Source organism: Megalops cyprinoides, chromosome 1, assembly GCF_013368585.1.
Source record: "Megalops cyprinoides isolate fMegCyp1 chromosome 1, fMegCyp1.pri, whole genome shotgun sequence".
NCBI lineage: Eukaryota > Metazoa > Chordata > Actinopteri > Elopiformes > Megalopidae > Megalops > Megalops cyprinoides.
Window position 1 is genome coordinate 6778059 of NC_050583.1, and position 58641 is coordinate 6836699.

Sequence of the window (58641 nt, forward strand, 5' to 3'; positions counted from 1 at the left end):
GATGAAGTTGTTCATTACATTACATTTCTGAATAAACGACTTCATGTGCCTACCAGCCTTTGTTCGTCTGAATTTGCCATGTACTGTGTGTCATATGACTGAATTCCTCGTGCAGACCACCACAAGTTCCCCATCAAAGTGAAAGTATGCATGGGTAATACCCCGGCGAATCGAATCAACCTGTCAGATTCATTGTTTCACTTCTGCTCAAATCAGGTGTTCTGGGCCCACCAAACAACGTTTCACACATATTGCGCCTTTCGCATATAGTAGGCTACACCTCGTCGCCGACGGTGTCACTAAGAGCAACCTGGTGGATTAAACTGGTATTGGGACGTCAAAGGCAACTTTACTCTTAAACAAAGCAATTTACAAGCACTTCAAATGCGATTCAAATGTCAGTCGTTGGGTCTAATATGCTGGCATTTTTGAGGATCCTGCGTTCATCGATTCCGCAATGATGGAGCTGGACTTGGTTTCCTCATAGAGGAGTCGCCTAGAAGTCGTCGACGTGCTGCGAAAATCCTTCACAGTACCCTCGCTACAGTCGCTGCTTTCCTGCTACGGCACCCGGTGCTTCAAAAGATTCCAGATACAGCCATGCTTGATGAGGGCATAGCACAGAATATGTGTTGTATTGCACCACGACCGTATTGTACGCACTTATGCGCCATAAGGTATTGGGCTTCCTATTTCCCCGGATTTCTTTCTGCCGAGGTTTCACTGCGCTCTTTGAGGGCGACGGTGAGTGCCGTAATCCATGGTCATATTTCGTATCTCAGTATTTGCATGTTTTAGCTACTTAGCTAATGTTGAATGATCAGTTATTTACAGAAATGTTTTATTTAGTGTTGTGTCTTACCGTGAAATTATTTCCCTGTCATTTATGTAACACGTATATTATTCTAAAAGTAAGTATTTAAAAAGTTAAGATACGTATCAACATGTCTAAGGTTCCCTGTTGGTTGGAAAACTTGTTTTTCTTCTTCATGGATAAATAAGTTTCCGTAATAAAAGGCGTAGAAATCGCATGTCTCCTTGTTCAGAGCCTAGAAATTATAGGGTTCCGTCTACCAAATGCAATACCCAATGTCTTGATATGGACAGATTTTCTTTTCTTGGTTGTATCTTTTTAAAAATACCTGCACCATGTCACGAAGTGACTTGCACGGAACCAAAGGTACATGCACTAGTGTGGCGCCTTTACACGCAGCTTTACTCTGACTGGGACTCTGTTCATGACGGCGAGTATCCACAGGTTATGCCACGGAGATGAATACTTGTATTACCTAAAAAGCCAATGTTCAATTTCGGCTTGTTTAAAGTTGTTTTATTCTCTGCTCTATCTTACTTATAAATCGTTTTGTTCTTTTAGGCAGCCTATTTATCGGTACATTTTGTTATCAAGCGTATACATCTATAAACCTTGCGCGAAGAAATGTTGTTGCTCGGCTCTTATTTTGAGTGACCAAAGTCTTTAAAGCTTTTGTTGGGCAAACCTAATTTACCTTTATGCCTCCTAAATCCTGATTTTGGCTGTGGCATGACACAGCCTCGATTGAAAGGGACAAAGGAGAATTGCAAAAGACTTTTATGAGCCGCCAGCAGATGCATTTGCATGCATTTATCCGCTGTCACACTTCGCCTCAGAGCTTGTGACAGAGGAGCAAAAAAGGAAGATCAAAAGTAAACAGCGAACCTGCCAATGTGTTGTAATGTAAACTGTTCTATACTGGTGACACCCACAGGGTAGTGATCGACAGTATAAGGAATGGTGACAGCCATAGGAAGGAGCATTTTACATTTGAAACAAGAAAATTAGAATGAAAAAATATGTGTAAACTCTCTGTAAAAATCTCTGGTGACTTGAACTGACAAGCTGAGACATTTGGTTGAAAGGACAGCAAGCGTCCAATTACAGTCACGAGAACCAGGGGATTTCCACAAACTCGTCAGACATGTATTTCATGTATTGATTCGCTATATTTTCACCTCTAGAGGGCGCAATCGCGCCATTTTTTCAGCTCTCTCGTTTTCAGTTGTCCAGTTCAGCTGCAGGGTGCACCCGTCCTCAAGGCACCGTCCCTTAAAACTCTGTGTATGAATTATACTCAATTTATGTTCCCTCATTTTGTGTGGAGGTATTTTTTTAATTTGTTGTTACCAGTGGCGGTAGCCATCCTTGTTAATTAAACAATCTCACGTTGTAGCTTTCGCAAGCACACAAACTACAGACAATCGGCGCTGTTTCGCGAGCATAATCATTTACTCTATTTACGCATTGGTGTCAATTACTGTGTGAATTATTTGTTTTATTGTTAATCAAGGGGGATAAAAGGGAACAGATTGAAAGTAATGATAGGTTTAAAGGTAAAGTTTCAGCTTCTCCTGTTTCCAGCTCACCAGCCGCCACTGGTTGTTACACATTACATTACACATTACGTTACAGATGCTCTTGTCCAGAGCGACTTCCAGCAGAGCAGAACTTATCAATTCAAATGAGATGAGCAACATAGTCAGACCAGGCTAACAACATTCACAGACCAGTGACCGTGAGCATAATACTACTGAAGTCTTACTACAGGTAAAATAAACATCAAACACTAGAGGTCGCAGCTGTTAGCGGGCAGGGATTGAGATGGAACTGATATGCAGTCTGAATATTTCAACAAATAGGTCTGCACGTTTCACAATGCAGTAATGCTATTGGCACCTTTTTTTTTCTTTGAAAACAGTTTCTTTCTTTGGTAGCAATGCTGAAGCCATAATACATCTATAGGCACGCATCCTTCTGCACAGAACAAAGAGAGAATTTTTTGACTGTCCGCTCTACAGTGTTCTTGGTTTGGGGCTGATCCTGGGTGGCTGGGTTCAGGGGGAAGTTCTCTTGGTACTGGAGTGACTCCAGATTGTTATCAGTGCTCTTCAGACAAGTTCTGCTTTCAGTTTTCAGTCTTTAGTTTATTTGCTCAAGAATGTGAAATAAGGTGCACTATACAGTTTATGACGACAAGAAATACCAATAAAAGTACATGCAATCAGCAGTGATATTACCGTCTTGAAATCACAATCAGTTTCTGTTTGTGTGTGTGTGTGTCTGTGTGTGCAAATTATTGAGACAGATCTCTGTCTTCACTTCACAGTTACATCACTTTATAAAACCACATTCCCCTTCTCTTCATTTCATCAACATCACAATTCACAGGTTACCCTTGATATTCATCTAATGGTGTGGCAGCAGTACCATCTTTTCAAACATTTTAAGCTAATTGGGCTATGTGTATTATTTCCTATTTCCCCTTCTAACATCCTCCCTCATTCCCTCCCATCATGTCAACAGAAACACTTTGTTTCCTCTTTGTGTCTCTCCTCTACCTCTCCCTTATACTTTTACAGCTCTCATTCCTCTTTCTCCACACACATTATATATTTAAAAATAACAGAAGCTGTGACCTGTGTAAGTACATGTCAGCCTTGTCCTCCTCATCCTCAGATGAAGAGTGGGGATTCTGGTGTTCACGTTGAAGGACCTCCTAAGGAGTCAGGGCCCTGAGAGAGGAAGCCGGTGCCACATGGACAGGGCCAAAAAATCAGACGAACAGCTTTGCAGCCCCAAACAGCCATGTTGAAATAAACTGAACGGTTGAGATATGCATCAACTTTTGCTCATTGAACCATACACTGTGGACCATGTGATCATGTCACCAATATTTCTGACCACATTGCAGAAAGGTACCTTAGTGACACCGTCGGCGACGAGGTGTAGCCTACTATATGCGAAAGGCGCAATATGTGTGAAACGTTTGGTGGGCCCAGAACACCTGATTTAAGCAGAAGTGAAACATTGAATCTGACAGGTTGATTCGATTCGCCGGGGTATTACACATGCATACTTTCAATTTGATGGGGAACTTGTGGTGGTCTGCATGAGGAATTCAGTCATATGACACACAGTACATGGCAAATTCAGACGAACAAAGGCTGGTAGGCACATGAAGTCGTTTATTCAGAAATGTAATGTAATGAACAACTTCATCTGCTGAAAAAGAGGGAAAAATTAAAAGCAGAATTCTTGTCAAAAGTGTGAAAAAGTCTAGGTTTGTCCAAAATTCAACTTTGTCAAAAATCTCAACTTTTAAAAATTAAGTTTTTTAAAAAGTTCAACTTTTACCAAAATTTCAAGTTTTTTCAAACGGTCATCCTTTCGCAAAAAGTCAACTTTTGTCAAAAAAGTCAACTTCTTTCAAAATGCAACCTTTGTCAAAACTACGCGTTTTTTTTTTAAATCAAGTTTTGTCAAAATTTCATTTTTAAAAAAAGTAAACTACATTAAAAAATTCAGCTTTTGTCGGGAATTCTACTTTTATCTAAAAGTCCAATTTTGTCAAAAATTAAACTTTAAAATTCAACTTTGTCGAAAAGTCAGCTTATTTCAAAAATGCAAAACTACTTTTTTGTTGTTGTTTTTAAAAAAAATCAGCTTTCTTCAATTTTGTTTTCCCATCCAGAGTAGCCTTCAACTAAAGCATGTTTTATCCTACTAGTAAATGAACTGGATGCGTGACCAGAGAATTACACTTTTACATTCTTTATCAGGCACTGCTGTGTTTTCCATCAGTACTACTGGAAATTGTGTGGCGCTCTCTCTCTCTCGGCTGTGACATGTATGCCCCCAGACCCGTCTACCTTCGTGGTGACATATTCCAAAAAAAAAAACAAGCAGACAAACAAACAGATAACAAATACGATTCACTCAGACACCAGCGAAACGCGTTATTGTACAACACATCGTTATTTTCCGCCCCGATAGCTATAACACCAAGTCCTTTATCGTAGCTGTCTCAACATCTCAAATTCGGTTTCCGCCCACTTCAAAGAAAAGGATAGAAATGTAAGGAAGTCTTACATACGGCGGAACGCTAAGCAGTTGATACAAAGTTGACAACTAATCCAAACGAATAACTATTGCAGATGTATTACCCGTTGTACATATTCACGAAGGAAAGAGTCTTGACTGTTATTTACTATTTTAAGCGGTGAAACATATTGATACACTGTTTGCGTTGTTGTTTAAGAGGACTAACAAGAAAATTTACAGTTTACAGGATTCATATCGTAATATATTTCCAATGAGACGAGAACTACATAGCAATCGGTATGTAGGCTAACTAACGGCTTGACTGGTCTACGTTCTATTAATGAAGACGGAAAGTACAAAGATACTCCAGATATTTTGCCAACCGAGTACTTTCAATACGAACCTGTTGATTCGCTTTTGGGGTAACAATAAATAATATTATATATTTATAATATCTATATAGACAATAAAAATATGGGACAGTAAATTGACCCGTCATATCTGCATTTCGATCACCCCACAACACCACTCCGAACATAAAGAAATATTTTAATTATGTCTGCTTTTTTCGGTTGTTTTTCTTCATTGCCACAAGAACGAAAGGCGCTGACTAACTCCAGTCACTCGCTCTGAGAGTTGTAATGTAATGTAATGTAATGTAAACACAGCTTCCGCTTTCAGTTGAGGTAAATGACGAACACGATCGTAATTACCAGTGGCGGCGGGTGAGCTGGAAATAAGGGAAGGCCGAACATTACCTTTAAATCTATCATTACTTTCAACCTGTTCCCCTTTATCCTCCTTGATTAACAATAAAACAAATAATTTACAGAATAATTGACACCAGTCGCGTGAATAGAGTAAATGATTATGCTCGCGAAATAGCGCAGATTGTCTGTAGTTCGTGTGCTTGCGAAAGCTACAACGTGAGACTTTAACAAGGATGACATTTATCGATTTAAATTACGTTAAATGCTCATGACACATCACAACTTTTGTGAGGTCTGAGTTCTAAACGTTATTGTTCATTGCACTCAACCTAATAACAGTTTATTCTCAGTAGGCTTAATTTAAATCGATTTAACTAAATTTTGCTCCGTTTTGTCATTTGAATTTTGCAACACAAGAAAGCTATAATGTGAAACATTTAAGAGAAAGCTTTGGGATTATTTGCCACTTAATTATTCAAATTGCCATCCTTGTTAATTAAACAATTTCATGCCGTAGCTTTCGCAACAGCACACTAATTTCAGACAATCTGCTCTGTCTCGCGATCATAACGATTTATTCTAATTACGTGATTGGTGTTGATTATTCTGTGAATTATCTGTTTTATTGTTAATCAAGGAGGATAAAGGGGAACAGGTTGAAAGTAATGATAGATTTAAAGGTAATGTTCGGGCTTCCCCTGTTTCCAGCTCACGCCGCCGCTGCCTTTCTCTACAGTCATACAATACCATGTCCATTACCATTCCTCCGGTTAATCCATATTGCGCATGTAATATATTAACAAATTATTGTGTCTTGACAATCACTATAAAGACTGCATACTATTGAATACTGAATACTGAATAATCACCAATAATGTTGTTATTATTTATGTGGTTGTTGGATTGATATGCTAATATGTGTCAAATCAACGATCGGTAAAACATGGGTTTGCCTTCTTTTAATGAATATGGGAAATCGAAATAACACCCATCTTATTTCTGTGATCGCGCTTTCGCTGTGTTGTTTTTTTTTTTCTCAATGTACTATCCCCCTTCACTTATTCTGCTGACGAGGAGTTGATCCTCAGTTGAGAAAGGAGTTTTCACTTAAAGGGAAACCATAGAATAATCGCGCTACTTTTGTCGTTTGTAGCCATCGCCAACCAGTGGTTGTAAATTGTGCGATATAATGGAGTCTATATATCTTTCGACCACATACAACAACAACAACAACAACAACAACAACAATAATAATAATAATACTGTAGAAGAAGACGAAGAATCACCATCACCTGTCAAACATCTGTCAGAAACATGTAAAGCATTCCTCTTTTCAAGAGTACTTGAGTGGTTTGACAGTTACGAGGCCTGCTTCTTACCACTGTGTTACACTGCCCCGAACCAAAGTATATATTACAGATTGTACAGTAAATAGGAAAATTGAACATTGCAATGTTTATGATACTGACGATACTGTATATGATTTGAACATTATAGAAATAATTCAGAATGCAGCACAATCGTATGTGATGCAATCACTATCATCTTCATATTTACTGAGGCAATTGTGGTTTATGTGCTTTCCCCAAGGGTTAAACAGTAGCACCTATGGAATAGAGCCAGCAACCTTCCAATTATGAGCCCTGTTCCTTTGCCTCTGCTCCACACGGCTGCTGATCAAAGATTGAAACTATTGCTAAGAGTTGCATATAACATGTACTATAACTAGTACTTGAAGTTAAGGTCCATTACAAACTAGTTCTGAGAACAGGCACATTCAAGAGAGCTGATTCCCAAGTCAAGTACACAACACTGTCCAGTGATCTCACCTGGTGCCATCTTCGAACAAAGGAGATTCCTCTTCCTCTTCTTCCCCAGCTTCCGTGTGCCTCAATATATACATTCAATAATGAGGCATACACATGTCTTTATATGGTCTTTATTTGGTCTTTTAAGTCTTAAGTCCATGGTGTGCATTTTAGTTGTGTGCAGGAGCAGGTACTGTTCAGGAATGGCAGTTTCCCAGGAATCTGTCTATCATAGTTGATTGACATGTTGCATGTTGTAAATTATTTAGTCCAAAGTTGAAAATCCATAGAAACATTTGGAGGATAATAGCTATGTTATTCGTTAAGTGAAAAATGAATTCATGCTGAGAGTTTTTTTCTTTCTTCACAAGAACTGACAGAAGTGCAGTCATGTAACATTTATTATTGTGTAGAAATCATCTGTTGCTCTCACTAGATCCTGCCGCACCACGGGAAATACCACATTCAAAGGACAACAGAAACACCACTGATAATGGATTATACAGTTTGTGCAAAGACTGGTTCTGGGTCATTCCACTTTTAAAATAAAGCTTAAATTTGCCAGTCCACTCCCCCTCTGGGTCCCTGGATGTTTGGGGCAGCAAAGCAAGGCATCTCTTGTTTGACCCTTTCTAGCTGGTCCTCAGCTTCCTCTCTCAGGGGCCCCAAACTCCTCAGGAGGTCCTTCAGCGTGGTCTCCGGAATCCCCACTCTTCATCTGGGGATGAGGAGGATGAGGCTGACAGTAGTTTACTGTCTGTCATTTCAGTTTCTGTTATTTTGTGATATTTAATGTGTGTGGACTGTTCTGTAGCTCTGTGGTGAAAGGCGCATGCAGGTGTAACCATCCATTTGCAAGCATGTCCCTGACTCTCAACTCACAAAAGCAAAGTATATAATGATAAACTCTAAACTAAATTCTGAAGCTCAAGCATTCACATGCCACTCACAGAAACATCTCAACTGAATCAATGTTGTACAATGTTGAACAAAAAGCACTGAATGGCTTAAGAATTCATTTAAAATCATGTCACGGAATTGTAATGCAGAGTCCAGTCTTGGCCCAAGGCAGTTTGCTCACATCCCCTCACTTGCAAAGACACTTCAGGATCAGCAGTGCTGTAATGCTCCTCCAGAGTACCTCCTGCAGACAGGCGGGGCTGGTAGCTTGGAGGTCAAGATCAGGAGACATCTCCAAGTGTGAAGGTGCTTCAAAATCTAAGAATAACAGATAGATGGAAATAGGTACGCATACACAGAACTCAGACATGTCAAAAAAGATGAAAATCCAAACATCCTTTGCTTAATTTCAGTATCATATTTAAACTTCATCTGGTACACTTTTAAATCCCTTATCAGGTATTTCTGTGCGTTTCCCTTCAGCAAAGCACTAAACAAGAAGTCAGTTTAGTTTTCAGTGAATTTCAGTGATGCTAATGATGATAGACAATATCTCACAATAGTAGGGAAGAAGAAAGACAAACCTTCGGTGGGATTTGTGTTACGCAGCTTTATGTATCAGGATCTCCCACACTCTGGAAATCGTGTGGTGGTTCCATAGCACCCATTTACCTTCATGATGGTACATGCTAAAATCACAGACAGATGGATAACAAATACAATTCAGACAGACATCAGTGAAACGCGTTATTGTAGAAGAACGTTAATTTCCGTCCCGGTAGCTAACTCGTGGATCACATTGGCTGAAAACGACGTCGAACCCTTTCTTAGGCTCTCCTCACTGCTACCAAGTGATTTATCGTAGCTGCCTCTATAACTCAAATTCTGTTTTCGCCTACTTCAATTAAAAAAATAGAAATGTAAGCGAAACTTTCTATTCAAACGGTCATACGATATAACGCCATGCAGTTGATACTAAGTAGGGAACTAACCCAAATGAATAATGATCACCATCGTCTTATTTCTTGTAACCTACACGTCCACGAAGGAAAGTCTTGACAGTTATTTACTGTTTCAACTGATGAAACATACAGATAGACCTTTTACGTTGCTGTTTAAGAGGCTCAGCAAAACATTTTACAATCTGGGATTTACATGCTAATATACAGTATGTCTAATGACACGAGTTAGCAGTCGGAAGCATTCACTTTGCATTACAGGACGTTAAAATATTAGTATAAACAGTGGGGAAACGAGTAAAATACTTGTCAACATTTAGCTTAAATGTATTTGGGAAAAAAACTGGTATAGTATCACAGGACTACATGCGCATAAAATGCAACTTGTGAGTTGCGACTGGTCATGAAGCTGAGAAGAGGAATAGAACAAGTAGCTCCATGGAGACGCGCCCCGAGATCGCTCAACTTGCAAAGCATGTAAGTTTACTGTCAGTCACAAATATCATAATGATAATTGGAAAAAGAATAATCCAGCACTAGAAAAGAAAGAAGACAAACCTTCTGTGTAATTTGTGTATCCAGCTACAATTATTTTTGGCATTTCCTCCATGCTGGTAATTGGGTGGATATTCCAGACTCGATCTCCGCTCTCTCCTCGCAGTGAAATTGGACCCTTCTGGTCGCGGTCCCTTCATAGTGGACATTTAACACAACTAATTCAGACTTTGAGAAAACAACATCAGTGAAGCTAAACCTGGAACGGACAGACGGGCAAGAAGCTCCCTCCGCGACAGACAAACGCAGCAGTGCACACAGTCTGTGGTTCTCGTTTTTATAAGCAAATCGCACCAGAAGGCGGGTAAGCGTCACTAAAATCCTTTCCCCGGCTCTCAGTGCTATTTTTGTACGCGACTGCGCATGTGTGAGAGGGAAGCCGTGTGTGTAGTGCTACGAGTATGTTGCACCGAACGCAGACGAACCGCTAGCTTCCTGAATTCACGATAGTGAAACTGAGGGGAAAATTTCACCCGTAACTAGGTTCAGGCTAATTTGCTGTCACAGTGGGGTGTCGGTCAGTACACAGGAGTCAGGTTCCGGGTTCAGTTGTTTATTGGGGATTTGGGGATTTGGAATGGGTGGATGTGAGGGTTTGTGTTGTATGTGTGTGTGTGGTTTCCTGCAAGGAGTAAGCAGGGAGAATGAATCAGTACATTGCACCAGGATAACATGTATGGGACATACAGGCTTTGACTGCATGAATGGCTATGGAAACATTTATACGTCAAGGACACACTATCTTAGTTAACATGCACACCTCTCTCTCTCTACAGGCAGTTGTATTACAACCAGTTGAACTTAGGCATACTACTTACTTTGGCACAGACGCATACACCAACAGCACAATGCTTGGTCCCCAAGGGCTTGGTCTTCCCAGTTCTTCACCTCCCAGGTATTGTTGCAGTACTGAGGTGGGGGATGTCACCACCACCTTTATATTGTCCCGTATCCTTGGCCCTATTGAGGCCCTGATTGGTGGCCAAAGGATACGGGCAGGTCAGAGGGCAAATGGTGACCTGGGGGTCGTCCTTGGGGGTGCGCCTGTGCCTTGGGTTACCTGCGGGGGTCCTGCTGATAAGGGGAGCAGCAGGACCAGTTTGAGCAGGTTTCAACTGAGTTGTAAACAAGTGCCTGTGAGAGGTGGGGGTTGTGCACAAACAAAGACAAAGACAGAAACAGAAACATGTGGCCTTTTTCTATAAGGATATTGAGATAGTCGCAGGGGTAGAAAGAAGAGGAGTCAGCATTAGAGGATTGAACACGGAGGATGGAGACAGACGAGGGAGAGTTAGAGTGAGATGGAGAGGTAAAAGGCAAGTGATAAGGCTCTTAAATGAAATGAGTGGCAGTTTAACTGATCGTGAGATCGTTGAGCTTGACCTGTCCCTGAGAGAGGCTGGAAAAAAGGGTTCATGGTATTGTAAGCAGACCCCAGAACAGTGGCTTCAGTCATTATGCGTTCAAGAGTGGCTTATTGTCTATAGACTAAGAAATGGCAGCATACAAATCTCTACTTGCACTGCAAAGGCATTTAAGTAATTGTACATTATTCCCATTCATTCCTCAGAACAGAGTGAAGGGGACGGCTCCTCACAGAGGAGCAAGAAAATTCCACCGTAGACATGATCATCTAAAACACCGCCCATCTGAAAGAGATTCAAGAAAGGACTATCCAGAACAGCTGAGCCTTCAGTAACATTCAGAACTGCATTTTGGCTACAGTTGACTGTGTGCTGAAGAGGAAAGTGTCATCTGAACGAAGCAGGAACTTGAACAGAGGAACTTGTTAACGATTAAGAAGCGGCTTCAGTTTGACCAAAAACACTTACACAATTGATTTGGCCTGATTGTTTAGTACTTTAACTGTAAATGTTTAGCATAAATCATAAAGAGTTTAGGGGACGGCATCTTAAGGACAGGTGCACGGGGCATCTGAATTTCTAAGAAAAAGAGCTAAAAATTAAATAATAGTGCCCTCCAGTGGTGAAAGTGTCGAACATCAATTCATCTCTTAATAATGATCCGCGCTCATTGTTTTTCAGTACCTAGGCTACGTGTCAAGTCTTTAGTGAAATGGCGTCATGACACGCTATATTTAACGAATACTTTCGGTATGTGCTGTTCATAGCCTCTTTCTCTAAGAACGTGCAATGTTGTAGCAATATTTCGTATGGCTAACCATGATGTAGCACAGTATCCGGCGGCGGCAGTTCATCTACAGTATACATCTCATCGGTCGAAGCAGTTTATTTTAAGACCTCGATTACAGCGGAAACCGTGCCGGGAGCGCTTTCCTGCGCACTTTCATTTTCGCTATGTTCGCCTGAACAGTCGTGGGTGCCCTTAATTCAGAATAACAGGAAATCTATTTAAACGCTTTTCTTGCTGCATGTAAATCTCTACAAACTGCTTTATTTCGCTTTGTCTATGTTAAGTCGACGTCAATTTACACGATTTAATAATATGCTACGCAGCCACTTCGCTCATTATGGTGACTTCATGAAACGGACCCAGCGCTAATCTGCGTAGACATTTTCACAAAACTAAAAAAGAAATAAATAAATAAAATAGCGCTACCTGAACTAAAATGGATCCTGACTCTATTGCTGGTAAGTGTTTTTCTTAGTTTAGCAAATTCTGTTAAAATCAATCGAAGGTACCAGCCGCTTTTTTTCAAGATACAGGCAACTTCCTTGTACAAAGAGAAACAGCTATAACCGTACTTGGATTTTTTTGCTCTTGCTTCAATTCATTTCAGGTAAATAAGAAATACAGGGTGTTGTGTCAGTACTATACACTATACTGATGGGAATTCTGGCTCTTTTTAGTGAGCCGGATCATTTGCTCAGCAATAAGAGTCGGCTCTTTCAGCTCCCAAATGGCTCTTCATTTAGTACCGCGTCTGGCTTTTGTAATTCAGCCAAATTTAGCGATGTTTTGACATATGATTGGTATGTGTGCACGTATATCACTTAAATTATTCAATGTAATTATACTAAACCTTGTAATTTCCAGAATACCATTGTTTTACATTATGTTTGGTATAAAAACATTAATGTAAAAACATCGAACACTATTACACATGTGTATTGAACGTTTTATTTATATTGAACGTTGTAAATTAGCGTTTCGCTACAAACACAGTGCATCTGGTCATCGTGCGTAAATGTGTTACAATTCTAACAATCAGTCAGTCCATGGAGTGCCTGTGGCGGAGCAGTGTGGCGAAAAGATCATACTATTATTGTGTCCTGTATTAATTTTAAAATAATAAAGAAAGAAATCGGCTTTCAGACGGGAGCCGGCTCATAGAGCCGAGTCGTTCGCGACCGACACATCACTAGTCAGTACATGAAACAGAAAGTAGAAAGTAGCTGTTGGGCGCTGCCTGTATGTCAGTGGCGAAGGACATTAGACAATTCTCGAGTGATGCATATTTGTAATCTTGCCTTAAAACAAGGTAATACAGACATTATCAAATTACCCAGGGCTTTGACTGAATATTAACAAGAGTGATTTGTGAATTGCAGGACGTAGAAAGGAGAAAACTGAACGAAAAACGTTGCCTATGAAGAAGCAGAAGAGCAAGAATGTTTTACCCCCAATCAGTAAGTGATCATTTGACCGTCCACCATAGTTTGCTTATTTTCCGCTTAAACTGAATATGATTCAAGGTGTTCAGTAAAATGCTGTTTATGGCAGAAGATCGTATATGGATCACCCGGATACTTAGGAAACGAGGTCAGCGAAAGCGGAAAATAACGTTTGGAGCGGCAGTGGCGAGGAGCAGGAGTTTTAACCGAAAGATTGCTGCTTTGCTCCCCTGCTGGGGCAGTGCTGTTCTACCCGTGGGCAAGGTCCTTAACCCAGAATTGCTGCAGTAAATGTCCAGCTGTATAAATGGGTGACATGTAAAAAAAAAATGTAACCTATGGTAAATCACTCTGGATAACAGCGTCTGCTAAATGTAATGTTTGGCATGGTATGTCAGGTTAAAGGTTAAAGATTGAAAAAAATATTGTGAATAACAACCTGTTGTGTCTACAAGCAACTGTTTAGTACAGGTCCTGCACTGATCCCCAAAACATTAATTAAATCTATCCATATGTTCTGTTTAGTTACATGTCAGATTCCATGCAAGGCAAGATACTAAAAGCTGACACTTAGGAAGTGCAGAGGTTTTTATTTTATTACATTTTGTGACAAAAAAAATGAAACTGCCTTTACTGGAGACTGGCTAAGTACAAACAGGCTTGGGCAAGAGGGCTCAGGCGCAGACACACAGGTATGGCAACTCAAGACTGAGCGGAGACAGGATCAAAAGGCAGAACATGAACGAAGTGTAGCATAGTGGTTAAGGAGCAGGACTCGTAACCGAAAGGTTGCCGGTTCAAGTCCCTGCTGGGACACTGCTGCTGTACCCTTGGGCAAGGTACTTAACCCACAGTTGCCTCAGTAAATATCCAGCTGTATAAATGGATAACATTGTAAAGAGCTGTAGCCTATGTAAGTCGCTTTGGATAAAAGCGTCTGCCAAATGAATGAATAAATAAACACAGGTGAAACACATGACCTAAATGAGACTCAGAGAACACAAGGAAGTAATGTGGCCATCTGGTGGTCAAACCGAGAAGCAGCTGCTGTATTGCTGACAGTAATAATAATAATAATGATAATGCATTTTGTAAAGCATAATTTTATGGCTTGAGGTATCAGGATAAAAATCATTGTCAGTGTCAACTAATGCATTTTATGTAGAGGTAACTTTTTTTCCTCTGCAGTGGCAGATGGAGTGACACCCGGTCTGTCTGAGCTGAGGATTGTGCTGCTGGGGAGGACTGGAGTGGGGAAGAGTGCAGCAGGAAATACCATCCTGGGCAGAGAGGCCTTTGAAGAGGAGTGTGTCAGAGTGTCCATGAGGTCATTATGTGAAACGCAGAAGGGCGTGGTGGCCGGAAGGAGGATAACTCTGATTGACACCCTGGGGCTTTGTGACGAAGAAGTCCCTGACCAGCGACTCAGAGCTGAGGCAAAAGAGTACATCGCCCTGGCCGCCCCGGGACCGCACGTGTTCCTGCTGGTCGTCCGGCTGGGGAGATTCACAGAGGAGGACAGGAGCGCTGTGAGGTGGATCCAGGAGAACTTTGGTGCAGAAGCATTGAGCTACATGGTGGTGCTGTTCACAGGGGGAGACCAGCTGGACAAACCAGTGGAGGAGATTCTGAGTCCCAGCAGTGACCTACAGGAGCTCATCAGCAGCTGTGGAGGGGGATACCATGTCTTCAACAATATGGACAATTCCAACCCCACTCAGGTACCACGGCTGCTGGAGAAGATAGAGGCCACTGTGGAGAGGAACGGCTGGTGGTGTTATACTAGTGAGATGTACGAGGAGGCTCAGAGAAAGAGGAGAGAAGAAGAGGAGGGAAAGCCAGCAGAGACCGAAAGAAAGAGAGGAGAGGAGGAGTAACCGGACCATGATGTGAGATGAGAAAGTCCTCTACTGTTTAAGAGTAGAAACAGCAGCTGACATGGGAGCGGGAGACTGTTTTAAGCTTTCATGACCCTTGAAGAGTGGCTGGGTAGGTCAGGCAAAAGTAAAATGTAATGCCATTCCTTAAAAGTAGCTTCCAAAATTCGGCCGTGAACTAGTTGTCTGTCTGTCTGCCTGTCTGTCTCAGTGTGGTTCTGGCTAGCTCACTATGTGTCACTGTCACAGCCCCTTACCAATGTTTCTGCGTTTGCAGCCCCTTCAGCGATCATGTTGCTCTAAAAATACCTCCACTTTTTGTCTTTGTGATAGTAAGGATTCAGGTTAGTTGGCCATACGGACATGAGTGGTTTTCATTGGACAGTCCGTATTTTTACAGATGCAGCTTTCCTGCCAGCAAACTACAGGCCTGCCATTAGGTTATTATCTAGTTTATTGTTTTGGCTTCATAGTTTTGTGTCACAAATTTATATACTTTACTGTTACCCCACAGAGAAAAGGTGTGGTCTGGTCTGCTCTGAACTGTTACATATTGTTACTTCATTTCTTACCTCAGGTTGGCATTTTGCACAGATAGCTTGATTTCCCTTCACAGCCTGGTCCACTACCTAAACTTAGGTTGCCAGGTAACCTTGCCAGATGGGCACTACAGTTGTAACCACCAAAAATAACCCAACGGTTCATCAATCACACCTGCCAAACCTCACTTCATGGTGTGACTACAATGTGAATACACATGTGCTGCCTGAGTATAGTGCCAGTTAGAAGGCATCTGACTATTTCAATAAAGGTCACAGATACAATGCAGAACGAACTGCAAATTGCAACAGTTAAAAGGGTAGAAAACTTGTATTTTTTAAAACAAGGCAAGCATGTGCTGTTCCAAATGTGTAATCTTTATCTTCACACCACAGTAGGGTGGTAGAGGCTCAGCTCACTGCGATTATCAGTGCTGTTTACAACATAACTCACAAAACCGAGCCTGCAGCGGCATTGCTTTCTTTGTCCTCTAAACCTTTTTTACACAGACGTAACCTACATAAAGCAGGTGAACGCTGTTTTTGCAAGGCTGCACAGCCATTCTGATCTGAAACTGAAAACCGGCACTGATGTCAGTAAGCAGTTTCAAGTTATTTTCATTAAGTTATCGCAGGAAAAGCTGGTTTGAAGAGCTACTGTATGTGTGGTATAATTTGTATTTTGAGGGCAAACACCCATATCCTGGGTGCCTCATACTGTGCATATGGATCTACATTAATACACCAATGAGCTTCAGACTGTACATGATTGAATATTAAATATGCCATTTCAGAGACATAAGGTAGATCACCTTACTTTTGATTTACACAAGTCCTAATGACAGTGGTCGGGATTTAAGATACAGTACATTAATATGTGAGACAGTCTCAGGAAGCCAGGCTTAAATTTAACGTAAACTTGATGTAAAGATGAATTATGTTGATTTCTAATTTTTAAATGTAAGCTTGCCTACCTTTTTTCCTGGTATGTACAGCCATCAATAAACATACAAGCATATATTTCAAATAAAGTTCTTACAGTTATTCCAGTACAAGATTTTTTTGGATTTGAGGTGTTCATTCTGTCATTTTCTGGCCATAAAGAGGAAAACACAGAGAAGAGGTCATTCAGGAGGAGAACAGCAAAGGTGTACCAATATATTGCAAGCACTAATTTTACCATTTGCGTTTAATTTTTCAGAGGGCCTAAGATCATTTAGTTATGCCTTCTGTTCAGAACAATACTTATTTGAGTTGCTGTGCATTGAAATAAAATGCCTTTGTTATTTTTTTTTGTATTGAATTTGTTATTTTTACCACTCTAAACTGAAATAATAGGATCCTGAGGTTTCGCAATGAAGCATCAAAGACTTACAGACACCTGATTAAAGTGGGTGTAGATACCAGGACCTTTCTGTTGCCAGATACCCTGCAGATGCAGTCTGTATGTAGACTATAAAATATAGTCCCTCAAAAAATATCAATTTCCAATTTTCACTTGAATAAAGGTGAATGCAGAATCTTACCTTAATTGACAGACACTGGCCAGAAGCAGTGTTTCACTTGCATGGATGAACAGGTGACAGTCTGAACACGGTATCTTACTAGAATGGACGAATAGGATAACAGTTCTCACAGCCATGGTAAACCTTACTCTAATTAAGCAGGAAATCAGGAGGAAATGGCTCCCTCTAGCGTCTGTAAGTTTAGTTGCAGTGGTACTCTCATGACAATTATACAAATGACCTATTTCGGGAAATTATATTTCAGACCCACGCAGAGGCAAATAAAGGAAAGTAACAGAGTGTGTGTCATTTAGTAAATCAATTGGGAGCTCTCTCTGCTCAATTTGTACAATCTGCCCTTGCCTGATAGTCCAGTATACAGTGAGCTGCAACAAGTTCCTAATATATGGATATAACAGAACATCTGAGTCATAACTTTATATGTAATTCCTGTTGTAAAGCAGTACATTTTTTTTTTGCTATTTAATTTACAAAATGAGTTTACAAAGAGATAATTTAAAATACACTAACGCCTGAAACAGTGTTAAAATGAAACACTTTTCTTTTGTATTTGCTGCCTTGTCTCTGGAAAACTATGTAGGTTACATCCAAATTTAGCAAAATCAATGCACAGTAATGCAGTGCATGCCAGTATGCCATGGGGAAAAAACCATTTTTGGTTTATTTGGAAATGCTTTTTATGACTTTTAAAAAGGAGATTTGTGTGATATGGTTGCGTTTGTGCAACAGGTATTGCAGTAGAGTGTTTAAACATGAAGTTTATTGTAAGAAAAAAATCTTTTCAGTCAAGCAAAGTGAATAGTACTGTTCTGTCCCCATTTGTGAGTGTTCCCCTTTGCTGATTGGCCAGCCAGTGCCACCGCAATGCCCTGACAGGAGTGATTGCAAGTGATTCCGCAGTTCTGATTGGGTGAGAAAGGTCATTCCACCACCGCGGAACGAGGGCAGAAAAAAGTCGTGGCCAAGTGGATCCATTTATACAGCTGGATATTTACTGAGGCTATTCTGGGTTAAGTACCTTGCACAGTGGTACAACAGCAGTGCCACTCCAGGGAATCAAACCAGCAACCACAATGCTGCCCCTAAACCAGAGGTGGTGGGGAGAAGGGAGGGACTGCAGGTCACTGCTTACTAAAAGCAGTTGGTATGGAGCAGGCCTTGTATTTTAACAGCTGCCAGTTTGATTTCCAGCTGGGGCACTACAGTTGCAAGGTATTTACGCCTAAGTGCTTAAGTAAACCTCAAGCTGTACAAATGAATGGTATGAAAGCTATACATTATACAAGTTGATCTGCGTGAGGGCATCTTCCCAGCAAATCAGTTCATAAAATATTTACCTTCACCTTTCCTGAAATCTCTCTTGTGGGTTGTGAGAGTGGCTCATGGCTCTCTCTTCAAGCAAGTTTGCACACGTATGTAGTGGTGTTGCAATCATGGCTTTTTTTTTTTTTTTTTTGCATGGTGGCCCATGTATCTTACTTTAACAAACTGAGACTGGGGCTGCAAATTTAGAATTGAACTCTGCGTTCAAGTCCCGAGTGATCACTTTGGTTCACTCGGCTAGAAACCCACTCAGACTCAGAATGAAGTGAATATCATTTTGACCTGGAAAAATGAACTCGTAATATTTGTGATTATCATGGTTTTGCTTATTTTTCCCGAAAAGGAAGAACAGTTGGAACCACAAACATTGATACTAGTAGCAGTGTAGTGTAATGTTATGGGACCACTGCCATTATATCCCTCAGCAAGGCATTTGCTTTTAATCATCACAGTAGCAGACAGAGGTTTTTAAATGAATGTCATAAAACATGGATGTCCATAAATGAGGAGTCCTTTTGTAAAGCAATGCTAACGATGTGCGTGGGGTTAATGAGAAGTAGTTAGACGTGCCCCGGCGTTCTGCTAAGCAGTATTCTACGTAAGCCTGTTTACACAAAATCAGACCACCAGATTATTAGGCAATAGAAAACCCAGAAACCCAACAGATTGAGTCTACATGTTTGTCTTGGCAGAAAACATGGGATCTGGGAACAGAACGTTTTTCTGGCACAGGACAACAGGAATCTCATGCAGTTAAGATATACTAAGAACACTGATTGGCTGATCTGTTTTTGTGTGCTGACAGTTTGTACATGCCAGTAACTTGGCCTTTCCTCAACATTGTTCTAGATGTTGTTCACAAGACACAGAATCCTATACTTTTCAAAGGCATTCACAAACCAGTTGGGAGTGAGCCAGCCATCTTGCTTACTGACCTCTTCTCCTGTAAATACTCCACCCCCTCTGTTTAAGGAGTGGCCTGCCGATCACTACAGAAGACACAGCTGCACTCACCAGCACCAAGCAGGTGTGGCTCATAATCGCTGTAGCCTGGCCCATCTGTCTCCCAATGCACTCTGAGTTCAAAATCCCATATCGGGGTGACATCATCGGTCAGAGAGAAAAACCAAAACCCTGATGTTAAATGGCCAAAACAAAAGTCATACTCTAAACATTGTTCCCTCTGGAAAAAGACAAAAACAAAACCTTCCACCTGGCTTCTTCCACTTAACTAGTCACTAAAGAAACTTAAATGTGACTGTTTTTGCTCGGGAGCCAGTCCCTCCTGCTATTGTAACTCAGAATGAATGATTTGATAAACTTAAGTTAAAAAAAAAAAGAATAAAAAACAATCCATCTCTCGATCTCACAATTTTGATTCAAAAGCCAAACCTGGCAACCCTGATTCTCACACAGCTCTACTCTTTTTTCAGTCCATGAAACAACCCGTCTTGTGTTTAGCAATAAAGATAGTTTTATCCAACAAAAGGCCTCTGAGTATTGCTCAACTTTACAGCTGGCTTGCTCAGCGAGCTGAGAAATTATTACCAGATGTGTTCTACTGAGTTGACTGATATTTGTAATCTGACGTTATATGCTTATATTTATGGAAATCTCAGAGATACAGGTGGCATCCCGTCTTTTGTCATTAATAGATTAGAAGCCACCTGATGAGAATGTCACAAAGAATTGTCTGATCTCAGGCTTCTTTCACTTAACAAGTGCCTAAGGAAACACAAATGTGATTGTTTCTGCTCAAGAACCAGTCACCTTTGCTATTGTAACTAAAAACATTCAAAATTTATGAAGAATTTATTTGGTAAGAAAAAAAAACTAAAAAAAACCAAGAAGACAGAAAATTACAAAATTATTCTTTTCAATCCCACAAGTCAGGGTGAAATCAGTGACAAGTCAGACAATTCGGGTGTAAGAACCAAACCTGGCAACCCTCCATTGATTCAACCTGTGAAACAACCGGCCACACTATTTTTAGTAATGATGACAGTGTTATCCTACAAAAGGCTAGCCTAGCCTCAGAGTGTCGCTTGACTTTATAATGGATTTTGCTCAATGATCTGATAGATCAGCAGCAGATGTGCTCTGCTCTATTTACAGATATCATCTGATTTCAGATTCTTTTATCCATGGAAATGTCAGAGAGATGATTTGACAGTTGACATTCTGCCTGTTGTCATTAATAAACTAGAAGCAGCCTGATGTGATCAGGGATCGTGTGATTTCAGAAAAAAATATTGTGCGGAGCTTTTTACTACAAAATTGGAATAGGTCCATTTTGGCCATGATTCCTGGAAGGCAACACTGCCTGTCTTTTAGATCTGCAATAAATTGTTCAGTTGTTGGCCGGCTCCATGGGGTTGAATGGGGAAAAGGAATCCCAGACACAGTTGGTTGAGAAAAAGAAGAGAATAATTTGTATCCCTATTTTTGCGAAGACAAAAGAGGTTCCTCACAGTCCGGTGCACAAGGCTCTCGTCCGCTTCTTGTGATGAACCAGGGCCTTGTTCTCGAAACAAGAGGAATGCTTTACACACAGACAGCGTATTGGCTCAGGCTGGAGGTTCCAGTTCAGTGTAAAACCAGCATCATTAAAGAGGCTCCCTCAGATTCAGCCTAAACAAGGGACACACACCCTGAGTAAAGTGATAAATTATTTTAGTCTCTCATGCTCGTAGCATGCAACATCACATCTGTGTAAGAGACAAGAACAGATCTATGACATGATCATAATATGCTTCATGAGTAGGATGCTGGGACCTCTGTCCATATATTTCACATTGCACTGAAGAGTTGCACTGATATGATGTCAGGGGTTTCACGTATTATGTATTAATGATGCCCTTATGGCCGTACTATGGGATGTTACAGTAAAAGACAACAAAGAAACTTAAAATGGACCTGTTTTTAACAGTGCCATCAACCATTTACATAAATAAAAGAATAATACTTTTTATTAGTAAAACAATACAGAACATATCAGAAACATAACATGAAAATGTCGCAAGTGTGTTATGGGCCTCAGCATTGTGGTTGTCTCAAAGCTCCTGCTACAGAAAAATTTCCCATGCGAATTGGTCAGATTGCCCAATACTACTCCATTGTAATCTTCGAGTGTCACGCTCCTAAAGATTTCCAGCTGTGTGGACTCTGTATTTCTGTGTGTGTGTCTGTGTGTGTGTGTGTGTGTGTGTGTGCTCTGGCTTCTTGTTACCATTGCCAGAAGTCCAGAGCTGCACATCTTGTTTTCCAGGAAGGACTACCCCCTGAACCCGCATTCCGTAACTGGCTAGCATAGCACTGGGATTTCTGTATATCCTGTCTTAGCACATAACGTGTCAGAGTGACCTGCTCGTCCATGTGAACACGTTCACCGCGTGTGGTGTCTCCGTGGTGATCTCTTCCTTTCTGTGGGGTGAAACTCGCCACGCTTGGGAGCGCCTGTCATGTGCTTATCTTTATATCTAATCTGATCTTATCAGTGGATTTGCTGCAGCTTCCTAAATGCAATCAGAATGTGTGTGGGGTAAGCATGCAAACTGGAAATCTGGCAATTAATTGCTAGGACCTTCTTCAAGAGACATAGGATGTCCACCAGGGAAAACTGTCCAAAATAATGCACTGTACAGAGAACATGCCATAGACGCATATGATCTTAACAAGACTTTGTTTTTTGCTTGAATTCTCATTGAGATGCCGTGTTATATTCTGTCAAATATCTGAATATTTCTGGCCAAGAGAACCATGGTGTAAAATACCTCATTTGTACCACAATGAACTGATTGACCCATCTATGGCAGTGACTCTCAAAATAGGGGATTGATTAAAATGAAACACATAATGTCTCAGTTAAGCATATGCAACTGTGATCCATTCTAACTTAACTTTTAAAGGAACAAATCAGACACCTTATGAATTATGCATACTGTAATGTGTAGAATTTTTCACCTGACAAATCCTGGTCTACTCTTTAGTAACTCCTGTGCAAATATTTATTAATAGGTTTAAACATCAGCAATGTGCTTTATACACAGGTATATGCTAGTAGTAAATGCTTAATTACTCATTTATAATCATATTTTATAATAAAATGTTTCAGTCAAAAAATAATAAAATCAGGTGTTGTTTACTTAACAGAATTGCCCCTGAAACTGAATAGAAAATGTGTGCAAAAAGGCTACACGCCATTTCAAACCCATTAATGGATTTGCAAAGAAAATGGCCATTTGGGACACAAGTTCCAAAATTCACACATGCACACCAGTGTTACTCTGTTTCAGACCTTGATGAGTGGTATATGCTTAAATGCTTATATTTGGCAGATGGGGGGGGGGGGGGGGGGGATCTCTGTTTCCCTCTCTGGGTGAGGCACAGCTGTGAGTGCAGAGGGGCCACTTCTGAGAAGAGTCAACTTTGGGACAAATAGGAATATTGTACAAACAGGAACTCTGGAGAGTTTAGTGTGGGCCGGCCCCTCTCATCCAAATCTGCAGGGTTTGCCTCTTTAAGCAGCCAGTAACAAAGGAGCTCCTCCAGAGTGGTCTGAACAGAACAAGAGAAGCACTCGCGCACTCACACACAAACACACACTGAGACGGATCTGCAGCCATGCCTCCCCAAAAGCTGTCACTACTGGACGTCTGGAGAAGGAACCGTACTACGCGATGGAAGAAACCCAAAGAGCTTAAAATATGTACACGCCAGCTGTGAGTAAAAAAACAGATTTAAAGATGAGGTTTAATTCTCCTTTCTTGTTGTTGTTTTAAGCAACGTGGTGTAGTAGTAAGGGGCAGGGCTTGTAACTCCAACGTTACTGCTTTGATTCGTCAGTTGGGTACTTCCTTTGTACACCTGGACAGGGTGCTTATACTTAAATACCTCAGTAAATATCCAGGTGTATAAAACTGTAGAAGTTGTCAGCCAAGATGCTCTGGGTGTGAGCATCCTCTGAATTAAACAGGAAATCTTTTATTGTGCAAGTGGTGTCGCAATATTCAAAGAGTAATGGACATAGAAAGCATGTGAATTAACATAGCTGCATATATATAGAGAGAGCAGGAGATAGTTAAGGGACTCATGAAGAAATGTGTAGATCAGGAAACTCAGTGTGCATCTGCTATGCCTATGCTAATGTAAATAATAATAATTTTAAATGAAAATGAAAGTTAATGTGCCTTTGTTGCATCGGATTCATTTTTCCCATGGCATCATGTTGCACTGGAGGTGTGGTCCAAGAGATCTCCTTTCACCAGATCATAATGCTTGTTTATAAGCTGTCCACAGAAAAGTGCATGGTGTACCTATTAGGGATGTACCCGAATCCGAATACGTTATTGGAGAAAGCACAAATAATGCGATGCAAACAGATATGTCTTCTACCCGAAGTTGCTCGTTATTATTCGGAAAAAAAGGCCTTGATTGACATGTCTGTGCGTCAGCCATTATGTTTCTTCAAATTGATTCATATCGTTGTGCGTGGCCACAAGATAAAAATGCCCATTCTGTTTACAGCACAGACTTTGAATTCACTAACTAGTCGTTTCATTTTCTACACATTTTTGAAAAGTGATCGCTAAAAAAAGCCTGCTGTGGCAGCTGGATTACCCCCGCAACCTATACATAGATATACATATACAAGATTAGAACCTGCAGTTTTTAGCTGTATGTGTTAATTCCCTCCATTAAAAACCCAGTCGAAAGTCGTTTCATGTACTACACATCATTGAAAAGTGATCGCTATATTCTGTAGTCGCCCCCAACGAGTCAGCGCAAAGCAGGCAGCGGGCTGAGAGCTGACCGTTCCTGGCTATCACTCAGGGAAACTCTCATATCGAGGAGGAGGAGGCGTCATGTGCGGGAGCTAGCGAGACAAAGGCCTGGTGAATCAGCTGGATTTCTTTCAAACCCCCACAACCTATACATCAAAATGAAGCTTAGAACATGTAGTTTTTAGCTGTGTGTGAGACTTCCCTCCATTTAAAAGCCAGTTGAAATATTGAAAAAAACGTTTTACCTTGTATTTCAGTATTCATCCATTTAAGATGTAACATACTGTATGTATCAGCCATAGGTTTCATGGAATTTTGACTTAGCGTCCACTAACACCCTACTAAGTATTTCATGGTTATTTAAACAGACAGCAACAAGTTCAAGTGACAGCAGTAAGTGATTTGTGAAGCAAGCAATGGACTCTGCAGCACCCCCAACAACAACAAAAAAAAAAATCAACCAGTGCTATCTGAGAGCACTTTACAATCAGCCCAACTGATACAACTAAAGTCATCTGCAAAATGTGCAAGGCCACAATAAGTAGAGGCAGGGATATGAAACACCTATCAACATCTGTAATGCACAACCATATGCATTTCAAACATCCCGTTGTGACCGTGTCTGCCCAGGCCCCCCCAGGAAGGGCTAATACACAGCCGCAACCAGCCTCCTCTTTGTCACCAATAATGGCTGCGTTAAATTCAGAAACACTGTACCCAGACAACCACCCAATTGCCAAGCAAATTACAGAAACTGTGGGTGAAATGATTTGCCAGGACCTCTTGCCGTACTCAATTCTGGAAAACACGGATTCCCGTAAGCTCCTAACTGTCACTGCACCACGCTACAGGGTACCCTCACACATTAATTTCTCACGTACAGTTGTGCCAAACCTGTACAGTGATGTTAAAGCAAAGGTGAGGAAATCCCTATTAAGCATGGAGGGCGATGTGGTACCCTGTACCTCAGACATTTGGACAAACAAGTTTTCCACTAATGCCTACATGTCACTCACAGGCAGTGGCGAACCGTACCTATCAGAACTGGGCCTTCTGTACCTCCCAAAAAAGCAAAAAAAAAAAACCACATCCCTGCCCATTTTTGCACTTTAGGCAAAATATAATTTGCAATTTGAACATGAGATTGGAAAAAATTGTAGCTAATTTTAGCTTTGAGGAAACAGCGATTTAACATTAAAAAATATAGGCAGTGAAAACTACAACTTAATAATGCTAAAGAAAACATAACGAACCATGTAACATAGACTAACACGCGCTATATAGCATAAAATAAGTTACGTGCGAAAGGGTTAAACTGACCTGCTGTGTTTTGGTGTTTTTGTGCAGCAGTAAAACAGGTAAGATTCTTGTAGCCTTTCCAATTCCACGCACACTTGCTGGTCCCAAACAACAAGCACTCCCAGCAGTGTATTGTTATCAATACATGGAATAGGTTGCCAGGTCATGTAGTTGAGGCAGAGACCCTTGCTGTGTTCAAGTCTAGACTTGATGCAGTTTTGGATTCTCTTTAATTAAGAAATGGCGAGCTTAGTTGGGCCAAATGGCCTGTTCTCGTCATCATATGTTCTTATGTTCTTATGTTCTTATGTTCCCAGTTGCTAGCCTGAAAATGACGAACATAGCCTGCTTTTGCAGGTTGGGCGGCCTTTTTAAACAATGTCCATGTTTTGATTGAACAGTCATCTTGAAAAGGGTACTGATAAAAAATCCGCGACAATATCATCTCCAGCTGTTGCCATTTTCGACATTGGCTATCAATTGCTAGTTAGCACTGAGCTAGGTCTCTTGTCTGAGTGAATGAGCAGGTCTTCTAGAATACCTTGGAGCCGTGGGAAAATCTGAAAGAATACGCCCATTGGCTACAAATCCAAATATGATTGGTTGATCAAATTGTCGATCCAAACGAAAATTAGGGGTAGCACTGGGCACGTTGCTGGGCCCAGAGGGCATCCTGAACATCAAAATTTGATTGGCTGATGATTCTGTCACTAATGCTTGTTATCAATTAGATGTGTGGTCTTTCAACAAAAGGCTAGCAGTATCTTTAGTGCTGGCCCCAGCGAGCTGAAAGGTGGGGGGGGGGGGCACAAATGCTTTGAAGGCACAAAAGTTGCATTGCCAATGAATATTACGTTAGAAAATACAACGTCAATACAACATCAGTTATAAACCACGCCCACTTCCGGTCTACTGAACGAATACAGATACAGAGACAGATTATTTTGTTGGTTGAACAGATACAGATACAGATAATGACATCTCTGTACACCGCTAGTACCCATGAATGCTCTGTTTAAGACCACTTTGAAAATGTTCATAATGAGTCAGAAAATCAAAAGCCAGGACCAGTTAGATCTAAATCATTGTAGGCTCACTAAAATGCCACAGCTTTTGAACTGCTGATGCATCCATTAAAACATTAGCTTTCGTCTTATGAGCTGAAATAACAGCACTTCATTTGATCGTAGGCTGTGGTGGATATCAGAGAGGGAGTGGCTTCTGTAGCTCCACTTGCATGAAAATAGTATGAAACCATAGAAACCATAAGCTTCCCAGAGCAGAAAGAGAGAGAGCCCTTGAAATAATGCTGCACCCTTGTTAATGTTTCCAATCAACCAGTAACAGGAAGCCACCATTGCTGAAAGTAGCTAAGTACACAGCATGAAACCAGCTAAATGGTGCGGGTCTCAATGGATAAGTAGTACCAGCTACAGCTCATAGGGAAGACTAATAGGTGGATAATGTTCTGTCCATAACTGATTCTCTCAATGAATGATTATACACCACGTGTATGACTGTTCACTCACAGTATTTATCACTACTGTCGCTATATAATTGTTCTTACATTAAAATAGGTTAAATTATTTACATATATAAATAACAGCATACAAAATCTGTTAAGTCACTGATGGTGTCAAGGCACAGGCATGGACTCAAGCGCAGACCAGGCAGGTACAGGTTCCAAGGGGGTTTTATTCGAATCAAAAGGCAAGTTCGCAGTGGCAGTACAGGCAGGGTCAAAAAATGGGGAAGGCAATCCAAGACAGGGCAAAAACAGAAGCAGGGAAAAAAAAAACACAGAAACAGGCTGGGTCAAACCGGGTAGGCAGGCAGATCAATCAACCAAAGCAAAACAGCAGGCAGAGACAAAGTCATGGAACAGGCGAGGTCAACACAGGAAACTCCAAACAGAAAAACACACGTAGGAAAGGGGACAAGCGAAAAACACTGTAACGAACTGGCAACAAGACAGAGACAAGCAGGGTAGATATAGGGCTGGGCTGATGAGGTAATGGGAAGCAGGTGGGCAGGCTGGCGGGTGGAGGTGATCAGGTAATCAGGCGGGCAGAGAGAGGGCAGAGAGTGGGGCAGGGCTGGAACACAAGGAAAAACAACAAACAAAAGCACATGGACCAAAATGACAGACGGGGAGAACACTAAAAACAACAGCTAGGGGGGCAGAGTGCTGACAGAGGGGAGATGGGGAGTATTACCTCTCATTGTTTCCCACAGCAGGATGAAGGACAGGCAAACCAGCCATGTAAGATATGCAAACAAAGGGCACCCTGTATCCCCAAAAAATGTATTTATTGTAACCTATGTAAGTCGCTCAGTATAGGAGTGTCTGCTAAATAACAATACTCTAATGCAGTAAGTGGGCAAACCGTTAAAAATGTGGCTGCCACAAGTGATACCTTTTGGAGCAGCAGTGTAACATAGTGGTAAGGAGCAGGGCTTGTAACCAAAAAGTTTCAGATTTGTTTTCCCACTGGGGGACTGCTGCTGTCCCTTTGGGCAGGGCACTTAACCCAGAATTTCCTCAGTAAGCAACCAGCTGTATAAATGGATAATGTGGAAACTGTAAACCATGTAAGTCGATCTGGATAACAGTGTTTGCTAAATGACAATGATGTAATGTAATGCGGTTTTGAGAATATATAAAAAAAAGAATGCAGGAGAGTGTATGACTACGTATTTCAATATTTTTTCCAGACAAAGATACATAAAACACACTCAAATTCAAGCACCTCCAGGAGAAATGAAATACAAAAATAAATAATAAATATTTAATAATAATAATAAAATCCCCCCCCCCATTCTTCTTTTCAGTTTCACCCTCAACATGTAAGTGAAATGGGCAGGATGGCATCTTCATTGCCATAAAAACAGACAGCATAGCTGTACTTCATTCTCAGTTAGGCTGATGGGATCATAACCACCTCATCACACAAGGATCTACCAAGCAAAAGGAGTGTAGTACAACATGCAGCCTCAATGGAAACAGTGAAAAACTGGTGCCACAGAGCAGCTTTGGTTGGTCCTGTATGCTATGCAAGGGAAAGGAAGATCAACAAAATGTTAGGTGTCCTGAAAGTTATGCTAATGTGTCAACCATCCATGGATAGTGTCAATATTGAGCTCAGCATGTGGGTTCGATGGGTAGTCCTTTTGGAAGACGGATAACCAGCCATCGTGTCAGGGATTCTGATACTAAAACACATTGATACTAAAACATTATTAGAATCCCATTGTACATTAGCTACAGCATTGTTGTGGTCATCTAGCATAGACTATGCAGCTGCAGTATTTCATGTTAGTCTCAAGTGTCCAGAAGACATGCTGTCATTAGTATGTGTACACATAGAATACCGTTAAGCAGAATAATTTGTATAAACAGAAATATCATTGTGCTTTCTGAAAAAAAAAAAAAAACATTTTTCAATATTTCTTTCCCATCTGCCTGTAGACCCAGCTGTGTTATTACCCACAATTCATTGTGTTTCCAAGACAGAAGATAGGATGCAATGGGCTACAACAAACAGATGTTGCTGTTGGCTGAATGTGATGAGTTTAAGTTTGCTCTGTTGAAACAGGATAGACCGGTGAGATCCCACTTCCTTCGCTCTGCAAGCATCAGTTATGATTAGGGGTCAGGGTTTTGGCCGGCTGCAGGGGTCAGTGAGGAAGGCTGGACTGCTGTGAGTTATGGGAAGGCCTTGGCGCAGGGGAAGCACAATGTCAACCCCTGTCTTCCCAACCGCACCCTGCGCCCCTCTCCCATGTCCTCCTGCAGCTGCTGTTTTTCCACCATTACGGCCCCCTCCCCTCCAGTCCCCCTCAGCCAGTCCTCACCCCTCCCCCTCCCTTGTTTTCCCCGCAGCCCGTTGCTGAGGGACCCGGAGGTGGCCGCCTCTCTCGCTCGGCAGAACGTGAAGCTGGTCGGCCTGCTGCCTCCCTCGGGCACCGACGTCTTCCGCCGCCTCACCCCGGAGTCCCTGGCAGAAATCCAGAGGCATGCGGCCAAGGGGAAGGGGGAGCAGAATGAGAGGGAGCGCAAGAAGGAGGAGGAGGAGAAGGAGGAGGAGAGGCCCAAGCCCAGCTGCCACCTGGAGGCCGGCAAAGTCCTGCCCTTCGTCTATGAGGACCCACCGCCAGAGATGCTCAACGTTCCCCTGGAGGACCTGGACCCCTTCTACAAAACACAGAAAGTCAGTCCAGGACGAGCACCCGCACAGCCAAAAGTCACATTTGTTCAAAAAGTGTGAAATGACATGTGATGTATAGAACCCCAGCCATGCACATCGCCACCAGTTGGTAATTTCTTGGTCTTGTATTTGTACCGATGTAGACAATTTGCTCAGTTCTCATCACATGGAGATGACTACAGGAACAGCACATGTACATGTCAAAGAAATGCACAGCTGCAAGTAAAAATCTGCTGCTGTCATCCTATGCTATGTTAATGAAAGTACTGCACCTTACACAAAAATGGACAGTATGTTCTCATCTATCTCATTTAGCTTGGCTTAATAATCATGCTTCTTATTAGTCATGATCCGCCTTTTTTTCATTTGTAGAATATGTAATCAACCACAAAGAAAGAGCCTCCACAGATGACTGTTGCCTAAGCAAAAGCTGATTCATATTTGCATTTCTGTACACTTTTTCATTTTTTTTCAAATTTCTTGCCATAATATATTTTTTTTCATTCAGGAAATTTCTGTCAGCCCCACATGACTAGCATGATCCTGAGAGAAAATATTACAGAAAAACACTACTAATTGTACAAAATGTGAAAACAAATAAATACTGTCCATGAAACAAAAAACATATTTTTCAAAAAATATTTTCATATAATAATTTCTTTGAATATACATAAACATTTTCTATCATAAAACCAATTAATTTTGAGCTTGTATCATGTATCTTTATAATTCAGTAAAATGTTAGAATTGGTCTAGGGTCTGAATACGTTTGCAAGGCACTGTATTAAAATACACATTGCATATTGTATTTATTGCTGCTTTTAAGACTCATTGTATACATAGCGCATTACAATATAATGCAATTGCATGTAGGAAGATAGCAACATTGCATACAATGGCAGAACGTGAAATCCGGCTCTAACCTCTTGGCGCAACAGAAGCGATCTGGAGGCAGGATGTGTGATGAATCTTAAAAACTTACCCTAAAAAAAAAAGCCTAAAAAAAACACTCCTCTGATTGGAGGACTAAGAAAATGTGGGTCAACACTTTCTAATTAAAACCAGGACCGCTAAGTGGTTTACCCGGGACACAATACACAAAGCCATATTCATAACGAGAGAGATGGGACAGCAGGTCAAAGGTCAGACATGCAGCTTGGCCAAGACCTCACACACTTTCTTTGGCTTGTCACCAGTGTTCGCTCCTTTATCATGCCTTAAAATAGCACTCATTAAAATTTACTCATTAGCATTAATACCAACATTTTGTCACTTGACGGACACTCTTTTGTGGAGCGACTTACAAAGGAACGACACAAATGTGCTCTTAATATAGTTGTGAGAGCAACAGCATGTACAGGACCTGAAAGAAGACATCTGACTAATCAATCCATCACAGAATGCTGTAATTAAGACTTTGGAATCAGACTGAGGTTATAGTATGTTATGGTTTTAATGTTTCTCTTATTGGGGCTTATTATGGATGATATTGTTTATAGTCAGGATTCATATTTTAGCTTTGATAATTGCAGTTCACTTGCATTAGTGTTTTACTGATGCTACATATATACTCACTGGTCTAGCAACGTTTTAGCCAGGTCTGGCACTATTGTTCACATTAATTAGGTGATGCTAAATAATTGTAATATAATGCAGTCCAACAGAATCAACTTGCTGCTGTTTCTAAGCTGCCTTCTCCTCATGTGTACTGAAGTTTTAAGCCACTGTGTGCAGTATTATTTTTATGATCTGGTCTACGTTTTAATGTATTGGTCAAAATCCTTTTTATTTTACATTTCATCACATATTACTGTATTGTAAGGGCAACAATATTTTTGTTCTTTATGAAATAAATTAGTTACAATTTACCTTCAGTTACTGTAGATACATTGTAACTAACAATTAGAATGTAGCTGCTGTGTAATGGCATACTGTTGCCACATAATTATTCACAATAGGTGACTAACTTGTTCAGCTCTATAAAGAGCAATTACAGTGTTATTAATGTGCAATGACATGCAATAATGTAGTTGTATCACAGTTAATATGGTTACCAGCAAGTGCTATCTGCAAATAGGTTTTTGTCTCAATTTCAGTTTAAATCACCATTTTAAAACAGGAACAGTCAGACTCACCTTTTCAGGCTTTTGGGAAAAGGAAGGAGGTTTCTGGGATACAGCACACAGTTTGCAAACTTTCACCTATACTCACCTCACCATCAAGTTTGTGTGAATTTGAATACTTTTGTCCATATAGTGTATGTGTGAATTGTTTACTCACAACAGTCAAAGCTGAGGAGGTCTGCAGAGTCCCAGATTATCACTGCACCACACTGCTACCTGTTTGTTACCTGAATTTGAACAGGAGATTCTTTTGTAGAGACAGTTGACCCCACCATAGCAATCAAAGCTGGACCATCATACTCTGGCAAAAAAAATACTCTGTGGACAACAGATCTTGCCAGGGGTCAACACCGTGCTTTCTCTTATAAACCAGCTTTGGAGGCAAGTTGAGACATGATGCTTAACATGTCTATATCTCTCTTTCTCTCTCTCTCTCTCTCTTTCTCTCTCTCTCTCTCTCTCTCTGTCTCATCCTCCAGACCTTCAATGTCATCACCCGAGGGAACACAATCTTCAGGTTTAATGCAGAACCTGCCTGCTACATTCTCAGTCCCTTCAGTATTGTTAGGAGAGGAGCCATCAAACTTCTTCTACATTCATATCCTTTTCCGATCTAAATGCTGCAGTTTGTTTCATGATGGACATTGTGCAGGTAGAGTTTTGCCCTAATCATTCCTGTATTGGTCATGTTGCATCATACGCCATACCAGCTCTCCTCTTTATGATGTAATCCACCTTCTTTTAATGGTTGGTGTTTTACTGCTGTCTTCTACATCTTGACATAGAGACACTTTTATTCAAACATGCTGCCATGATCTTTTCCATCCTGTCACGTGTCAGTGATTGTTGAATGATTCTCTCACACGTCGTCTTGATGTATCTTGTAAATGTAAAGTGTTCCTTAACTCTGCATCACATTTTTTCGCAAGTTCATCATAATAGCTATTCTTTTGAACTCTGTGTTCATGCCAGTCATTCATCAGGCAGAGTGAGTTGCTATTTTGCTACTTTGACTCCAGAGTTCCTTAAATACTGTATAGGTTCTGCTTAACATTAGGAACGCACCATCACCCATTGTACTGGTAACTGAGATGACATAGGTCATTGTCCATTTAGCTGTGACATCACTTAAAACAGAAGACACATGGCTACAATTCAATGACAAACTGTTGGTTTCACCACATGCAAACCTGGCTTATCACTGGCTCAACTGACATAACAAAGTCATACAGTTGCAGACTATGGGCTAGGAGTAATATTCGTTTCAGCCAGAAGATGGCGCTATAACAAGTCAGTAACTCGACAACATGTTAATTCAAGACATCACACGTACAGTGCCTCCTTTTTTGTTCTTGTTTCAGTTATGTTTTCACTGCTATATATGCCTTTGAGGCGTTGGTCAAAGTGCTGGCCAGGGGCTTCTGCATTGGCCCTTTTACTTTCCTTCGAGACCCATGGAACTGGCTGGACGTCCTGGTGCTCGTCTTCGCGTGAGTATAGAGGTTCAGTGATGGCCGGTCACATGACCAGGGAGCCAAAGCATGGACGTTTCACAGTTCATCTCCACAGTGTGGCCTGCTCCATGTGAGATAGAAGCCCTCAATCTTCATGGCGCATGACAGTCTTAAACCAAGACACAGGCTCAGTTCTGGTCCTGGTTACTTACTATGTATAATGGTATTCAATCCAGATGAGCTCCACATTCACTAGGCTTGATTTAGCTGTTAAACATGCACTAGTCTCTGCCTGAATTCATTTAAATATCTGCGGTCAATTCTTTGTTATAGATATTGGTTGTTGGAAATATGTTAATTAGAACAGATATAACAAATTTGTTCAAGAGCTAGATATTCACAAAAATACTTTGAAAAAAAAACTCTCCCTTTTTATATTTGTACAAACACATCTGTAACACCATACTGCATTCACAGACTTTAGAAACAGACACAGATTTAATTTATGTAAAATTAAACACAGAAATAAAACTAAATATTAGGGCTATTAAATAACTAAAAATAAAATGTGATTAATCTTGCAATGTCAACATCATAAATTAGAGGTCTAGTGTCTGAAGAAACATTGGTACTTGTTCTGAAAAATCCCCAAGTAGACTGACCTATAGTTAGAACAACTTTATTTATTTGTATTCTGAGTATAACACAAGACGTTAGTACCAGTCTACTTGATGTAGTGATACTGAAACACTGTTTGACAGAATCTACAAATGATATTACAGAAAAAGCCCTTCAAAATCCAGTTAAATTTTTTCAACATCATGATCTGTGTAACTACCCTATGACCAGCATTGCTTGGCGATTCTTTTTGCTTAGCTATAAGTGTGCAGAAAGGTCAAAATACTTAATTTGCATTAAAAAACAAGTCTATCTGAACTGTCTATTTGAAAGTAATCTCCTGTGTTACTGAGCTAATGTTGACAGCCTCAATAAATATATGCATTTATTCAAATAAACTGAGCTAACAGCTCAAACCTATAATACATTATACAGAAAAAAGTATTTGGACACCTGACCATTACAACAACAGGGACTGTAATGACATTTTATTCAAATACATACTGGATATGTATTAATAGTATTAATATAATAACATAATAATAACATAGTATTAATATGGAGTATTAATAATAACATAGTATTAATATGGAGTTTTGCAGCTATAACAGCTTCCACTCTTCTTGGAAGGCTTTCCACAAGAATTTGGAGTGTTTCTGTGGGAATTTGTGCCCATTCATTCTGTAGAGCATTTATGAGGTCAGGCACTGATGTTGGACAAGAAAGCCTGGCTCGCAATCTCTGTTCCAGTTCATCCCAAAGGTGCTCAATGGGGTCAGGGCTCTGTGCAGGCCAGTCAAGTTCTTCCACACCGAACTCATCAAACCATGTCTTTATAGTCCTTGCTTTGTGCACTGGGGCGCAGTCATGTTGGAATAGAAAAGGGCCTTCCCCAAACTGTTGCCACAAAGTTGGAATGCTGAAGCATTAAGATTGCCCTTCACTGGAGATAAGGGGCGTAGGCCAAACCCTGAAAAACAGGTGTGGCCAAATACTTTTGTTCATATAGTATATGTGAGACCTCAGCTGGAATGAAGACTAGCACAGGATGAGGTCTGGGAAGCACTGGTATATGGTCATTCAGAAACAGGGGTATGGAGACAATGAGTACTTTGGGTCAAAGGTCAAGATGTCTCCAACTCCTTCTTTATCAGACCTTTGTCAAACCCAGTAACCCCCCCCCCCAGTGTGCAAACAGAACTGCCATTTGGTTAAGAGAGGGATATTCGCCCACAGGTAATGTGGGGAGGAAAAGACCGGGGAAAGATTGATAGCACATGAGGTCAGACATTCCACTGACTTGTTGCACTGCTTCTGTCTGTGTCCGCAGGGTCCTCAGTGAGTTTATCAGCCTTGGCGCGCCTCTCTTTATGGTTCGAATGATGAAAATAATCCCACTGTGTCCCGGTGCGTACCACTCAAAAACTGTGATGAGATGAAATGTGCATGCACACACAGCCATGTGCGCGTGTGCGCACACACAGACACACACACATGCACGTGCATTCACACACGCACACACACAGACACACACAGGCATACGTATGCACACACACACACGTACACGCATGTACACACACACACACACACACACAGACACACACACACACACACACCTGCTTCACAAGGTGGAAAAAATGTGCAATGGAATGTGCATGTTATGTGACAGAAGGGTAGTTTTTTTCATGTGTCCTCATGCCAAGCCCCAATCTGTAGTTTCTTGCATTACTCATTTACCGAGGAGAAGCTCTTATTCAGGGAAATTGACATAGCTCACATTTGTGCAGCGTGTCCATTTATACAGCTGGATACTTACTGAAGCAGTTCACATCAAGCACCTTTGCTCAAAGGTACAACAGCACTGCTCCACCTCAAGTCCAACAACTCCTTAAGCACTCCTTAAACACTGCTACCCATTGGAGTCCTTGTGTTGTTACTATGGTGCGGTTTACTAGCCACTGTTACAGGATGTCTGAATTTAACCAGGTTACATATGGTCGGAGTGACCCTTTCCTTGTCCCCCTTTAGGTCCAAGGGCCACGGCGCTGATCCAGTCGGTGAGGAAGCTGGCGTCCACAGTGATCCTCACCGTGCTCGGCCTCTGCTTCCTCGCCATCCTTGGCATGCAGTTGTTCATGGGCACACTCCGCCAGCGATGTGTCCACCTGCCAGCTTCCTCCATTGTGCTTGACTTCAATGACACTGCGGCCTTTGACTCCCCTGGCAACAGCTCTTTCAACTACTCTGAATACATTAGGGATTTAGGTAACTCCAGGCTTTTGTGGAGCAGTGATTAAGATGCAAGGGAGAGTGTTGATGCTGGCTGTGTCAGTGTGGTGATAAAGTGACAGTCTGGTCTCTAATCAACATAACTGCGTGAGAAATGGCAGAAAGAGGCCTTTCCATTTCATGTGTCAAGTAAGCATAGCAGTCGTTATAAACTCACCCTCACTCTCATCCTCACTTATCGTAGGTAACAAGAAATGAAACAGTGATGGGAAAAAGTGGGAGTTCCACCTTCGTGTCTGTGTCTGTCTGTGAATGTGTGTGTGTGTCAGAGATCAAGTGTGTGTATGTGTGTGTGTGTGTTTGAGAAAGAGTGTGTGTGTGTGTGTGTGTTATAGAGAGAGTGTGTGTGTGTGTGTGTTTGAGAGAGAGTGTTTATGTGTTAGAGTGTGTGTATGTGTGTGTGTGTTAGAGATAACTGCAATGCACTTTGTCTTTAAATTTTGTTCTGTCTTTGGATTTTGGAAAGGATGTTTCTTGATTTTCTACAAAACATTATTCTTGCATCAGTGACCACCAAACTCAGTTTTGTGTGAGAAATGGCAGAAAGGATCTTGAATATTGACTATAACTGCATTGCAAACTGTAGTTAGATTGAATAGAGATCTTTTTCTTTTCATGTGTCAAGTAAACATAGCACTCATGTTACAAACTCATCCTCACTCTTATTCTCACTTATTGTAGGTAACAAGAAATGAAACGGTGATGGGAAAAAGTGGGAGTCCTACCTTCGTATCTGTGTCTGTCTGTGTGCGTGTGTGTGTTTGTGTGTATGTGTGTGTGCGTGTGTGTGTGTGTGTGTGTGTGTGTGTGTGTGTGTGTGTGTGTGTGTGTGTATGAGAGAGAGAGTGTGTAATGAATAGGGAAAGAAAGAAGACATTACTCAAAAGAAATGTACACAACTCGACCCAAAATGGAACAAAAGGTTAAGGACCCAGCCATTGGTAGGAGTGAGCTTTAGATTCTAACCATGTACTTTATGTTGTCTGCTTCTCATTCTCTAGAAAACCACTACTTTTTGCCTGGCCAGCTAGATTCACTTCTTTGTGGAAACAGCTCTGATGCTGGGTAAGTCCATTTCCTACAAAAACTACAGTAAAGACGTCATAGATTGTTGGCGTCCCTGGAGGGAAAATTAGTTTAACGTTCATGTAATTAAATAACTAGCCACTAGATCAGTTACATTTTTCAATTTAATCAGATTATCATGTTAAGTATTTCTGTAGCTGTAAAAGACTTCACCTTTGTTTGATGGAAACCAAACTACCGCTACGTTAGCTAGATAGCTAGCTTGTTCTATTGGAAAGTAATGTGATTACTAGCAAGCTAGCTAGCTAGTTCACGGAAAGCTCTCTGAGGCTTTAAAACATTATGTACATTATTCCAGTGTATTACATAATTACAATGTATTTTTTTAGATGTAACTGCAACAAATTATTGAGTTCACTGTACACAGACATTCATAATGAGCTCCTCTGCTACCACCACATCTACTGCTGTGGTGTTTTCAGCCGCCATTAATTTAATGGAAGTTGACAAGCCTGAAGTAATCACAAAGACTTATGGGATACCCTACCTGGCTAAGGATACATTGGATGCTGCCTTCAAATTTAACTGAAATAAGGCACCTTAGAAGGATGCATTTTATGATGACTTCGGTTTGGTACATGCCTACCAAGGGCAAGTGTGCAAAATTGTGAAAACAGTGAAAATGCTCCCTTCAAATGCTGCCTTCTAAGGCAGCTAACTTCGTGCTGGGACACAGCCAAAGTGTTTTGGGAAATGGGGGAAGGTGGGCAGGGAGAATTGTTAATCATTCACTGTTGCCCTGTTGACAGACGTTGCCCAGAGGGATATACATGTCTGAGGACGCCGTTCAACCCAAATTACGGCTACACAAGCTACGACACCTTTGGCTGGGCCTTCCTGTCCGTCTTCCGCCTCATGACAAGGGACTTCTGGGAGAACCTGTTCCAGCTGGTACTTGCTCACTCCCACATGTTCAGCACCATCACATGCACACATCTTTCCTGCATGGCATGTCACCTCTGAAGGGACAACATGTCCACATCTTGATATATACTGTAGCTCCCATTTTAAGGGGATTTATTGGAAATGATTATGTATATTTGTTCACTTCTTTTTCGAGATTTGTATAGGCACAGGGGTATTGTTTTACTTGATCGTTATTTACCTCTTTCACCAGGTTCCTGAGAAATTTTGGAAGAAGCATATGTTTTTTCTAAAAACAAGTCCACTCTGACACTGTTTTTCTGAGCTACAATGGAAAGTCTGATAGATGTGTCATTCACTGGTCCCACATGAGTAACCCTCTGTGCTGGTTTAAAAACAGAGATATGGCTCAGTATTGCATGAGCTTAAGCTGGAGAGCTTTTAGACTTTTTTGACTTAATTCTGGAACTAAAGCTTTGCTTCTGAAGCAGGGCATTCTCACTCCCCAGAAGGGGTGGAAGTGTTTACTTGTGTACCTGTCTATCATTACATTACATTATTGGCATTTAGCAGACGCTCTTATCCAGAGCAACTTACATCAGTTACAGTTTTTTTTTTTTACAAGTTTATCCATCTGTCCTGGTTATCCATTTATACTGGATTTATGCTGGATATTTACTGAGGCAGCTGTGGGTTAAGTACCTTGCCCAAGGGAACAGCAGCAGTACCCCCATGGAGAATCAAACCGGCAGCCTTTCGGTTACAAGTCCTGCTCCTACCCACTATACTACACTGCCAGTCATCAACACACCACTCAGCTCCCAGCCGTCTCTCCCCATCCCTCTTGTTGCAGACAGTACGCTCCTCAGGGGTGTCCTCTGTGATCTTCTACGCGGTCGCTCTCTTCCTGGGCTCCCTCTGCCTCGTCGGCCTCATCCTGGCCGCAGTGGTCGCTGCCTATGCAGAGCAGAACGAAGCCGCCGTAGCGGAGGCCAAGCAGAAGGAGAGGGAGCACCGGAAGATTCTACAGGAGCTGAAGAAACGGGAGGCAAAGGTTAGCTGACTCTGCCAGACGTGGACTTGAGCAATGGCAAAAAGCAGGCCGTTATTTAATTCCGGGTCAGAAAGTGAGAAATTCAATGGTACTATGGTGAGAGTGAAGAATTCAATGGAATCGTAACAGCATGCATGCATCCAGGTCTGACTCTTGTCCACTTCCTGTGCTGTGACACTGCAGTGTGTAGAGAGGCAGAAGAAAAAGGAGGAGGAGTCCAATGGATCAGGGCCCAGCGCGCTTGACCAGGACAAACCAGGTCTGTACAACAGAGTCTCTAATCATCATCAGCAATGCTGTGGAAGGTAACTTTACAATGTGCAACACAACACTGGTGAAACAAGTGCAGTTTCTCCAGCAGACACACAAGGGCCTTATATTTACATCTTGTAATCTAGCAGATGTTCTTATACAGAGCAACTAACAAGGCAAGGGTATATAATGAGGCCAAGAGAAACTAAGCCAAGCCATGACTACATCTCATAAAGTCACAGAGATGATAAAGTATTACAGACACCTTTAAACCAATTAAGGCCAATATATGAGGCACTGGGTAAGCTTAGATCACATTTGTATTTGCTGTATTTGGGCACAAAATGGCTGACCTGGATCATTAAAAATACTGTTAAATGCTTGAGAGTCATTGTGCATCATTTACACTTTGTCACTTGGCTGACGCTCTTATCCAGGGAACAAAAAAAATTACAAAAGTCCATCGATTATAATAAAGCATACCTAACGATCTAAAGAAACTGTTTTGTCTTTTTTTGGTAGATACACATTAATAGCTATTTGCATTTTCCATTTTCTAAATTCTATCATGGATAATGCTCCAGAAGATGTTAGCTATTCACCCTTCAGTCACCACGGCAAGGTAGCTAGCAAGTCAAATAAAATGTTAACATGTTTTGTTTGTCTGTGCTGTGACCTCTAAGTGACACTACCATTTTCACAGAGGACCTTCCAAGGCCATGTCTTCAAGGGTGGTACAAGTTTGCCAGTGTGTTCCTGAAATGGAACTGTTGTCCGCAGTGGGTCACCTTTAAAAAGTGGGTGCACTTCGTGGTGATGGATCCGTTTGTCGACTTGGGCATCACCATCGTCATCATCGTGAACACCATATTCATGGCTATGGAGCACTATCCAATGACAGCGGAGTTTGAGCAAATGCTGTCCATTGGAAACCTGGTAAGGGGTCAACTGCTTTTCACTGAAAGACAGTCTCTCATGGTGCCAATGTCAAGTTAAGTTACAAAGACTCAGGTATCACCAGAACTACCGCATTCAAACATGTTTGTGACACATAGACATCAATTGCCTCTGTATGGTTTTATGAATGTATTTTATTCTAATTCAGCCCTCTTCATTTCCTCCTCTAGGTTTTCGTTGGGATCCTGACTGCTGTGGTGGTCCTCAGAATCATCGCCATGGACCCATACTACTACTTCCAGGATGGCTGGAACATTTTCGACAGCATAGTGGTTTTGCTGAGCCTGTTAGAGCTGATGCTGGCAGACTTTGAGGGCCTGAGTGTGGTAAGGCCAAACTCCTCCTTCTCACAACAGGCTTGACATCTTTCCTTTTTTGTTTACCCTTTTCTCACCAGTGAAGTTCAAAAGGTTCGAGTTACTTCTGGGATGTTACAAACCTCCCAACTCTTTTGAAAAGTTTACAGTACATAGCAATTTTGAAGCCATATCATCAAGTGGTGCCTTGAGTTCCTAGAGTATGCAGACATATCTTGTGATATGTAGGCAGGGTTAGCATATCTGGTGAGAAGTAAACAGTAAGCCAGAAAAAATGAGGACTTGATGATTGCAAGCCTGGGGTGAAGTTACTTTTAGCCACTGGTCCAGGATCAGTTTTGATTTTCACCTTACAACAGTTAAGCTTAGAATTGAGCTACATGACAAATTTTGCCTACTAGTTAGCAAGCTACCTCAGCAAAGTTATCCAAGGCCTAGATAGGAAAAGTACATTACAGCAGGGAGCATGTCAAAGCTGTCCAGAGAAAGATGAAAATGCACAAGAGGCATATCAAGTCTGAAAATTAACCAAGGCAGCTGGGCAGCATGCTAGCTGTTTCAAATTTAAATTTAGAAATTACAACATTTAAAAGTTAATATGTCTAAGTTCTCTTTTTGATAATAATCTTTATAACATATATTTTTTCAATTGTTTATTGACCAGTTGCGCTTAACAAGAAAAAAAAAAACAAAAGAAGGTCTTTTTTAAAAATGCAAAAATCTTGCCTAGGGCACCAGCAATGCTAGGGCCTGCCCCGTATGTAATTTTCTTTGTCTAATATCGTCCTGATTGTTTGGATGGGGGAAAGTCACCGCAAAGTTGGAAAGTCACCAGTCAGAATGAAGAGTAGGTTCCAAAAGAAACCAAACACCGAGATCACAGAATGCACTATTACGAACTTGTATGTAGCAGCATTGCTCATGACTGAATAAATGAATGAATAAATAATGACCTATCATTCAGATAACAAATGAATTTGTGAATGAAAGACTATCGGCATCTATTACTTGCTATTGCTCTGAGGGATGGGGATGCACAAAAGCATCTCACAGATGGTGAAAGCTGTAACACACAGAAAAGTGGACGTACTGCATCCTGAGGTATGCTCTCTGATGTCTTTAATGTCCTTCTTCTGTACACTGCAGGGGTTGCTATGTCTGGGGAGTCTATGAGTTTGCTACAAGCTGACTATCTGCTGTGTGTTTTTGGCAGCTGCGTATCTTCATGCTGGCCAGGTTCTGGCCCCTCTTCAACATGCTGCTCAAGATCATCCGCAACGCGGTGGTCGCCGTGCGCCACCTGACTCTGCTCCTGGTCCTCGTCGTCTTTGTGTCCTCCATGGTGGTCATGCAGCTGTTCAGCGGGAGTTACAGGGACAGAGTCTGCCACATCGCTCAGGACTGCGAGCTGCCACGCTGGCATGCGGCCGACTTCTTCCACTCCTTCATGCTGGTCTTCCGTATCCTGTGCGGGGAGTGGATCGAGACCCTGTGGGACTGCATGGAGGTGGCCGGGCAGCCCCTGTGCATCACCGTCTTCATCACCATTTTGTTCATTGGCAACCTGCTGGTAAGTGGTCCAAACTGAGACAGCAGACATCAGGGAAACCAAAATTTACTGTGCTTTTTTAACCGGAGAGGCTCTGAATTATTATTCTTCCCATTTACACCCATAGGTGCACAGTGTCAGGCTTACTATTTTTAATAGACCATAAACCTCTCAAGAGGTCTCTCATGAGATGTATTTACAGTCTCCTCTAGAGCAATGTGTATTTATACAGCTGAATACTTGCTGAGATAATATGTGTTGCCAGTCATCATTATCCCAACAATGAATCAGAAAGATAACCTTAGGGCCACAAGCCCTGGTCCTTACCACTACACCGCACCACTACTGTTAACTTCCTGGTTTAGTCTGGCTGTGGCTCAATTACTCTGATGCGATGAAACTGGGGGAAAGTGCTATTTGGGATGCTTGAGGTGATTTTTATGTCTGTGATGTTACTATTAGCATTACATTAGAAGGAAATGCAGGCAAGTTAATAAGCTGGAACAACCGCAAACAGCTAATCTAAATGAATTGCTCTATATTGGCAGAGGGCATCAAGAAATTTTTAAAGCATTTGAAATTCATTTTAAAATCACGACTGCATTTGTATCAATGACAGTGCGGAGCTGTATGATCGAGGCATAGAATGACAGTCTTTGAGGTTTGTGGCAAAACTCAATGCATTTGACATTTAATTACAGCATAATATTATGCATGAGTAGATCAGTTCCATAAGGTTGTGAAGTTTAAATAGAACATCTAAGAGATTGAATGGCGCAGAAAAAGTGCTATCTGAATCCACAAAACCTTTAGGAAACATCACAAGTTGACAAATTTATACTGAACTCTGTCACAGTCAAATACACTCTACGGCCAACAATAAGCTACCAATGTGTTAACGAAACAACAAGGTTGCACGATGTATTACAAACCTGATAAAATAAAGAAGAAGATGCCTTTCAGTTAACTAGCTCAGAAATTTTTTTAAAGCTATCAGGATTTAGGACCCCAAATAAATTTCAGTTTGGATGTGGAAACCCTTTTGTTAGATTTTATTCCAGGGCCACATAAATTTAGTCATGTGCTGATTCTGTGAAATTTGAAGTTATGATATTACAATATTTCCCCTCATGCCCTTTAGATGCCCTAGTGAATCAAGATTGTGGTTTAGTCTTTATCAACAGTTGGGTTTTAGATAAGCAGAAACCACAGACTTCCAATAATTTCACAAGCCTCTTTGCCTTCTCTCTGTAGCTTCTGAATCTCCTCATAGCCTTGCTGCTGACCTCATTTACTGGGGACAACATGGCTGCGATTGACAAGGGCGGCGAAATTAACAACCTGCAGATCGCCATTGGCAGGATCACCAGGGGCATTGTCTGGGTCAAAGGTCATATTGTCAGGGTGATCAGGGGGGTGCTGGGAGAGAATTCCAACACGTATGAAATCCATGATGGCAAAAAAGTAAGTTTTGATTTTTTATTAATCAAATCTACATACTCTTTGTGTGCACATTGTAGGAAAATTTACAAACATTTCGTATATTGTAAAAAAAATGGTGGTAATTAAGCGCTCACTGGATGCCATGACTGGCCTTGTAGCTGAGGTGAAGACGATGCGATATGGAGCAGACCATGAAAGAGGAGAACAGCACATCACAATTTCTCACACAGTACAGCTCGTTGATTCACACATGCCTAAAAATATTTGATTTTGTGCCTTTTTTGCATTTTATGCCTGTGTAACCGTGGATCCATCATACCATGGTTTTATCATGGTGGTGCTCAAGCTAAACCATTACTTGATTAAGTGGCACAGATTTTGGTCGAAAGAATGCATGTGCCTGCACAGTTTTGGTTACATGTTTGCCGTTGAATGGATTCACAAATATTACAATGGTAGATGTTTCAAGATTACTTTTTCCAACCAACAGAATCATTTTAACCTTGCAATAGATTGTGTAGTGAAAGTTGAAAGCGATAAAGTGGTTCTCCAATTCTCGCCCCCCCCCCCACCCTCAGCAGGGTGTGGTGGCTGACTCGTGCTGCAGCACTGCGGACTGCAAGCCCAGAGGGGATGAGCAGGCTGGGGTAGAAGGAGACCCAAAGCAGCGGGACCCTCCAGACTGCTTCATTGAAGGTACTGAGCCCCAAAGAGGCCACGGAGATAGAGTGACTCAACATAAACTCCTGTCGGCTCCCTGTAGACCCACCCTTGAAGCAGTAGGCTTTCTGCAGACTCACTGTACGAACAGTACGCCATCCATAGGCTCACCATGGTAACCTGAGGCTCTCTGTAGACTCACCCTTGGAGCTGTTAGCTTTCTGCAGACTCACCAAAGGAGCAGCGTGCTCTCCACAGGCTCACCATGGTGGCATTAGGCTCTCTCTAAATTCATCCATGGACTCAACAAAGGAGCTGTTGGCTCTCCATAGGCACACCATCAGAGCTGCAGCCTTCCTGCTGCATTCCATAGTGTCTATGTAGATATATGAGCATGCTCAGGTCCCTAAAACATGTGTGGATCAACTACACCTTTGAGTTTAGCTGGATGGGAATCCAGGCAGGAATGTGCTTAGCCTTAAAAGCTCGGACAGAAGTACAGAAGCCAAACATGTATTGTGCACTGCTGACCTGTGCCCACTGCAGCCTGCTCAAAGCGCTGCCCGTGCCTGAGGGTGGACATCACTCAGGGCAGTGGGAAGATGTGGTGGAACATCAGGAGGTCCTGCTACGCCATTGTGAATCACATGAGCTTCGAAGCTTTCATCTTTGTCGTGGTTTTGCTCAGCAGCATTGCTCTGGTGAGTGTGCCACCGCACACAATTATCAGTACGATGAAGCACTAGTAGAGTAGCACTAGTACTAGAATAATGTAGTACCGTAGCACAACACACAGCTGCAATGCCTTGTCCCAGCCTTCGACGTGCAGCCTCACTGCGACATTGAGAACAATGGCAGTGGATTGAAAAGCATTTCCCGAGCCTTCTCAAGGTGAACTATGATTGAACACATGCAGTTTAAGAAGGAGGACAGGGCATTCAGCCAAGCTCGGCTGGTCATTTTGTCTAAACTGTAACCAGCACTGTGTCAGACCTCTTCTTGAGCACTGTAAGGGTCTCTGCTTCCATGATGGATATGGGTAAGCCATTCAATGCACTTAAAACACCCTTGAGTAAAAACAGTTCCCTGAGTCAGTGTGCAGTGTATCTTGAACTAATTTTGAACTAACATCCTCTTGTTCTGCTAACAGAATTCATCTTGAAACGGCTTCTGTAGCCCACTTTATTGATTTGTTTATTATCATGTCAATTGCATTTAGTTAATGAACTGGTTTTATGCTGTCTGTCCAAATGTCCACATGTTGGTTGAAATGTTACCAGTCAGTTTTCTTGCTCTGCCTCTCTCTCCCCCAGTTTACATTCACTCACTCTGTTCTGTATTATTCTGTTCATTTTGTGCATTCACCTTTGGTAGTCCCCCAGCTATATTTTGTCAGGCTAGAATTAGTTTTGTGCAGTGGTCTTTTTTTTGCAATTACATATTTGTGCCCTGCACAAATACTCTGTTGGAATCCATTCTGAAAGGCATTATGCTGAACACAATGTGACTGACAGCTGATTGATGGATTGATGTCAATAGATTTTGTTGTGTCCTCAGAGTAATTTTAAACCACACTCAGGTTTTTTTCTTTTGAAATCTTTTTTGCTCATACCTTCACAGGCCTTTGAGGACATAAACCTTGAGCATCGCAGGGTCATGAAAATCTTCCTGGAATATGCAGATCAAGTCTTTGCTTATGTGTTTATTGTTGAGATGCTCCTGAAATGGATGGGATATGGTTTGAAGACCTACTTCACCGATCCTTGGTGCTGGCTGGAATTCCTCATTGTGAATGTAGGCCATTACTTTGTCATTACATTTCACGTTAAAATATGTAAGCAAAGGTCAACATTCTATTATATTTGTACTGCACAATTGTTTGTCCTCTCTCTGCATCTTCACAGTACAGTACTAAACTAAATAGTTGTCATAGAAATAATTATAAACTGTTACAGAGATCCCAGATGTGAACAAATATGAATTATCAAACATAAGGGAAAAACAGGAACAGCTGAAAGTTAGGATGCTGTTCTTTGACTGTTGATTGCTGATTTTGTGTAAATGCAAGGTCGTTTCTTTAATCTAACTTGACTGAATCTTGGACTCAATAACACCATTAACCACCATTAAATTATATGAAAGCATTAAATTACATTACAATTAAATGGTCATGTAATGCAGCTGATGAAGACCTGTAGGATATTGCTTAATTATTCATAATATACTGTACATTTTGTGCAATTTCATGACAGAACATGTGAGCATTTTGTTTATTCTAATTTTGTTTTAAGAACAAACACTACTAATGCTGCCCTGGGTTTTCCAAAGACGAGACATCATTGATGTCATTCTTCTTCTGGAATTTGTTCATGAATGGGACTCTGATATGGGTGTGCAATACTGCCCCCTGTCAGTCAACCCTAAATCCAAACTGCAATAATATGGTGTCCAGACCTGTGCTGGCTGAACTGCATCTTCACTCAAATCTTGTCCCAGGGTTCTGTAATCAGCTTGTCTGTTCACATGCTGGGCTACACTGGGCTGGGGACACTGAGGGCGCTGAGACCCCTAAGACTTCTGTCCATATTTGAAGGGACAAAGGTAAGTGACCAGGTGTCTCATATGATTTTGTGCTGTGCTGTGTCCAGCTACTTCTGACTCTGAGTGGAGATGGCTGTATGATCAGTTGGGTGATACACAGACAGATGCTTGAAGGTGAAACTGGTTGAGGCAGAGGCAAATGCCCTGCAATGACTCTCAGCACTCTTGATTGCTCTGATGCTCTGTGCGGGCGTATGTGTGTGTGTGTGTGTGTATGTGTCTGTTTGTGGAACAGGTGGTGCTTACCACGCTGTGGCGGGCTACCCCATCCATCTTCAGTGTACTACTGGTGGTACTCGCTTTCTGGCTTTTCTTCGACATCTGCGGCGTTTTCATGTTTGCCGGGAAGTACTACTACTGCTTCAACACCACTGCTGAGGAGCGTTTCCACATTGATGAGGTCAACAACAAATCAGACTGCATGGAGTTAATAATGATGAACTACACTGAGGTGCGCTGGGTCAACGTAAAGGTCAACTTTGACAGCATGGCTAATGGCTACCTCGCCCTACTGCAAGTGGTAAGATCATGGCGAATGCCTATTGGAGACTGATGGTGCAGAATCCTCACCCTTTGATTATTCTTATCCTTAATCCTTTGTTTTTATTTGTTCACTCAGGCAACGTTTAAAGGCTGGTTGGATGTCATGTACGCAGCTGTGGATGCTCGAATGGTACTACATTTCTCTATTCAGCATCTGCATGATCAGAAACATTTATTGGTGGTCATGCTGTGTGCTGCTCTTGTGTTCATCTTCAAATGGCTTTTGTTGTCCGCTACCTTAGTCCCTTTAAAAATGAAAAATGGACTGATGACAAGTTGTGGTCACTTGATCAACCATGATTTGATCATTGTTTTTTTGTCTATTTAGATGGAGTTATCGGAACATTATGCATTTAATATAATATGTATTTGTATTATAAATAATACCCCATTTTCTTGTGTGAACCTGACCTTGTGTTTGTCTTTTGGTCCTTTGGACCAACCCAGGTGGAGGACCAGCCTTTATATGAGGATAATGTGTACATGTATCTGTACTTCGTCATCTTCATCATCTTTGGATCCTTCTTCTCCTTCAGTCTCTTCATTGGTGTCCTTATCGACAACTACAGTCAGCAAAAGGCAAAGATAAGTACCAGCTCATCCAGCAGAGTGTTCCTTATGCTGTTCTCCCTCCACAATAAGACAGAATTTCTAAATGTATCATTCTAGGGAAATCTACTGAACATCAAAAGCTTAATGTTACACATTACATACATCTTGTATTCGTATTTGAAGACCTGTTCCTGATGAATGTTTCCCTGAGAATCATATTTATTGAGTAATCTGCTTATTGGAGAAATACTGGTGTGCTCTTCATGGGGAACTGTAGCTGCTAGTGATACCCCGAGTAAATTAACTAAGGTAATTAATTAAGTTAATTAATTATTTTCCATCCATGAACCATTGGCACAAGGCATGCCAACAGCAATGATTTTAGGTGGAACAAATTCTCTAAGAAACACATTTACTGAATAATCTGTTTATTGGGGAAACTTGATACCAGTGTTCTCTGGAAAAGGCAGAAGTACAGATTTCATCTAAAATGTCAGGATGGTGAGAAGCCACTTCTTGACGCGTCTTAGAATGTTCCCTCAAAATCAGCCTTTGACCTTTAAGGAAATGAACCCAGTACACAGCAATCCCCATTTTAGACAAGACAGATTATGAAACTAAGGCCCATTGATCAACAGAGGGGCACCTCAGCAGAATATCCAAGAGGTCTGATTTTCAGGGAGCAATGGTATGTGGAGTAATTGTATAGTGGGCACAATGAAAACAATGATTTTTCAAGCTAGTCTTTTGTATCCATGCTGCACAGTGCCCTAAAACACAACCATATACCTTCTCAGACATGATCACTGTAAATGGTGAGGTAAGAAGCTATTAAAATAGTAACATCTGTTGCCATACAGTACCAGTTAAAAGTTAGGACACACCTACTCATAGAAGAGTTTTTCTTTATTTTTATTTCTTTCCACATGTTAGAATAATAGTAAAGACATCAAAACTATGGAATAATGCAACTGAAATTATGCAGTGACCAAAAAGTGTTGAACAAATCTAAACTATCTGATATTTTAGATTCTCCAGAAATATTTTTTTAAAAATTAACTTTTTTTTCCAGAATGAAATTCATAGCTACGCATCAAAATCACTATTTATATTTGTCTAAGAAACAAATTTCAAGCATACAAGCATTCAAGTCTTTAGATAAAAATGTCTTTGAATGCATGTTTCCCATTATCTTAATCCCATTAACTTTTTACTGGCACTGTATATGATGGTCTGAAGGTAACCACCTTTTGTCTTTTTCCTCTTATGAACAAATTTTGATGAACTTTACTACATAAGTCAATATAAGATATAGGTTGTCTTATTATGAAATGTAACACAGTTCACCAAAATGTACGTCAACAATAATTTTCTCTGCCTCTTTACTTTGGGAACATATTCATGACAGAGGGACAGAGGATTTGCATGCAGAAAGAGATATCTAAGAAGCAGAAGTCCATTCCCAGACCTTCAGTACGTAATCACATCCACATAAAACCTCAGCAGTTACAGTAATCGAATTCAAACTCCAGCTCCCATTCTGTGGGCACAGAGCTGACCATACTTCCCCTTTGTCTGCGTGCTTCCTTTGCCTGCCCTCATCGATTCCTTGATTTCACCTGTTGCTGAAGAACCGAGTCCAAGGCTTTGCTTTCAACTTGGTCACAAAGCCCGCCTTCGACATCTTCATCATGGTGATGACCTGCCTTTACGCGCTGTCCTTGATGTTGGAGAGGGACGACCAAAGCATTGAGGCGGAGGAGATCCTCCACTTCATTCACCTGGGCTTCATTGCCTTCTTCACTCTCGAGTGTCTCCTCAAGATTTTTGCACTCCGAAAGCATTACTTCACCATTGGATGGAATGTTTTTGAATTTATAGTGGTCTTATTCTTCATAGTGGGTAAGCAAATTTCCAATACTACAAATTTCTGATGCAGTCAGTATAATTCAGCTGCAATGCATGCTACTCTTGTAAATGTATGACAGGAAAATCAGGTGAAAGCCAGTGTTGGGGCCATTAACAGTGTTTCATATGGGCCTCTGGTTAACTACATGGGCGCACGTTCACTGAGGAGCTGTACAGCAGAAGCATCAAACAGGTTAACTCTTTCCTGGAAAAAGCAGCTGACACTAAGTCAGCCCTAACGAACAATACATTAATCTCAGACATCAAAAAGTGACAAAAACATTTTAAATGTAAGGTCATTAGTATTATAGCTACTTTTACTACTACTAGTAGTACATTAGTACTACAACTACTACTAACAATAATAGTAATGATTAAATGAGAATGAAAAAAAAACAAACATTGTGGATTGTCTCTCCTTTCATATCCTCAAGGGATTTCATTAATTCAATCCAGTCAAGAAAATTCCAGCTCTGTAGCAGAAACAGTCGCTTAACGTCTAGGACAGAAGATGTCTTTTTACTGGTTTCAAGTCATGATGTATCTTAACTGATGGTGCTGCAGACAGGTACCTGATGGATAGCTTAAGTTGTAGGAAGCTGTGATTTTTTTCCCCCATTCTTCTTCTTTTGTGTGACATTGTACACTATCCTAAACATGTTACCAGTGGCTGAATATCTGCCTTTTCACTCTGTATTTTACTAGCTAGCAAGGTTGCTCTCAATTGTGATCAGAAGCATCATAAAGGCAGATTTAGGATTGCATTGGTGGGTCAGATTACTGATGTCACGCATGTGTCATACTTACCAAAACACATTCAGAGGGGGTGTGCTGAAAATGAACTATCTGTATATTGTTCAAGAAGCTGTGAGGCAGCTCAGATGTTCAGTAAATTTTTTATGAAGTAAAAAATACAAAAATATACACTTTTTTAAGAATATGTGGATGGGTTCAGGAGTATATTAGGTGAACTACATCTCATTTGTGCATCTATCACTATCTCACTGCAGAAAGCAGCACAGCCACTAAAACAAAAATCGAATGAAAGTGCTGATGTCAGATTTGATGGATTTGATGTTGGTGTTTTAAAATGATGTTTATTTTTCGTTCAAGGGCTCTTTCTGGCAGACTTCCTGGAGAGGTACTTTGTTTCACCTTCCTTTTTCCGTGTTCTGCCTCTTGTCCGCTACGCGAGAGGAGGCATCCGAAATCTGCTGTCTTCTCTGAGGATGTCACTTCCTGCCCTCTTCAACCTCGGCCTGCTCCTCTTCATCATCATGTTTGTTTACTCCGTCTTCGGCATGTGGAACTTTGCGTATGTCGGAAAAATGGCCGGCATTGATGACATGTTTAACTTTGAGACGTTCGGCAGCAGCATGCTCTGCATGTTTCAGATCACCACTTTGGCTGGCTGGGATGGGATTCTCCTTCCTCTCCTGAATACCCCCCCGGACTGCGACCCAGATGCATTCAATCCTGGCAGTGATGTCATGGGGAACTGCGCCAACCCTCCTCTAGGCATCACATTCACCTGCAGCTACATCATTATTTCCATGCTTATTGTGGTCAACATGTTCATTGCCATCATCTTGGAGAGCTTCAGTGTGGCCGCCACAGTGAGCACGGAACACCTGTGTGAGGAGGACATGGAGATGTTCTATGAGACCTGGGAGAGGTTTGACCCTGAAGCCTCCCAGTATGTAGACTACAGCCAACTCTCAGACCTCTGCGATAGTCTGCAAGCTCCTCTGAGGATTCCCAAACCTAACACAGCCAAATTGATTGCCATGGACCTTCCAATTGCTCCTGGGGACAAGGTCCACTGCCTGGACATCCTGGTTGCCCTGGCCTCAGAGGTCTTTGGTGACTCAGGGGAGATGGATGCCTTGAAGGAGAGCATGGAGGAGAGCTTCAGGGTGAAATATCCATCCAAGGTCTCGCATGAGCCCGTCACCACCACACTAAAGCACAAGCAGGAGGAAGTGGCAGCCGGGGTCATCCAGAATGCCTATCGCAAGCACCTGCTGAAGCAGTCTGGCAAACAAAACAAGACAGAGGGGGCATTGGAGAAAGGCGGCCAGGCTGCTGAGGAATACCCAGCCAGTAACGGGGTCCAACCTTTAGGGGTCTCCATTGCTGACCAGCCTCTACCAGATACAATGGAAATGCAACCCTTGATGTCGCCTGTAGAGGATGAACTCCATGCTGCCCCAGTAGAGGTGGTCTTGCATTCTGCCCCTTCCTCTGCTTCAGATCCCTCTACGCCTGGAGGTAATGCAACGTAGTCTGTTAGTGTGACAGAACCTGTCAGAATGCACCTTGGTCTTCATTCTGAGATTGTAAATGTCACCCAGACTTGGATTTTAGTGTGTTGGCACCCGTGGTGAAGGATATTAGGGAGGGGAAGGTCTCCAGACACTACATTCTTAAGAACATCCACTAATCTGTGCTGGATTCGATGTATACAGAGATGGAAAAATAAGTTGGTTCATTGCTAGCCAGGATTTCTCTGTCAGTCTTTGCAGGGTAATCAACAAGAATGATAATATATAAATACAATATGTAGTTAAACAATTCTGTACCAATTTGTCTGGAATCACTAAATTTTGTTGTTTTTTTTGCATGGAAAATATTGCTGGAGAACATTATCTTTACATTCAAATTCTCACAGCAAAGCATTAAAATGAAAACTGGTCTGAGCGGTATGTACAAGAGGACAAAATTAAGCATGGTTCTTCTACCAAACATAACTTCAGGAGAGCTTATTAAAGGAAAAGTGAAGTCTGTGAAAAAACATAGCTTGCTTTTGTTGTGCTCAAAAAAATCTGAACATACTCAATACAGTGACCCAGCATGTGATTTTACTGAGTGCAATTGCTGGTATGACGTTTGGAGTGACTTTGACTCTTCAGTGGATTTGTTTTTCAGACCTTCCCAAATGATTGAAGCCCACGGTAACGGTCACTGAAACGGCTTTTTGGGGACATCGGATGACATTGCACAGTCGAAAAGATGAAGTAGGGTGACCGTGAGACTGGAGGTAGTGCAAACCTCACCCATTTGCTGAGATCTCATTTTAAACAGCACCACACTGTCTGAAAAAAACCTGTGTTAAAGTCACAGGCTCACTCAGTGTAGCAAAATAAAAAGTATATGAATGATTTATAACCTACCACTGTTCGCTGATAGAAGAAATGTTTGGTTTTTGAGTGTGTTCACAAATTGTCAGTTACCTGCACATATATTTCACACACAAGTTTTTATCGCATTGCATGTGTGGTAAGATCAATATAAAATGATTTTTTCTATAAATGTAACAATAAACATCTCAAAATATTTTACATCATAAAAATAAGCCTTTATGCATGTTTTAATATGTCAGTGCCTCTAAATACATACAGTGTATTTCATTGAGTTTTATCATGTCACAATATTAAATACAGAAATTGAGATCTGTTTGTGTCCATTTTGTGTCCATATGCACAGTTAGTCATACAATTCTCTGCCAAGAACTGTAGAGCCCTGGGTTGAAGACAGGCCATTATGCCTACATCTGAAATGTCTGTCTGAAATATATGTCAAAGGTTGATATCACTTTTATTACGTTACAGTCTTGACAATGCCACTAATTATTTGGAAAAAAAATCTATTAACTTCTTTCAATGCCTTGTTGGTTGTGACCCTTAGTTATTGTGTATTATTGTCATTTATTATATGTGTATGAATGTGTTTGGTTACCATGGCAGGCTCCTTTTCTTCGGCCACATTTTACCTGCAATAAAAACATGCCACTAGCTGGTGGGCTGGAGGAGTTGCATCTTGCGTCACATATTGTCTTTGGTTTTCGTTGTTTCCACAATTCCAGAATTTTTTTGCAGCACATGGGCTCACCTGTGGAATCCGGCTTCACTGTGGAATATTACTCTAGTCAAATAATCCGACAGATTTTCCCCAAAGCGTGTGGTCCCGCTGCCTTGCTCCACAGCTAGGCCCCGCTACACTGTTGAGTCGTTTTCGTTCGTTCATACTGAGCACCGATTTGTCATTTTACTCACTGAAGAAAACAAAGAGATGGAGAGGTTAAGACCTGCAAATGAGTCAAGGTCAAGCAGCAACAAGTAAATAACTTCCTGCTGCTCCTTCCATGTTGTGGGCTGATGTTTCTGCCTGCCTTTTTACTTTTAATGATGATGGCCAAAGAAACAAGCAGAGCCATTAATTGTAGCAGATGTCTTACAAGGTTGACTTAGGTTGTGGAATGTAGCTTCAGTTACTCAGTGATTGTGTGTACATTACAAATATTAAAAATGTAATGGTAGCAAAAAATACAATAAAAGTCAAATAGTAGATATGATATTATTATCTTATTAAATAATATCAAAGTTTACTTCCTTCAAAAAAAGTGAAAGGAACTGCCTTTCGGAAACAATTTTATTATCTAGTCCAACATTAGCTAAGTTTAATAACACATTAATAATTTACATTTTTTTGCCATTTAGCAGACTGTCTTATATAGGGTGACTTAAAATGTTTGAGAACAAAGTGCACCTAATTAAAGTGGCATGAAAAATCGTACAAACAGGATACTGCTGACCTCAGTTTTTACATACATAAGTGCCAAACACAACCCTGAGATCATAAGTGGCTCAGTAACATTAGTAAAATATATCTTGTCAGTAATACGAAACCGTTCCAAACAGAAGACTGCCACATACCCCTAAGGTAAAACTTCCGCTTAGACCACACTGAGGTGCGGTCTGAAGAGGTGGGTCTTCAAATCATGATGGGAGGTGGCCGGCGACTCTGGTCTGACCTTTGCAGGGCCACTCACTCCACCACACAGAAGCCAAGATGGACAGGGAATGTGACCAGAGACGTGCTGTTGCAAGAGGGTGAGACAAGCAAGCAGCATGTGGGAGCTAAGCGCAGCACAGCACGGCTAGTGCGGTGCGTAGGGTGGGATGATGCACGGAAAGTGAGCAGGAGCCATTGCCCTGGCAGGCTTTTCGAAATGGACAGCCAGCGGGGAAATGGGTAAGACGTAGGAGAAATGTGGGAATATTGTGGGCAAGCTGAGCAGCAAGCATCCCGGATGAACTGCAGGGGTCTGACTGCACATGCAGGGAGGCCAGCTATATACGGTATTTAAAAATATTAAACTTATTTTAATCGGTCACTTTCGGTCCATTCGGTGGTTCCTCGCGCACTCTGTCTAACTTTCCCGTCTAAGTGGAGTGAGTGTGAAACTGTTGAATGGGGACATTAAAAAAGGCCAGTTACATGAAGCGGGGATAATGCACTGATGATGTACTCACGGTGCTTTACTTTAGTGCCCAGAGTTTTTTCTGACTTCTTTTTTACCCAGTTGTAACTTCAAATAGAATGAGGTCTGGAAGCAGAATGGCTTTCAGACACACAAGTAGAAGCTCGTGCCAAATATATGTACACTTTGATATTTAAACTTAGGCTGGCAAATGTGTACATGCTCACTTGTGATCTGTGCGTGCCAGTGACTTGGCCTTTTTGCACACTGAAAGTGTTTTTGTTCTACATGACATTCACCCAGCACAGAATCCCATATTTCTCAAAGGCATTCAAAAACCGTTTAGAAGAGCCAGACCTCTCACTCACCAGACCGTTTCCAGGAAATTTCTGGTCCCCTCTGTTCTAGGACAGAGCTGAACTTGTTGGCACAGCTTCTCTCTCTCTCCCAGTCCATTCAGGCAGTAATAGTTGCAAATCCACAGTCAATGTGTCAGAACAACATTAGTGGAAGGTCCAAATAAAAATACCTGCCACCTAGCTTCTTGCGACTAGTCGCTAAATAAACACAATTGTGACTACTTTTGCCGACAATATTTTTTTCTCTCTCTCTCACTCTCTCTCTCTCTATCTCTGCCATCATGACTCAAAATTAACAACTTGGGTTCACTTTGGTCCTTAAAAAAAGAAAAAAAGTTCCAAAAAACAAAATTCCCTCTAATCTTTTCAGCCACGCAATTCAGTAAGAAATCAGTGACAATTCAGGAAATTGCAATGCGATGCTTAGTCAAACCTGGCAACCCTGATTCACACACAGCTCTACCCTTGTTTATGTCTGCCACCTTGTGATTGGTAACGAAGATTTCTTCGTTTTCTCCTACAAAAGGCCACTGAGTATTGTTGCCATTTACAGGGGGATTTCGTTTTTTTTTTTTTTTGTAGCTCATTCAGCTCAGTGAGTTGGCAAGGTAGCACCAGATGTGTTCTGTTCTACTATACTGATGTTTCCCATCTGATTTTATGCCTTTGTAGCCATGGAAATCTCATAGAGACAATTTAACAGATAATTCTGGCAGTCTTTTGCCATTAATAAACTGTAAACAGCCCGATGATAATGTCACAAAGGATTATCTGAGATCACGCTATGCAGAGTTGTTTACCAGCAAGCTGGCCTGTTCCCAATCTGGACATGATTCTGGGAAGGCAACACTGCTTGTCCTTTATCTCTGCAATGAATCATTCAATTCTTGGCCAGCTTTGTAACAGTGAATGGAGAGTTGCAATCACAGACACTGCTGGTGGAGAAGAAGAAGAGAATAATTTGGATCCCTGTTATTGTGGAGACAAAAGAGGTTCCTCTCAGTCCAGCACACAAGTCTCTCACCCGACTCTTGTGATGAACCAGGGCCTTGTTCTCAATACAAGAGGAACGCTTTAAACACAGACAGCGCACTGGCGCAGGCTAGAGGTCCCAGTTCAGTGTAAAACCATTGAAGAGGCTCCCCAGATTTAGCCTGAACAAGGGACACACACACACACACACACACTGAGTAAAGTGGAAACCATTTTTACGCTCTCTCACTCTTAGCATGCCACATCACATCTGTGATGTAGCAGGACACTGGAACCTCTGTCCAGTATATTTTGCATTGCATTGAAGAGCCGCACTGATATGATGTCAGGGGTTTGACATGCTGAAACATCTTATGGCAGTCCTCTGGTTTGTTACAGTTCAAAGATGATGGAGACTCATTACATGAATAAGTACATTTTACCATTTGTTACTATACACATAACATACAGTATACAGCAACATGGAGCATTTCTCTATAGCTTTTGTATATTTACTCTGCAATTATTGATGGTTTTCAAGTGTGTTTTGGGTCTGTGCCTCACGATCAATCCAGAGGTCCTCCTTCACAAAATCTCCATGTAACATGGTCAGATCGCTTAATACAACTCCACTGCTATCGTATTGATCATGTGCCAAAAGTACTCCAAGTGTGTGGGCTTTGTGTGTTTGTGTGCTGGGGTCTCTGATTATCACTATTCTAGTGCCAAAACTGTGTAGCTCAGTTTACAGGATGGCAAACCACAGGGCTCAAACTCCATCTTGCGCAACACTCGGAAAACAGCACACCCATCCCATGTCTGAGTGAGCTGTCAGCCTTCAGCCTCTCACAACATGTGGTGCCTGCATGGTGATCTAGGCAGCAGCTATCCTCCCTGTTTTTGTGGTATGAATCTCATCCCACTTGTCACCTGCTTCCATTTATCTCTTATCACATCTTATGAAAATATCCACTGCATAAACAGCAGTGGCTATTAATACAATGTGACACAGACTACCTTTGGAGCAGAAGCTTGAACTTGAGTCATTAAATGACTTGATTAGGCTTTATTACCTCAGAAAAAAAATGTACTCAACTCCACAGCTTTGGCTGCTGCTTCCCAGGATGACCACCAGATGGCCTCATAACTTCCTGTGTGTTCTGTGTCTCGTTTAGTTACTGTCCTCCACCTGTGCTGATCAGTTATTTGTTTCACCCGTGTTGTCTGTCCTGCCCTTTCTCTACCTAGTTGCTCAGTCTTGGGTTGTCATGCTTGTTGTGTGTGAACTCTTGTAACAAGCCTGACTTGTTTTCTCTTTAGCCTTCGGCCACAGAAGCTATTTTCTTTGAACCAAACCTTTTGGTGTCCTGAGTCATTACAAAATCCACGTGGTGCGCAACCAGCTAAATATGCTAAACTTGCTAAATATGAATTAATAGGTACATATGGTATAAGCCCTACCAATCTGTAACTTTAGCAGATGGCACAGCTACTGTCCAAGTATGGACAGTTAGGTAGATCTGCTCATGCTATTTTTGTGCAGTGTGTTGGATGCATTCAAGGGTTTGACTGGGGCTAGTGTGGCTGGAGCCCTTTGAGAAATAACCTGTCTGGTTGGCTGCCTAGCTCGTTACTTAGCTGGCTAACACACAGGGTGGCCTGTCCTGATTCTTCTCGCACAAATAATGCTTAAGCGCTCCTGTCCTTCTTGTTTGCTTGTTTTGTTTTTCTGCTGTGTCTGTATCTATTTGCATGGGTGTGGTCAGAGGCGGAGTTGTCAGGGTTCCCACTAACAGGTGGCCGCCTGATGTGACTCACCTGTGCACCCTGGTCCAG

At 41.5% G+C, this 58641-nt stretch overlaps 2 protein-coding genes across 3 annotated transcripts; both read left to right on the top strand.

The window, feature by feature from the left end:
- The first annotated feature begins 11821 nt into the window (after positions 1–11821).
- On the top strand, positions 11822–16860 carry LOC118782667 (GTPase IMAP family member 4-like). 2 transcript variants are annotated; one of them, XR_005005175.1, is made up of 2 exons: positions 11822–12402; positions 13324–13367. XR_005005175.1 is itself a non-coding variant. In XM_036536110.1 (2 exons), exons 1-2 carry the CDS (start codon positions 12381–12383, stop codon positions 15261–15263), a joined length of 711 nt encoding a protein of 236 aa, XP_036392003.1. In that variant the 5' UTR covers positions 11822–12380; the 3' UTR covers positions 15264–16860. The 2 variants fall into 2 exon arrangements, 1 of the variants encoding a protein (XP_036392003.1); XM_036536110.1 differs by lacking the exon at positions 13324–13367 and adding an exon at positions 14575–16860.
- Positions 16861–23157: 6297 nt separating this feature from the next.
- On the top strand, positions 23158–53661 carry LOC118782659 (sodium channel protein type 4 subunit alpha-like). Its single transcript, XM_036536081.1, has 26 exons — positions 23158–23372; positions 29617–29944; positions 32544–32662; positions 32981–33052; positions 33426–33554; positions 35467–35543; positions 36165–36401; positions 37427–37490; positions 38261–38402; positions 39229–39429; positions 39613–39688; positions 40385–40617; positions 40809–40964; positions 42169–42525; positions 43759–43968; positions 44526–44643; positions 45154–45308; positions 46228–46401; positions 47104–47208; positions 47444–47728; positions 47828–47881; positions 48199–48336; positions 49690–49776; positions 49935–50205; positions 51325–52482; positions 53140–53661. The coding sequence occupies exons 1-26, from the start codon at positions 23275–23277 to the stop codon at positions 53151–53153; spliced, it is 5058 nt and encodes a 1685-aa protein (XP_036391974.1). The 5' UTR covers positions 23158–23274; the 3' UTR covers positions 53154–53661.
- Positions 53662–58641: the final 4980 nt, after the last annotated feature.

What these genes read in the sequence shown, in the direction of transcription:
- LOC118782667 (XM_036536110.1), top strand. Translation starts at nt 12,381, where the DNA reads ATGGATCCTGACTCTATTGCTG. An exon ending in GGATCCTGACTCTATTGCTG is followed by an intron (nt 12,403 to 14,574) that starts GTAAGTGTTTTT and finishes TTTCCTCTGCAG; the next exon opens with TGGCAGATGGAGTGACACCC.
- LOC118782659 (XM_036536081.1), top strand. Translation starts at nt 23,275, where the DNA reads ATGCCTCCCCAAAAGCTGTCACTACTGGACGTCTGGAGAAGGAACCGT. An exon ending in TCCAGACTGCTTCATTGAAG is followed by an intron (nt 44,644 to 45,153) that starts GTACTGAGCCCC and finishes TGCCCACTGCAG; the next exon opens with CCTGCTCAAAGCGCTGCCCG. An exon ending in CAGCTGTGGATGCTCGAATG is followed by an intron (nt 47,882 to 48,198) that starts GTACTACATTTC and finishes GGACCAACCCAG; the next exon opens with GTGGAGGACCAGCCTTTATA.